General features: G+C 36.6%; 2 protein-coding genes across 2 annotated transcripts in view; one reads left to right on the top strand and one right to left on the bottom strand.

Annotated features, from left to right (window-relative positions):
• Nucleotides 1-11,067: 11,067 nt before the first annotated feature.
• On the bottom strand, nucleotides 11,068-22,378 carry LOC110445365. Its single transcript, XM_021489936.1, has 2 exons — nucleotides 22,302-22,378; nucleotides 11,068-14,136 (listed from the first exon to the last, which is right to left on the bottom strand). Exon 2 carries the CDS (start codon nucleotides 12,594-12,596, stop codon nucleotides 11,481-11,483), a length of 1,116 nt encoding a protein of 371 aa, XP_021345611.1. The 5' UTR covers nucleotides 12,597-14,136; nucleotides 22,302-22,378; the 3' UTR covers nucleotides 11,068-11,480.
• A 38,490-nt stretch (nucleotides 22,379-60,868) lies between these two features.
• Nucleotides 60,869-66,506, top strand: part of LOC110445353 (calmodulin-like) — a 15,393-nt gene continuing 9,755 nt past the window's right edge. The window contains exon 1 of the mRNA XM_021489914.1: nucleotides 60,869-60,971. The gene's annotated coding sequence lies outside the window, so the exon portion shown is untranslated. The remainder of the gene's footprint in view (nucleotides 60,972-66,506) is intronic.

The raw sequence follows: 66,506 nt of genomic DNA, 5'->3' as shown, positions 1-66,506 counted from the left end.
AGTATCAGTAGTGTGTATAGATACTTTATACAGTAACAGTAGTGTAAATAGATACTTTATACAGTATCAGTAGTGTGTATAGATACTTTTTACAGTATCAGTAGTGTGTATATATACTTTATACAGTATCATTACTTTGTATAGATAAGTGACATTTTGCTATTAATTTAAGGATCCTCGTACCATTTTCGAATAATTGTTCCTTTGCACTGCAGACCGATTTCGTATTTATCGCGTTCGTTTTTATCAATCAATTTTCTAAGCGACATAATTCTTGTTGGACTTTTAAAGAATTTGACAGAGATGAAATAATAAAATTAAAATCTAAGGCAGTGTTCTGATTGCAAGATATCATACTAAACCGGGGTCCGACGAACGGTGTGCTTCAGATTTGTATATTGTCGCACTATCCTCCGACAAAGCCGTGTCATGGCCCAACTGTGCAGTTATATCTAAATAAACGAAAAACCACAGTGCAGTGGGACAGAGATCCTTGAGACAGTAAAAGTGTGCCATAGTCCCAGAACTTTAAGGAACCAACGGAAATAATAAAGATGAAGACACTTGCTTGATTTAATTATTATTTTATTTTCAGTTCATATTCATAAATTAGGAATATATGAAAGGCGGATGTACCCCCGTCATCAAGAGACAGAATACTGGGGATGAGGATAATCTACGTTTGGTTTTACAAACCATTTCCGATATCTAATAAAGCTTTCGGAACACTCTCTACAGTTATCGGCTTAAACATATAGCACACACTTCTATTTATGTTATAATATGTGACGTCATTTGCACATTGAATGGCGTCAAAACACACTTCTTAAAGCAGAATATATACCTTAAAAATTAGATTCGTTCTCTGTTTTTAAAGATTTCGTTGATTATGTTAATACAATATGGAAGAGTTAAGAAAAATTCAGAAAAATTACTTATGATAAAATCGAAAGTAGGTATTCGGTTCACTTTTGTTTAAAACCAAAAACAAGTTTGGGGGAACTGGAGACGTATTCAGGAGAATATTATCAATCGTGAGTACTTAACAATGTCGGTGTTATTTTATGTAATAAAGAATAAGAGACCAAAGCTGGTCCTTTTTGTCATCTAGTTGGTTTGTTTTAAAATTCGTGGGCTCGTTGAAGACGTCTCAAGATTTACAATGGATTGGTTTATAGTTGAACATTGCAATAATCAAGTTGCGTAGATCAAATATTTCATATTGATATACAATGTGTCGGTTGATTATATAATAACAAAAGTGGTACATCCGGGCGACACAATGTACGTTACCCGTATGTAAAACCTTTAAAGATGCTCTATCCGAACTCGTCAATTTTGTCGGGAAATAAATAATTCATTTCAGATAAGGCCACATAAACATTGAAGGACTAGGATTGATTAACATTGAAACTTTAAAAAAATGTTATAATTTAACACATAAATACATTTCTTAAATACGAGATGTTAAATGATTTAATCTTATTACAAATCATTTTAAAGATAATCATACAGTACACCATAGCTATACACAAGTAAAAAACGTTTGTACGCTTACTACAGCACTTACGTTCGGAACACACTCTGTTTTATCTATTCAATAATACAATGAATTGGACGGATGAAAAAAAAGAGAACAAATGATCAGGGAAACAATTATTACAATATTCAATTGTTTAAACTTAATTAACGACGAATGTTATCACTGTTAGCACCATAGTATGTCGTTCGGAACACCTCAGTACGGATATTGAACTTTTCATTTCTGTCACAAGGCATTACAATAAGACTGAAAACATCAGAGATTACAATTCCCAATACAGTTTGTTCATGTCATAAAAGTTATGCCATCAACAAACATTCTTTAGAAAAATCACTTAAAAACATTAATATTGCAAAACAGACGAAAGATTTCTGAAAGTTATAGCTAAAGATAATGATTTCCTTGCCACAAAGGTGGATGTGCTCACTAAATAATATAAAAGATAAACATCACACATGATACATTATGTAGTAGAAACCCCACTAATATTGGCACATGGGAACGGAGATGGGTTCTAGACTCCGGAATTAAAACACTCCGAATTCTAACGCCTCATAAAGGTTTACATAGGTAACTCACTGCAAGCATTGTGTAAGATCCTACTATCAATGATAAATATTATCAATCATCTAAAATTTCGCAATCGTTCAAGGAAAAATTGTTATCAAACGCCAATATACCGTCTTGAATACTAAGCGACTCCCGTATCAAAATTGTTATAAATCCGGGGAAAAAAAGAAAACCAAACCTGGAAGTCAAAAATTATAATTTTCCTCCGTTAATGAATAAATAGAACGAAATGTTTGATCTTCATTGAAATTTTCCATTGAATTATTTTAAATAAAACATGATATCAAACATAATTAAACATTTTTATCAGAATGAAATTCGGTTTACTTAAATCCACACAAACTGTACGATGTGAAAATTTACAAAACATACGCATTGCTTCAGTTAAATCCACTAATCTGATACTATTGCTGTGCATGTTCGCACTCAGATTCTGAAGACAGGGTTGGCACTCCTACAAAATAATTCTAAGACGTTCTTATTAAATACAAGTTCTATTAAGTAGATATTGGCCAGTGTGGAAACTTTTTAATTCTGGATTAACAGGGTTCTAATGTCCGGATTAAGTAGCCTGCTGTTGGTTTTGACTTTATCCGATTCCTGCTACTAAACCAACTACAGGTGTAACACACAGACATTTCCCTTTGGCTTGTCTGATCCCAAATTGTCCTGTATTGTTTTCTCTCATTTAAAACGGTGAACTGACAGGTCTTACCAATGCATAACAATCTAAAAGAAGATATAATTGGTGTCTTGTCTAATGTTTGGTATATAAACACGCACGCCATTTTATCAGGTAAACTAGCCGACCTTCCAAATCTAATTGCGAACTCGACACACATTGTGTAATGGCCTTTCAATCTGATAGTCGGTGCTCTGTTGCAAACAAAGCTACACCAAGTTGACAAACGAATTTAAAAGTTGGGTTATCTCTGAAGAATAAACTTAAAAGTCTAATTCGTATCGTTAAACACACATTATGACACAAACCTAGGACGATTGCCAACAATCCCACGGAAAGTAAGCACTCGGTGCCACGGCTCGTGATGGTATACGGACTTGTGCCTGAATGGCCCAGTGTCTGGGTTTCAAAGCAAGTCCTGTGTGTTTTGTGTATACGAATTGGTCTATAGTCTGTAATTGTACCTCTTTTCAGACAAGTTTCAAAGCATGGCATCGACATAAATATCGTTACGGTAAAGACAGAGTTTTTGTCAATATTTCTCCCGTCAGATTCACTGAAACATTTACTTATTTGATTTGACATCTCTACAAATTTGCTTCTCTGTTTTCGGTGGCATGTATTATTTCGAATTTAGTCCCAAGGGAAAATCTGTCTTGCATTCACTTAATATCGTTCTTCGAAAATCTACGAGTAGCCTTAGTATAATAGTTAAAGGGGAACGTACGAAATTCAGTGTGTTCTTATAATTAATTTTAACAATGAAACACGTTTTTCACACAAGCACAGTACTGAACAAAAATATTACAGTCACTCAAAAGTCATAAAAGTATGTTACAAGTTACATAACGTTTCCTTGACAACAGTGTCGTACATAGTAAGGTTGAAAATGACATTGCCATACAAACATATTTAAAGTATTCAATTAACGTAAAAACAAGAAAATGTACTAAGTATGGTATTGTTGACGTCACAAAATGTATGACGTCACAGGTTGATAACAAAACTATCCCTATTACAGCAAGGCTTCTCTCGCTCTAGTCGTCTTGGTTTATAAATTATTGATATGTTGATTAATAAAAATATCATTAAATACTTTTTCTACTCATAAATTAAAAGCCAAAACAATTAGACTTACCCAAGTCCGTTTACTAATGACAAAAACGTAAAACAAATGTCTGAAGTAAAGGGACATGTGTAAGTCTACCATGGCTATATTGTCAGAATAATGATAGAGGCCGTAACATTTCGGTTTCCGTTACACGTACTTTACTTCAAATTTAACGTCTTGCAGTTTTAGAATAAAAATATCTTTGCACATAATTTAACTGTCTTAATTGAAGTACTGAGTTTCACTTAAAATTCAATCTTGATTTATTGATTTCATTAACCTGGAAGGAGGCAGGATACAAACATGAAATACATGCAGAATGTTTTTGTTTTCGAAAAACTGCATCTCTTACAAACCATAATCTCTTGTATCTTAATTTTAATAAGAAAAATAATTGCATATATATTTTTTTAAATATTTAGCACACAATAACAAAACCTATTATGAATACACAACACGTCAATAATACTATGAAAGACAATGTAATACAGGTACACAAGGAGATAATACAATCATGCCTTATATGGCAAATCGTTTAATCAATTATATCGTGCTTAACCATCGGTTCAACTGCATCCAACCTAAGGTGTAGACAGCCACTGTACACAGTTAGCTCCTTATAATGACAGACGGGACACGGGGCGTTACCACCGACCTCGGCCTGGCCTAGACCTGCTCAAGGTCATACGTGTGTAACTGACGGCAGTATTTAAAATCAGAATAGGCAATTTAACAATGACAAAGTCTTTTTTATTGTATTAAAGGTTTTTTTGTTTAATATTGCATTGTTGTGTTTAAATGATTCACGTTGTATTGTCCTGTGGGTGTGATCTGATCACGTTAAAATTGGACACGCGCCGATCGATGGGGTCATAGGTCAATAATATGCCGCGTGGAAAGTTCATGGGTCAAATCTGTGTTCATAAACTTATACAAAATATAATCAAAACACAATGATCTGAAGACAGGTAATCTGAATGTTCAGTGTTCCAGTTTTGATTTTGATAATAAAGATAATTAACCGTTAACCTTTCTACGCGATGGTATGTCTGATCGGTGACGTCACACCCCCTCTAAAGCCATCCCCAGCTGTTTTAAAATTCTATTGAAATTTTGAAAATCTTAATTTCGGTTCGTATCAACTTGTTTTTTGTGGGCCATAAATTTCCTGAACATGAATAACTTTTGATAAGCGTCTATATATTAGCATACACACATTCTAAGTGCCCTATAATGTCCAAATAAACCCTTTTTATTACGACCAACCTATAAACTGTCAATAACTATTTGCCGGTTATAAAATGTGTACATGCGCGTGTCATCATATTTCGAAATCTTCTTAGATAAACACATTAGTAACTCTTTGCACTCCTTTTCAAAGTCATACAACAGTCAATAACGTAATTCAGGAATTTTTTTTACCCTCTTCTTGTCCACAAAAGAGACAATTTAAAATATTTTGGACATATAATCTAGAGAACCTACAATAAGGATATTGCACCCTTTATGTTTGGAACTATTTCATTTTAAAAATAAATGTGTTAAGAAGTTCGATATTTTTACATTTTATATAAAAAGTTAAAAAAAATAACGATGTGCCCTTAACTAATAATAGATGAGACCACTTTATATGAACTACTTTAAAGCATGAATTAGGAGGCAAAGGGACATGAAAATTTGTCATAGTAGGCACAGGGACATGAAAATTTGCCATAGTAGGCACAGGGACATGAAAATTTGCCATAGTAGGCACAGGGACATGATGATTTGCCATAGTAGGCACAGGGACCTGATGATTTGTTATAAAAGGTATGTTTGTACCTATCCTTCTGAGTAGAGTCTGGTGCTAGACGTGTAAATGGTGAATTGCAACACTTGGTAAGATTCTGATCAGAATAAAAAGAAAAATTGCTTGGCGTCGTTGGAAAAATGCATGATTTCTTTTCAAGAGGATCATTAAATTTTATCCACGTAAAATTTCCCTTACGCAGACATGATCCAAAGCATTCACTACTGAAGACACATTTAAACTCTTCCAATTCAATCAATTCAATTGTTGGAATAGTTCATTATGAAATTTCAGGGGTGAATGAGTTAAAGTCGTTCTCAGTCATTGTGCCCCCTCACAATCCCTTTTTTCTTTGTCCCGAGGGATTCAGACTCCCGGATAATCTTAATGATTAAATGGACCCATAATACTGCTAGAATAATCCAGTTTGTATCTGTGTGGTCATGTGATATCGCTTACAAATAAAAACATAATTCCTTTTAATAAACCAGTGGGTCATACGACTATTGGAAATTTTCACTAATCCAAAATCCAACGGTCGTATAGACAATAATCCGCGGAATAAGGTCACGTGAACAGTCTGTGCATGTGGCCCTAATATAAATATTGCCCGTTTACATTGTGATGTCAAACAAACATGTAAATAAACCTTTACTCAAAGAATCTTGATGAAAAAAGTTTGCCTGCTCGAAAATAACCGAAAGAAAGCATTAAAGCTTTAAAACGATAGCTTGGCAGCAGCCTCATCGTCAACGGCTTCAATAGGATGGCTGGTTCTTGTCAAGAACATCATTGAAGCACAAGTTGATAGTATTAATTAAGCTTAATTGAACATAAGCGAATCATTAAAATGGAGCGACTAACTTAGGTTAAATGTTATCTCTGATTATGGCGTATCTAACGATAAGAACATTTAAAGCGTGATATACATCTGCGCCTATTTAAAATTCCGTTTTGAGAATTTTAGTAGGAATTAAAGTAAGAAACAAATGAAGTATCCATGTACGAAATAAATCGCAGTATGTATTTTTCTTCGAAGTCAATAATAAATGAAAGAATCAAAGTTATTCCTTATGAACATATTCAAAAAAAGGAAACACGGAACAATTGATTGGACAGACAGATATCCGGAAAGAAAAAAATCCCCAAAACTTCTGTTCTCCACTTTGTTGGCACGCCACCAGCCGTAAAGCCTCACGTCGCTCTCGGAGGGGGTCACACAGTGGGAGCGTGATCACTGAGTGGTTCCACTATTTCAGCACCTGTCTGTCGCAATCTTACTTTGTTTATAAATACCGACTACCTGTTTCTGTTTTTGACTTCACCTGCACACTCTATCTGCAATTGGTACCTACATACTATACCTGTAGTAAATAGAATTAAGAAATAGCCTATGTTTCATTAGCCCGACTACCTTTTAGGGGATTTGAATTCACGGTCAAAACTGATCACGAGTTCATCACTTATAATTAAAAAACACTTAAGTTAATAAATGACGTATGTTTATTACCTTTGGGATTTGTATCTTTTTTGTTTATTTAATTTATTGTTTTCTTAGATAAAAAATGCCCGGTCATGCTAAAAGTCTCCCAAAAGTTTTACCACTTAAAACTTCAAACACATTAATTGAAGTGTTAACTAGATGATAACTTATTATAATTCGTATCTTTGTTGCTTGATTTTATTCATTGTTTTCTTTGATAAAAAACCCTCGGTCATGTTAAAAGTCATTAAAGTATTATAATTTTATTTTTGTTGCATGTTTTAACTTAAAATGTTCTTAGGGAAAAAATAGTTCGGTCATGCTAAACGTCATGACGAATTTTACTTATTATAATTTCAAAAAATTTAATTGACATGTTAAAATAAACAATAACGTATTATAATTTTATCTGTTTGCATGTTTTAACTGAAAATGTTCTTAGGGATTTGTTTGTTTGTTTGTGTTTAACGGCCCATCGACAAATGTGGTCATTTAGGGCCATGGTGATTTATTTATTTATCTATTTGTTCTTAGGGAAAAAATGCTCGGTCATGTTTAAACGTCATAATAAATTTTACCAATTATGATTTCAAAAAAGTCAATTGATACGTTTTAATTAAACATTAGTTCTGCATTATCCTTAAATTGAGTCTCCGGGAGAGAGGTTATAAAGAAACTTCCGAGACGGGATATTTATGCCACAGTTATACACCTAACGTTTGTAAACATGTACTGAAATCAACAACGGTGATGATACGGGGGGTGTTTAACCGTGACAACTAAAGCATGGACTTTGTTTATATTTGTGTAACTTGCCGTCAAATTACTATTCGAAGTTTTAATTGAGCATTAAAGTGCCATTGTAATGTCATTCCGTCAAGTCTAGCATGTACATGTAGTATATTTTAATTGGTTTGTGACGTAAACGTCCTTGTTCCGTTTCTACACGAGCCTGGAGCAAATGTGGTAGATATTTACCACAGAAAAGTTTAGATTTTATATACGATTTTATTTTCTATTTAAATATCATTTTAAATACATGAAGATCCTGAAAATTTGACACTTAGAGTAAAATGAGTGAAATAAAGTACAAAAAGACTCAAAATAACTTACTAGGTGCAATCTTGCTAATTATAACGACGCCAATCAAGTGAGGGTTTAATGGAGTCCATGTAGCCGGCATGCCTTTTTCGCATGGTAAACAAAGAGGAAGTTTTATAGAATCGCTAATTAAACTTTAAACATTTGTGTTAATTTCATCTTCATCGAGGATGTTTTGTTTTACGTCTCTTTAATGTACACACATTTTGTGTTCAACCGCTCAAACTTTTCAAATAATATTTGGAGAAGGATATCTGTATCTATCCAAACTCACTAGTTTTCATAAGTAAAAAAGGGTTGTCAATTTCCCCAAAAAATATGTTAGAGCTTATATTAAAATCTTGTTTGTGTAAACGAGATTTTTTTTTATCTATCTATATATACTTTTACTGAAACATAGGTTTTAAAAAAACTGTCCTGTTCAGATTTAGCGTGTACACATTTCTTTATTAAGTTCATAGCTGTTTATGTTTATTGTCATTCAGTCTAAGTACTCAGTTGGACAAAAATGACTACTCGTTGCAAAGAAATTTTAAAGCGTCAGTATAGCTGGCTATTCCTTGGGAAACAGTTGGCATTACTTAACTCATTCTGACGGGCTGTTTATATATGTTTATATATAAATATAAATCATGTGTTTACTTCTGTACGAGAAAGTGAATTAAAACTGACCGATGTGGTTGTTATGTAGCTGGAGGGGTTGGAGTAGTGACCGGTGTCCATTTAGCGTGCTTTGTCGTATTACGTACATAGCCGACCGATACGTTTCCTACTTTATATATTACGTACTCGCTATCTACCGGCTGAATGACTGAGACGACACATTATAAGTTACATCTTGTTCCTCCTCGATGTCCAGGGGTAGGGAGCGCAGGTGAACGTTCCCCCTGGATATCGAGGATGCATCTTGTTATAAATCTTCTATTTGTCTTGAACCAATGTGTTTAGAAAAAGGAAACATTAATTTAACAATACTGCTGATAAGATAGTGAGAATTAGGGTATTTGTTTTTACTTTTTGGTGAGATATTTATGATATATAGTGTCTATGAGCATAAGACTGTTCGTATCATTAGAAGATACATAATTGTTATAACATCTTTATGACCATACCTAGAGAATATGTTTGTGAAAAAGAATCCTGATATGGCCTAAGTTGATTTTTTTGCATGACTTAGCCAGTTTGAAGAACTGGGCATAACAAACTTTGTATTACTACTCCTATTATAAACAGGAAAGTCCAAAATATGGGGTTGTTGTCATCAACAGAATGTCTGACGCATGTGTGATCTAAGATCTATTGTTAGAGAACTATATTGATTGTGACCAGTAAGTATGGGCTCTGCTCCTATTTATCCTTTTTAATGTAATGCTTATTTTAATTAAAACGATTTACGATTGCCTAGCATGCATTGCTGGTAATCGAGGCCATGTTTCTTTGCCGTCCTATTGAGCAGGGATAGATCCGTCAACTCTCCTATTGTGGAGGTACGTTTGGTGTATAATGGATAATCGATGGGTCCGGTGCCTTAGGTTGGATAAGTTGGAACCCCAGCTGGTAACGACTCTCTAGGGTATACGACACAGGTAAAAATATTCCACAACTTCAGCATTATCTTTTGGCAGAAAATCCAGGCGCCATATTTATCATGGGTTAAAATTGGCACAAAGTTTACCGAATGAAAATTCAAATCTTTGAAACGGTTGAAATTCCTTATCAAGAAAATTCAAGATCATTTCCAAAAATAAATGTGTTACAAAGGTCCAAAAGGGAACTATCACGCGAACATCACGTGAATTTCATATAATTTCAAGGGTATTTCATATCGTGAAAACCAATTATTTGGTAAAGATTTTTTTATGAGATGACAAACTATGACATTATTTAGCGAATGTTTCGTCACTCATTGTTTTAGTAAAAAAAACATTACAAGAACCTAAAAACTGGATTTCTGTGGTTAAAAGATATTTGTCTGAATGATGTAGATAACATGACACAAATTATTGCAAATCATTTAAAAATATAACCAATGGAAAAAAGACCTATTTTATCACAGATAAAATCGAGGATATGAACACTCGACTCGCCGGAGAGGATCATGGAGTGCCCTGCCAAGGAGTCACACGAACCTTTCACCGGGTTAACACTTTGGGGAGGGACCCCTCGGTGTAGGTCCCAATGTCTACTCAACACGCATTTGTAACAATATCAACTAATGGAGCCGGCTTGTTACGAACCAAATACAACTGTAAAGCGGAATTAATCAAATCTTGTTTTGATATTGACGTCACTATTACGTTAAATGTGATCGTTCGGGTTTTGATAAGGCACACTGTGTTTGTGTTGCTGACATTCCATCGTCTTTTCTTCTTTAAATTTTCCGCAAACAAAATACATTTTTTATTTCCTTTTTCAGCTGTTTTGATTTTAAACAAACAGGCCCCTATTTGATTGGTTGAATAACTCTGACAATGAAAGTGTTGTCGGTATTTAGGCGTTGATCACTACGAAACAGTAAGTATTGTAATACCCGAGCCCCAGGCCAGCTAGGACAGCAACTCTTTAATAAATCGATTACCTTGTAAAAATAAAATGCTTAGATGAGTAGCACGCAAACAAAAGTAATAAGAATTCCTTATGAAATACTATGTGGATCAATTCAAATAAAAATATACGATATGGCGGTATTACCGTTATATATATATATATATATATATAGTAGATAATAAATAAATAAGTCCTTGCGAAGGAAAATATAGAATAAAAACAATTTTTTCAGATCGTCCGCTAGGCCTTTCTGCCTTCTAGGGCTTCTTCAGGCGGATTTGAATATAAATACAGGTATGCTTTCTGTTGTTATCCTTTTTTACCTATCCTTAAGCTGACCCGGACTCAATATCAACGTATCTAGTCAAAGAAAAATCGTTATTATTGACCAAATGGCCTCGATATTTGAATGTTTCATAAACATAATAACAGTACACACAACAGGTAACAAATCGACCAGAGATCGATATCAGACACAATTTTAACTAAACTACCGGGTAAACAAACAATAAACAACTTACCACGATCAACTGCGGTCGTCATAGAAACCAGGTTGTGTACACAACAACCGAATTTAAGCTAACAACAAGTTTTCAATAAAGACTTACGATAATTATATCCGTTAGAAAAATATCACATTTGTTTGATGAGAAATTAGTCTTCGTGCACTATATGCACTGCCGTGTCCGTCTGCGGAGGCACGTCGTGGTACTCTATTTCCGGTTCCGGTGGGATTTCCGTCTCTTCTGATTGAACACCTATTATCCAGTTAATGATGTACTGATCCTTGTTAGAATCCGAGTCCGAATCATCATTCTCTTGTTCTGTAGTACTTGATATATTTTCACTACTCTTGTTATTAAAGTTTAACACAAAAGTCGAGGAATAGCGCCGCATTCCATTTACATTGCCCGCTGTTGTTTTACTCCGAGTAAGAGTTTCGGTTTTGTCAATTGACAACGTCCTTTGGTTATTCTTGGCGTTTTTGTCATTCAGTTTCTGTTCACTATTCCGTTTGATAAATGTTTTTGATTTTTGGAACTCTTCAATGGGCGCGATAATTCTGGAGTCACTTTTGCAGTGTGGTAACGGACGCCGGAGAGACGTGGTATTGTTATTGCCGCTTGACAAGGAATTATCCTTACTGGACAGATGCGACGTCCGGAACTGTAACCGAGTTGATCGCGGTGTTATTTGATTTTGTGTAACTCCCACAGGTTTTCTCTTCCCCAGTTCCGTCCTGGGACTTCCGACGTCCGTTTGCTCCGTTTGCTCCGGGACACACCATGTCTTTCCCCTATTCAGACCGATATTGCCGGACTTTCCCTGCTGCCCGAGGCTCTGTCCCGATGACGACGAGTTGGCACTAAGGGGAGATTTTGCGGTTTGGCCCCTAAGGGAGCCATCACTTGTAGCACTATGAGGGTGGCTGCCGGCTCGACCAGTGTACGATGTCCGACGAAGTAAGGATCCCTGAAGCACTAGCTGTGTCGGGGAGTACTTAGCCCGGTATTCTATCGGGGGCAGTTCTGGAGCACTCATCCTTCTGTAGCTATTATGGTCCTTGTTTCTACCGAGACTTACATACTTTTCCTCGTACAAGTTTTCTTCAATGGGTTGAATGTCAAAACTGACTGAGCTTATTCTCCGACGTGCTCCTAGCCACTGGCGTCTCGGCACATTCTTTGTGGTGTGTCGAGTGTACGCCGGCCTTTTCGGAACTGATCCCACTGAAGTTTCTAGCGTCATTGATTTCGAATCCGATTTCATGTTGTTCTACGCATGCGTGAAGAGATATAAGAAGCTTATATGCCGCTGATTGTATCACTCAGACGACAATATTGACGTGTAGGGTGTATTGTTCGTTATTGAGGTTTAATACATACATAGTTCATGTACAGGTAGATCAGGCCATATACACCTGTGTGACGTCAGATAGTTTACCTGTAATATAAGAAAAATGTCCAATAATGGCTGGTACAATATATACACGACGGTTATGCATCTCATGTACTGATATGTATTACAGGTATACATTATCATGCATATCTTTACTCTGCATCACAGGTAAGTAAACGCACAGGTAGAAATAGACATGCCGTTATTTAAACCTGACAATCCGTTATAGAGTACATGGGTCGACACTATGTCATTTAAAGGGTCCTCGATCGCTGTGATACCTGCACACGCGACTCCAATAAATCCGTCATGACTGCTTTAGAAACTTCCTGATTAGGAACTGACCAATCAACAGACAAGATGTTGTTCACCAACCGTATGTTAGGGGCGGTCAAGATTTGTGTACATGTCCTCAATATGGCCCTGACCGTAGTCGTAAAACGCTTAAATTTGTATAATATTATTCCGGAATATCCAATAAAGTTGAAGTGAGAAGTTCAAGGGTAGGTTGTAAACACCTTTGCTTCCTTATATCTCGTGGATCAAACACAGTCAGACATTGTTCCGTAATCTTTAAAAATCCATCTACAAACAACCTTACTACCTTTTTCTCTTACCACAGATCTCATAAAGGTACACAGGAGTGAAATTGTTTACACGAAAACAAATTTAGTCTTGGTGAGAACACCTGTCTCCTTATTTGATCCAATGCACCAGATAAAGAATGTATCGGGATTACTTCAACCAGCCGTGTTAAATGTTCAGAAACCGTTCATTGACAAATGGTTAGGTAGATTTTTTCACGGGTATGCCTCAGTGAAGGAGCACGTGCTCTGGTCACTGTTACTCCTTTATTACTTTCCCGAAACATCGATAGCAGTTTTTAACTCCGAAATCTAAGGTGGTCGAACCCTTGGCCGCTCCTTTTCGAGGATCCAAATAAACATAAAAACCTGTGCCCTACACTTGAATCAAAGCAATCTTGCTCCAATTTATGCGAAACTTTATTTTCCAATGTCTTATATCACGAGAGTGCATGCATACTTGGAACCTAGCCGATGCAAGCATAGGAAATCAGCAACATTGATCGATGGGTTGTTTAAACATGCGCGGCTAGTATCACCAATATCGATTTCACCGGTAGCAATACATGCCGGCATGGAGTTTCGGCCGTCTTCGTTTGTTCAACCGATTTCGTTTAAGCTGCGGATGCTGTCTGGTGAAACTGGAATGGTCAGTTGAGTGGAAATCAGCACCAGTTTGAAGTCGTGGAGAAGATATTATATAAATGTGGTTGGTCTGCGTGCCGATGTACAGCTGGGATGTACCGGCGGCGTACTGTGGTCTACCACAGCTTGAGTCGTCTAAATCTCCCAACAATTTCGGCTGCCAAAACGGTCTTGGCCCAAATCTGAAAAATCCAGAGCTAAGATAAGGCGGACGTATGTTTGACCCAATGTTACACTGCTGATAAACCTAATATTGACCTTACAATGCAAATCTCTCTCAGAGCTTTTATCCACAGGTTTCTTCGAGAACAAAAGTGGATTATTTACTTTCTATTCTGAAGGCCTGTATAAAATTAGATTGCTGATCATATCTGGGCCACACGTGGTAATGAATTACCCTCAAAACATACCTGTAAGATTGAACTGTCGGCGGATTTAAACGGGTACTCACTGCAAATCTCTTTTTTCTTTTCAATGATTTCAAACTGAAAATTTGGGCTGTTAAAAATGCATTCAGCTCAGTTAACGCCAGAAAAGCACATTAATAACGAGACAGGCCCGATACATTAATTACAACGTCCTAATCTACATGCATGCAATAAATGAAAAGAATATAAAACACACACGTGATTGCACATGCACAATTTGGTATTAGACACAGTATGCCAAAATTAGTAATACTGCTATTAAAGTCCGATAATAGGTTATCGCAGAAAAAAGCACTGCCATCATCTACCACATTACCCCTCCTTGTCTCCTTCCATTTATAACTTTCCTCGTCCATTAACTCTCTAAACCATTCTGTCCTCTTTATCCCCCATTTCTCCTAAACTACACCATCCAACCGTTTCATCAACTTTATCCTTTAACTCTCCCAACCCTTCTGTCATCTTTTTCTCCTCAGTTTCCTAAACAACACCATCCAACCGTTTACATCTTTATCCTTTAACTCCATTCCCTTCTGTCATCTTAATCCCTTCAGTCTTCTATACTACACCATCTAACCGTTTCATCATTAATTTAATTTCAATAAATTTTATTGTCAAAGGACAAATGGATTGGGCAGCAGGCATAGCCTATAGGCCTTTCCAAACATAGTAACAGACAGTGGTACAAGCATAGACATAGACATTAGAACACATACAAACACATATAAACAAGTTGGTATTATCAAATTAATAATCAAATTAGGAGAAACAACTACTAATACTCATTTTTATTATAATTGAATCTAATGGTTTAAATTCTAACCTTTTATTTTGATATTGAAAAGACATATAAAATATATACCGGTATATATATATAAACATATTATGAAGAGAAAAGAAAAATAATTTGTTGATGGAGCTGCATGTATAAACATTTGATTGGATTAAATTACCGCACCCAACAGATACAACCCTCCCAACTCTTCTGTCATTCTAATATCTTTAGTCTCCTAAACTACACCATCCAACCATGTCATCATCTTTATCCTTTAACTCTTCCAACCTTTCTGTCATCTTCAGCTCTTTAGTCTCCTATATTACACCATCCAACCATGTCATCATCTATCCTTTAACTCTCCCAACCTTTCTGTCATCTTCAGCTCTTTAGTCTCCTACATTACACCATCCAACCATGTCATCAACTTTATCCTTTAACTCTCCTTACCTTTCTGTCATCTTAATCTCTTTAGTCTCCTACACTACACCATCCAACCATGTTATCAACTTTATCCTTTAACTCTCCTAACCCTTCTGTCATCTTAATCTCTTTAGTCTCCTACATTACACCATCCAACCATGTCATCAACTTTATCATTTAACTCTGCTTACCTTTCTGTCATCTTAATCTCTTCAGTCTCCTACACTACACCATCCAACCATGTCATCAACTTTATCCTTTAACTCTCCCAACCCTTCTGTCATCTTAATCTCCTCAGTTTCCTCAACTACACCATCCAACCATGTCATCACCTTTATCCTTTATCTCTCCCAACCCTTCTGTCATCTTAATCTCTTCAGTCTCTTAAACTACACCATCCAACCATGTCATCATCTTTATCCTTTAACTCTCCCTACCTTTCTGTCATCTTAATCTCTTCAGTCTTCTACACTACACCATCCAACCATGTCATCATCTTAATCTCTTTAGTCTCCTACATTGCACCATCCAACCATGTCATCATCTTAATCTCTTCAGTCTTCTACACTACACCATCCAACCTTGTCATCATCTTAATCTCTTTAGTCTCCTACATTACACCATCCAACCATGCCATAAAGTTTATCATTTAACTCTGCTTACCTTTCTGTCAACTTAATCTCTTCAGTCTCCTACACTACACCATCAAATCATGTGATCATCTTTATTCTTTAACTCTCCCTACCTACCTGTCATCTTTATCTCTTCAGTTTCCTAAACTACACCACCCAACCATGTCATCATCTTTATCCTTTAACTCTCCATACCTTTCTGTCATCTTAATCTCTTCAGTCTCCTACACTACACCATCCAATCATGTGATCATCTTTATTCTTTAACTCTCCCTACCTACCTGTCATCTTTATCTCTTCAGTTTCCTAAACTACACCACCCAACCATGTCATCATCTTTATCCTTTAACTCTCCCAACCCTTCTGTCATCTTTATCCCTTCAGTCTCCTACATAACACCATCCAACCATGTCATCATCTTTATCCTTTAACTCTCCCAACCTTTCTGTCATCTTAAGTTCTTTAGTCTCCTACATTACACCATCCAACTATGTCATCATCTTTATCCTTTAACTCTCCCTACCTTTCTGTCATCTTAATCTCTCCAGTCTTCTACACTACACCATCCAACCATGTCATCAACTTTATCCTTTAACTCTCCATACCTTTCTGTCATCTTAGTCTCTTCAGTTTCCTAAACTACACCATCCAATCATGTGATCATCTTTATCCTTTAACTCTTTCTACCTACCTGTCATCTTTATCTCTTCAGTTTCCTAAACTACACCATCCAACCATGTCATCATCTTTATCCTTTATCTCTCCCAACCCTTCTGTCATCTTAAGCTCTTTAGTCACCTACATTACACCATCCAACCATGTCATCATCTTTATCCTTTAACTCTCCTTACCTTTCTGTCATCTTAATCTCTTCAGTCTTCTACACTACACCATCCAACCATGTCATCAACTTTATCCTTTAACTCTCCATACCTTTCTGTCATCTTAGTCTCTTCAGTTTCCTAAACTACACCATCCAATCATGTGATCATCTTTATCCTTTAACTCTTTCTACCTACCTGTCATCTTTATCTCTTCAGTTTCCTAAACTACACCATCCAACCATGTCATCATCTTTATCCTTTATCTCTCCCAACCCTTCTGTCATCTTAATCTCTTCAGTCTCCTAAACTACACCATCCAACCATGTCATCATCTTTATCCTTTAACTCTCCCAACCCTTCTATCATCTTAATTCCTTCAGTCTTCGACATGTAAACTGACCATATAACCATTTCATCGTTTTTATCCTTTCACTATCCTGCTTCATTGTCTAAACCTGGTAAATCTCCTAATCCTTAACCGGTAGGCTGTCCTTATCTGTCCAGCAATTTAATCCCTTTTACTGAAGCTGCAGCCTCCCAACTTTTCATTCATCTAAATCTCTTCCATCTCCAAATCATTCTACCATCTAAAGTCCTTTCACTCCTTTACCTCTATGTCATCTTTTTAATACTCTTACAGTGCTAATCTTCACTAGTTCTAATGCCCAAATCTCTCCTAACCCTTACACTTACGACTGAAAGAAAATGCTAATTTAACTTTCATAATTCGCAATCCTATATAAAAGAATATTAAGTTGAAATATTACCCCAGGTTGACCAATTTATTTTTTCATCATATTTTTTATCATGAAATCAATGAAAAGCTCTCATTTCATGCGATTTTAAATTGTTATTCAAAACTGATGAAGTCCATAAATTTGAAAAAGAAAATGAGGATTTTGGAAAAAAACAAATGTTGATTTTTTATGATTTGTCGGATTAATATGTATAATTTAAAAACAAATGTCATATCGTTTGACATTAAATGAAGGAACAAATGAAAAAGTTTCGCTTCCCAACAGCACAGAGTTGTAGGATATCTAATTTTCTCTATATTTGAAATATTGTACGAATCTTAAACTGCGAATTATTTGCATGAAAACTATCATTTTATAACAAAACATTCAGAAATTGGACACAAGACATACCAAAATACTCTTCTTCACCACCCTTTATATGTTCTTTTATGCGTATATATTAAGTGATTGTAAGCCTTTGTTTTTGTTTCACAATTATAACTAATACCATTAGCATATGTTGTAAAGCGCTTTTGAGTAATTTTGATGTCATATCACCTTAGCAACAAGACAATTTTGTCAGTGTCAATTGAAATTAACATAATTTGTCCCCCCTTTTTTTTATTGCCCCACAACATTTTTTGAGTAATGCTAGGGTTGGGGCCCTGGATTCAATATCATTACAAACAATGTTTTCATGCAGTTAATTATAACTAAATATAAATGTGTTTACTTGTGCCATGTGATAATTTCAATAGGCCAGTCCCTGTTATTGGTATATTGTTAAATTTGGACTACAATTAACCTATCATAAGTTAACTGCTATTGAAAATAACGAGTAGCATTTTCTATCTTTCAAAAGGCAACAAAAGCCAGTGCCTTCCACTTAAGAATACCTTGAAGCCACATTGTTGGTATAATATCGACATTGAAGCCACATTGTTGGTATAATATCGACATTGAAGCCACATTGCTGGTATAACATCGACATTGAAGCCACATTGCTGGTATAATATCGACATTGAAGCCAAAATGTTGGTATAATTCGACATTGAAGCCACAATGTTGGTATAATATCGACATTAAAGCCACATTGTTGGTATAATATCGACATTGAAGCCACATTGTTGGTATAATATCGACATTGAAGCCACATTGTTGGTATAATATCGACATTGAAGCCACATTGTTGGTATAATATCGACATTGAAGCCACATTGTTGGTATAATATCGACATTGAAGCCACATTGTTGGTATAATATCGACATTGAAGCCACATTGTTGGTATAATATCGACATTGAAGCCACATTGTTGGTATAATATCGACATTGAAGCCACATTGTTGGTATAATATCGACATTGAAGCCACATTGTTGGTATAATATCGACATTGAAGCCACATTGTTGGTATAATATCGACATTGAAGCCACATTGTTGGTATAATATCGACATTGAAGCCACATTGTTGGTATAATATCGACATTGAAGCCACATTGTTGGTATAATATCGACATTGAAGCCACATTGTTGGTATAATATCGACATTGAAGCCACATTGTTGGTATAATATCGACATTGAAGCCACATTGTTGGTATAATATCGACATTGAAGCCACATTGTTGGTATAATATCGACATTGAAGCCACATTGTTGGTATAATATCGACATTGAAGCCACATTGTTGGTATAATATCGACATTGAAGCCACATTGTTGGTATAATATCGACATTGAAGCCACATTGTTGGTATAATATCGACATTGAAGCCACATTGTTGGTATAATATCGACATTGAAGCCACATTGTTGGTATAATATCGACATTGAAGCCACATTGTTGGTATAATATCGACATTGAAGCCACATTGTTGGTATAATATCGACATTGAAGCCACATTGTTGGTATAATACCGAACGGAAGTGGTCCGTGTCACATTTAACAATTCGAAATTCAAACATATTTTGTTTTTTTGGATTTTCCGCAAATGATAAAACTGCTTAGATATTTGAATACATATTCTGTCCTGTGTATTTGAATATCAAAAGTAAAAAATATTCTTGAATTCGGTGCTTTTTGATCAAAATATCAAAGTATCAAAAAAATGAAACCATTTTTATGTTTTGTTTGATGACAAACCGTAACACCCTCTTGCGCCTCCATCTTTCTAATTCCTTCTCGTGAACGAGCACTGTTAGGCCACCTTGTCAGCGTCATCAGAGTGTCTGAATATTCCACTAAGAGCGACACGTATTTCTATTTTCTTACTCTCTAATCCGATGAATCCACATCACCAGTTAAAACAATCCAAAGTGCATGGTACGGAAGCTCATTAATAAAATACTGTATACCACGAATCTTCTCCGCAGGTTAAGTTTCCACGTTATCGCCCTCTGTAATGAGGGTGAATTTACCATAACATGAACATTAGGGAACAGCGTAATTTATTTACAATGTGTTAAGTAAATGTGAAGGACGAAATATGGATTTAACCGGCATCGGGCGGAAGTTTCCCGGTAAACAGTGTATGGAATCAAAGTTTGCCGGTAAACATTGTATGGAATCAAAGTATGCCGGTAACAATTGTATGGAATCAAAGTTTGCCAGTTAACAACGTATGGAATCAAAGTTTGCCGGTAACCATTGTATGGAATCAAAGTTTGCAGGTAAACATTGTATGGAATAATATTTTGCCGGTAAACATTGTATGGAATCAAATGTGTCTTTTACGGTCATCTTTGTTGATGCAGAAAGGTAAGTAAACATTCAAATGTAACATACGGTCATTTGGTGCTGTTACGTCTTCAGTGAAGCTCAAAGTCCAAACATATATAGAATTAATCAAACATGCAGCATGTTTAAAGTCTTTATCGTCGCTGTGTAAACGTGGATTATATCATATCTGATTGACAGCTGCAATAAAACAAAACGGAACAATAACTAGAACAAGAAAAAGAATAAAACCCAGAATAAAAAGAAAACGACCAGAAAACCCCCCAAAAGTAAATGTGAAGGACGAAATATGGATTTAACCGGCATCGGGCGGAAGTTTGCCGGTAAACATTGTATGGAATCAAAGTTTGCCAGTAAACATTGTATGGAATTAAAGATTGCCGGTTAACATTGTATGGAATCAAAGTTTGCCGGTAAACATTGTATGAAATCAAAGTTTGCCGCTAAACATTGTATGGAATCCAAGTTTGCCGGTAACCATTGTATGGAATCAGAGTTTGCCGGTAAACCTTGTATGGAATCAAATTTTGCCGGTAAACATTGTATGGAATTAAAGATTGCCGGTTAACATTGTATGGAATCAAAGTTTGCCGGTAACAATTGTATGGAATCAAAGTTTGCCAGTTAACAACGTATGGAATCAAAGTTTGCCGGTAACAATTGTATGGAATCAAAGTTTGCCGGTTAACATTGTATGGAATCAAAGTTTGCCGGTAAACATTGTATGGAATCAAAGTTTGCCGGTAAACATTGTATGGAATCAAAGTTTGCCGGTAAACATTGTATGGAATCAAAGTTTGCCGGTAAACATTGTATGGAATCAAAGTTTGCCGGTAAACATTGTATGGAATCAAAGTTTGCCGGTAAACATTGTATGGAATCAAAGTTTGCCGGTAAACATTGTATGGAATCAAAGTTTGCCGGTAAACATTGTATGGAATCAAAGTTTGCCGGTAAACATTGTATGGAATCAAAGTTTGCCGGTAAACATTGTATGGAATCAAAGTTTGCCGGTAAACATTGTATGGAATCAAAGTTTGCCGGTAAACATTGTATGGAATCAAAGTTTGCCGGTAAACATTGTATGGAATCAAAGATTGCCGGTAAACATTGTATGGAATCAAACGTGTCTTTTACGGTCATCTCTGTTGATGCAGAAAGGTAAGTAAACATTCAAATGTAACATACGGTCATTTGGTGCTGTTACGTCTTCAGTGAAGCTCAAAGTCCAAACATATATAGAATTAATCAAACATGCAGCATGTTTAAAGTCTTTATCGTCGCTGTGTAAACGTGGATTATATCATATCTGATTGACAGCTGCAATAAAACAAAACGGAACAATAACTAGAACAAGAAAAAGAATAAAACCCAGAATAAAAAGAAAACGATCAGAAAACCCCCAAAAAGGACAACAAATAAAGTTTGGCCCAAATAATAGATTGTCTGAGATAGACAAGGGAATAAGCTTCCCTGAGTATATCTAAATCCCACCAAAAGAGTGACTTACATAGGGTTATACTACTTTCGTCCGAGGTGGGACGTTGTATCGTATTAACAGTTAGGTCGTTACACTTCTGCTGTTCCTCAGAATGCCTTTTTATCAATAAGTCGTACAACATTAGTTAAAAGGGGAAAGTTACACTTGCATGAATGAACGGGTTAATAAACGAAAATGAATGGTGGAAACAAATCCTACTAGCTTTAGTCGTTCGACAGAATAAAAACATGCTTCGATCGTATGAAAAAAGATTTCGTTCTAGATAGAGAATTATAATTTATGATGGTACAAACCTGCACCGTTGAAGAGTGTAGCAAGGACCCAATTCACGCGGACAGTTGTGTTTCGTTTGCGGGTAGCTCAATGTGTGTTCGTTATGTAAGGCGCAGTCTTAGCCAGCACTAGGATACTTATAATCTGGTTATAAATCTCCCAGTGCCATGACAAGTCAGACTAATGTACATATATCCTGCACCACTTGTCAATAAAACGTGAACTGTTTCCCCTTTGTACCCCATGACATAACGGTGCCGAGAAACAGACATACCCCCAATAAATGTACACCCGCCTCCAGTAAAAATGTCTTTGCTAGACAATTTCTGTGCTTGGTCATAGCAAATTATTATTACATTAGTCTAGACTAGAAAAGTACAAATTTCAACTATATTATTTGCATATATATATAAGGAGCGAGGCCAGTCTGTCGTTTTAAATAACATAGGACAATTAAACCATAACAAATGCTATTCCTTTTCGATGTTTTAAATGTAAAATGAATTGATTTGAAAATAGAATCTTCGTATTGAAATACTTGGATTGTTTGTTTCAAACCGAAGAACGTGGTTAATCTTCATATGTATATATGTGTGTTAGCTGTACATAATATTGATTATTTCTTTTGATTTATTTTAATGTATTCCCTTTAACAGCTAGACGAATCAATACATATTGAGTCATATAAATTATTCAAAATTACACAATACACTACAAGGAATGCATTTATTGAGGGTAGACTTCTCTATTGACACCGAAGGTCTCCCACAGTCTGCTATCTCAAACGTTAGCGCGAAGTCTGACAGGGAACTCGATAAAGAGGCTCTACACACAGTGACAGCTGTTAGAAGTAAGAGGCTCCCTACGAAATCAGACCCTTAGGTTAAGAGGCGGTCACTTTGCTTGTACGAGGCTCCCTACGAAATCAGACCCTTAAGTTAAGAGGCGGTCACTTTGCTTGTAGGAGGCTCCCTAAGAAAACAGATCCTTAGGTTAAGCGTCGGTCATTGTGATTGTAGGAGGCACTCAAGAAATATATTTTGACCATTTAGTTAAGAGGCGGCGGCCATTGTGATTGAAGGAGGCTCTCAAGAACTATACTAAGATCCTCAGATTAAGAGACTTGCATTGTCCTTGAAGGAGGCTCCCAAGAAAGAGATTGAGACCCTTAAATTAAGAGACGGTCATTGTGCTTTTAGTAGGCTCTTAAGAAAGAGATTTAGACCCTTAGGTAATTGTGATCGTAGGAGGCTCTCAATGAAGATACTTATATCATTAGGTTAAGAGGCGTTCATTGTGTATGTAAGAAGTTCTCAAGAAAGGGACCCATAGGGTAGGAGACTTTCCGAAATATAAAAATATCATACCCTTTTTCAGAATAGGAGGGTTCAATTATCCCAGGTCAAATAAGATGTTGAAAGTTCGTCCCGTTGTAACGAGTCGAATTAGAGATAGGGGCTCACTAGGAAATCAGACCCTTAGGGTAAGAAGCTCACAAGGACATCATACCCTTAGGGTGGGATGCTAATTATTAAACCAGACCCTAAGGTTAAGAGGTACCCATTGTCCCTGAAGGAGCCTTTCAAGGATATCAGTTCAACAGGGATGGAATATTCCATTGTACAAACCTGAGGCTTCCCTAAATAACAGAATCTGTTTAGGGTAAGATGTTTAAATTATACCCAGATCAGTAAGATGATAGAGGCTCCGCCAACTATAAGAGACGAACGGTAGCAGGCTCCCGTTGTGCAAAGATCATAAGAGGTAGGTGGCTTACTAGGAATTCCGACCCTTAGAGTAAAAGGCTTCCCTTGTGCCCATATCAAGAAACTCCATGTCAATATGATCTTCGAGGCTTAAAAGGAAATCAGACCCTTTCGAAGAGAGCCGTCAAGGTCGCCATCAATCAGAAAACATTATTTCCTAAGAGCCTGTGCAAGGGGTCATACCTGCAATGTAGGATTCAGACCAGTATGATTAGCCAAGAGGACCTGTTAGAGGTTGAGCTAAAGATCAACCAGAAGTAGGAATCTACCACTAACAGGAGATACGTCAGGTTGGTTTGGTTTGGTTTAGTATTGTTAAACGTCCTATCAACAGCTATGGTCATTTAAGGATGGCCTCACCTGTGTGCAAGATGCATTCGTGTAGTGTATACGTGTGTGTTTGGGGGGGCTGCGATATATTCGTGTTTGTCTCCTTGCGATAGCGCGGTAGTGATGCCGACTTTATAGTGCTACCTCACTGAAACATACTGCCGAAGACACCCAGCAGGACACTCCACCTGGTCACATTATACTGACAACGGGCAAACCAGTCGTCCCACTCCTTAATTGCTGAGCGTTAAGCATGAGTAGAAACTACCATTTTTACAGACTCTGGTATGTCTCGGTCAGGGGACAGAATCCAAAGCCTTCCTCACTGGGGCGAACGCTCAACTAAAGGCCGAAAGTGAGGCATTGTCAAGGGAGACATTAGGAAGCAGAAAGTTGTTGAGAAAGAAGAGAAAAGATAAGATCCCAAATTAAGTCTCCTCTTACGATCATGCAATTGGGATAGCAGGTTCAATTCTTACGCCCTACAAATGAATCAGTCCGTCATGTTCAGCATGCAGCTCGCATAAAAACAGGAGACTCTGAAATGAGTCTAACTCGTTAGAAATATAAAACTAAAAGTCTCTTCAAAGTGAATCCGACCGTCAGCAAATATTTAAAAGAAATACGCAGATAGGCAAACAAAGTTAACAGTTAACTGCACCATCTGGCAATTTTGGAACTTTAAGACTCATCAGCTGTACTGAAGGCCCAAAACTGAAACATTCGTGTCTACAGTGTTCCAAAACATATGTATAATAAGAGACGGTGACTTACCAAATCGATCATTTATATTGAAACTAGTATTTATGTCAGATGTAAGATGTATCCATGGGCTCATATCGTCAGTTTAGTTATTTTGTGTTTAAAGTACTATCAACAGCTATGGTCATTTAAGGACGTGCCAGGTTTCGGTGCTGAAGGAAAGCCTGAGTACCCGGGGAAAAACATCGACCTACGGCCAGTACCTGGCGACTGCCCCACGTAGGTCTCGAACCCGCTACCAAGTGGTTGAGGGCTAGTGGTAGCAGAATGTTAGACGCCTTAACCACTCAGCTAGCGCGACCATACCGTCAGAAAAAGGGGTACCAACAGAGGGATCCTTAGAGCAAAAAGATAACCAAATAAGGGACTCGTCAGAAGTAAACGGATACCAAAAGACGGACTCCTCAGAGCAAAATAGGTTACCAATTAAGGCTATCATCAGAAGCAAGATGGAACCAACAGATCCTGACTCGTGAGGAGAGAGACACCTCCAATGGCGTCGGTTTCGCCGGCAGTAGAAGAATTCCAATAGGATCACCACTGGGAGTTTATCCAGTCAAAGATTGAAGGGTCCTTATGTAATCAAAGCCGTTTGAAGAAAAAAATGTGCAACAGGTTCTAATCCAGATATTATATCGAAAGGTTTCTCAGCCGCGTCAGAATAACAGAATATGTATTATACAGGGGGTATGTAATATTCAGTCATAATAAGGAGGTTTCTCTATGGTGTCGGACAATAATCCGATCAAAATCTAATAAATCATAATCACCTGATTAAGTGATAACCATGAAGCCGGCGTTCAGGCGTAATGATTACCTCTGTGCAAGTACAAATGTAAGCAGTACATCAATAATGTTTGATGTCGAACAACAAACCGTTACCCCATACATTGGTCACAGTTTAGCAACAATTTCGATTATTAAATGTTCAAATATTGGATTATATGTATACCTACCAGTAGCACTAAGTGGAGCTTGGTGTCTACTTTGATGGCGTGCGGCCCTGTTATGGTCAATTCCAAACAGTCGTCCCACGCACATTGTCTAAAATTTGCTCTGTGCACGTATCCGATTTCATTTCACCAGGACGTGTATCGAGTTACCAGCTGTCGTTTTCGATCTAGTGACATTTGAAACAATGGTCGAACGTGAGTAACACTGACAAGCATCTGTGCGCTTTAACAACACTTATACTAATGTCTCGAAACAGGATAAATCGACATGCGTTTCAGTTTCGAGTCATTATAACCAGATAATGGTGACCTAGTTATTGAATTAAAGCTTTTTTCCGGATATGTCAGTTAACGCCACCTGTCAATAGATGAATTATAACTACTGTAAAATGTAACCTAGTTATTCTCTAGTTAAAATACTTACAAAGTACTTCTTCAGGTTATTGAAGTACCATTACAGCGCATTGAAGTATTAATCCCGGTGTTTGATATTGATGTAATTAGCTAAAGTATATATAACATATAACGTATAAGCCCCTGAGTGGTCGCCACTCGCGCTATTGTCACCAGCGTTTGAATTGTTAGTACATGTACATGTATCTGTTATTGAAGCACTGTTCCAAATGGCTGAAGTTATATATCCGGTGTTAGAAGCGGAGCGTTCTCAGTGAGGTAGCAAATATTGTACTTACGTTCATTTAAGTCCCAAGTTTTGCAAGTAGCATTTGTGAAGTGGTTGAAGCCTGTGTATAGAAAACGTTCAGTAAGTCTTCCTGTCTATTTTAGGAGAACACTTCTTCAATTATTCAGAGCGTGAAGTAGACAGTACAATAACGATGTATTCTGTTCATACTCAATCAGAAACTTTTTCGTCCACCATCATTATTTATGTTATGACTGAACTGTATACAGCACAAAACCAAGTCGCCACGTCTCTGCCAAAGTCTATTTAGGCGAAAGAGACAATGCCTGTTGGAACAGTCTGTGAATGTCGTGGCAGCAATACAGCAAAACCTTTCGAGCGTTATGGACCGCTATTGTGTAAAGTTACTATCCATAATGAAGGTTGTTTTAATTTTAAAGGGGAAATTGTTTTCTATTTGTACCGCGGCATTACCATATTCTCCATATATTGAAGGCATAGTCTAACATAAGGCAAGTACCTTCCGTCAGAAAACGTTCATATCCCGCGCCGTTGATGTCACATGACCGATGATATATCATCCACAGCTTTAATCAGACGATCATTGGGATTCAAAAGAGCTTGATTGAACATTTTCCATTGATGTTTGAACGGCAACATGTTTCTTGCAGTTGCCATTGACTTCAGGGTACTTGCCTTTTTGCCTTCGCTTGTTCTCCCTAACTTCTCAAGTACCCTACAGAACTTTGCCCTCCGCGGCAATTCAGCTTAAGTGTTGGACATTTTCTTTCTCAATTGCGCTCGATATTTTGCAAACATTTTCGATTAGTATTTTCGCAAATACCTCTCAATAACTTGATTATTATTTGTTTATGAGCATACAAGCCCCACCCTTAAATCGAATTTAAATCGGTATTTACTTTAACATGCAGTCCCACACGTCAGAACACATCGTTTTCTACTTTAACAAACCTGCAATTCCTGCCCTCAATTTAAATACACGTCATTGTTTACTTTCGTACAATACACATGCAAAACCTGCACTATAATTTAGAGCAAGTCAATTTTTATTTGACAAACCCTGTCTTGTATTCAGTACAATTCGTTGTTGACTTAGACGAATATTCAAACACTGCCCACTGTCCAATATTTAGGCCACTCGTTATTTATTGATTTATCTATTCTTTGACGAACATTCGAGGATTATCTCCATTCTATTACATGTTATGTTTGTTTGGATCAGTAAACTTTGATAAGTAAGATTTGCCTCACAAGTAAGCTTTATTTGTTTCGATGAGGAAGCTTTATTTTGAAAAGGAAATTTTCCTAATGTTTTCTTAAACACGAGTCGTTATGATAAGCATTTTGCTTTGGTGGACATACGTTGATGTGGCTTTGTTTAAATAAGTTAGCGGGTTTTTGTTTCCATGAGTAAGCGTTGTTTGGCTTAATGTGTTAGTATTGTTCGATTTCAAGATACTGCTTTGTTGTATCATTTTTTTACTTTGACGAGTATACTTTGTTTGATGACTGTGGTAAGCTCGTCGTAACAAGATTTCTTTTGATGAGTCAGTTTTTGTTTTGTTTTGATGCAGTTACTTTATTTGGGTAAGGATACATTGTTTCTATTAACAATCTTTGTTTTAAAGAATAATTGTTTTGAACAAATGATATACCTTCTTTTGGTAAGGATACTCTGCTTCAATGAGTAAACATTGCTTCTTATAATGAGTAAACATTGTATCTTATAATGAGTAAGCATTGTTTGTAATAAATAGTAAGCTTTGTTTGTAATAAATAGTAAGCTTTGTTTCAATGAATAAGCTTTGTTTTAAATATCTTGTTTTGTTAACCATGCTTTATTGAAAGTTTGTTTATGGTTAGAACTTTTGATGTAAATGACTAACTTGTGTTTTGATAAATTGATTTTGATTGATTTAAGGATATGTCTTCACCACACGTGCGCCACTTGTGTGTTAAGGAAACTATGTAAGTCATAGTAGTTCAAATACAGAACGAAACATATCGAACTACCTATAGCCACTTAGCCGGGTGTAAAATTTCGATTCACCTCCCAATTCTGGGGACGTACATACTAAAAACCGTTTCCTCACTTTAACTTTTCCGTTGTGAAGGTTTGGTCCTTATGTTCGAGTGTGCCTACTTTCTTAGTGTTAGTAAGCATTTACTTGTTGTCCAAATTCAGGAACAGTCGTTAATCATGTAGATATGGTCACTATTTTAGTATACGCTATTGAACAGCTGGCAATAGTGTAGATATCCTCGATATATTGGTTTGCACTCGTTTTATCAGTCATGATAAAAGCTCGGACAAAAGTGGACCTTAATTACACGGTTTGTTACCAATGTAAGATTGCGGAGCCTTATATGGGGCCTCTACTGAGCTTTTCTGAATATGTTTAGCCGTATATAAACTAATTATGTTTGTAGGGACCAAACACATTCATAAAGTGGTTGTGTAGGAATGGTAAACATTCTTTGTATGATGTTATGTATCTTGAAAGTACAAGACAATTAGAAGGTCGAGACAATGTATTTTAAAACGTTCGATTTCTTTTGTTCAAATATATTGACGTAAAAAGATAACAATCCGGTGTGAATTTCAGCAATTAGTTTTCCTAACCATTGTCATCGCTGTGGAGATTATCGTTAGATACGATCAGTACTTTTAGATAATCGAATTTCTTTTAAGTAGCAATTGGTCGATAAATTGTAAATTCAATAAAAGCAACAGCGCTTCAGTTATTGTATATCTGGTGGCATTTAGCAATGGGATACTGATGGTTTTGGCGATATGTTAATATCTTAAAGATATATAGCGTTGGCTTAATTTCTTAATATCAAAGAAGTTCTGAACTGTCATAGCCCGTAAAATAAATGTCTAAAGTAAATAGTCGCATTGAAATTTAAAAAAAAAATGAATTAGCATTAATTTTAGCCTAATACTACTGTATGTCTTTGATTAAATCGAACCTCCTTCACCGTCATCGATGTGGCCCATTCGGTTAACGTGAAGGGTATGGTTATGGTTGTATTTATCAACTGTTTATATCGAGGCAAGGTAAAACTTAGGAATCCATGGATTTGAATGGAGACCCGTTCTATAGCACACACAGACACTGTGTGACCATGGTTACATGTATCTTGCAGCCGGTCGGGATGTGGTTTTGAAGCAATCAAACTTAAAATGATCATATTTCTTTATACCATGCTTCTGATATTCTCTGTATCGGGTTTCAATGTATTAGGCCAAGAAGGAGGTGTCAGTAATTCTGTAAGTACCGATGGTCGACAAGAACGTATACAATATTAATATTAATAATAATAATAATAATAATAATAATATACAACATTTATATAGCGCCCTAAATAATTAGTAAAATTACTCTAAAGCGCTTTACAACATATGGATAATAGTAATGGTTATAATTGTGAAAACAAAAAACAAAGGCTTACAATCACTTATATATATTTAGGCAAGCAATGTGCACATATTTGAACAAATAAAAGGGTGGTATTGACATGATGTCTTTGCAAAGATTCTAAAATGCAGACGTGAAGTGTTGAGTTTTTATGTCCTTCTTGAACTTGGCCAGGGTATTTGACTTTCTATTAGCAGATGGTAAGCTATTCCACAACGTAGCCGAAACCCTCCCAAAGCATCTGTTTCCGTAGGTCACAGTTCATAGTGTCGAAACCCTCCCAAAGCACTCTTTCATTTTTTCATTTCAACAAATTTTATTGACAAAGTTGATACAAGTCAATTGGATGGAATAACAGGCAAAGCCTATATAAATTCTCTCCAGCGGTGGCTAAATTAACGGATTCTATTAATTTTTATTTGATTTAATTAATACATCAATTTTGAAATGAAAATTATAAACAAACAAAATTCAAAGGGATGTAACTCCTTCTTAATTAACATAACTGAAATACAAATACATTCACACTTCTCGCATCACACACAAAACACTTCCACATGTATTATTTATTTCTATAACATTTTACAATTGTATATAAGCTATATAGCTATCAAATCACACAGATATTGGCAGACATTGACCAAAAGTCCATGTGCAAATATAGGCACAGGTCACAGTCGCAAAAACTGTTAAGTTATTATAGTTTTATATGAAAACAGATAGCTAGTCTATGTGTAATTCAATGTATCAGATGGAAACTGTAAAACAAGACAGATTGAACAAATCTTACAACAAACAACAACAAACAAACATGCTCTTTCTCTCGTTCATATTAGCCTACTCAAATTGTTTCTTTGAGTAGCAAGGTATTTTGATTGTAATACTGACTAGATGATACCGTCTTGTGGTTTTTGATATAACAATGATCGTTTTTACACATTAAATGCATTTTAAAAACTTTGATGTACACTCAAAAATCATATGCATATTAATAAAATACAAAATTAGTGAGAGGCCTAATCGAATATATCGCGTACTGTTTGCTGTCATACCATCATTGTCATTGCAATGTCTATTTAACATCAACAAACAACTCCCTCTTGTCAAAGGTTGTTAAAAACTGTATTTTGAAGAGATCATTTTAATATGTATGCATACATTACGTCACCTAAGAAAAACGAAAAAATAAAAATAAAAAAATAGCCCCGTATAAGAATAATTTCTTTTTCATAGTGTTCAAAATGTTGTCTCCATATAAACAATAGTTGTTAATAGGATAAAAATTGAGTTAACACCCATTCATTGCAAATTAGATAACGAATAAATGATTAAGCAACTGTATCCGCCCGGGATTTCTTGTTCTTTTGCTGCTAGTTTATATGTATGATATTTTACTTTTGGTTTACGTCTTTCCAGCATTTACAAATAATGATATTGATGTTTTACTATCGAGTATGGATGTACAACTCCCCTAGTAATGATTGTGTGTGTGTGTGTGTGTGGTGTGTGTGTGTGTGTGGTGTGTGTGTGTGTGTGGTGTGGGTGGGGGGGGGGGGGGGGTCATATATGCACAGACGTCATGCACACACCACCTTTTATTTATTCATTTATGTGCACATTGAGATGATTATCTTCTTGCTAAATGTATAATGGTGATTGTCAGATATTTTTGTTTTAACAATTATAACTAATCCATATGTTGTTAAGCGCTTAGAGTGATTTTACAAATTATATAGGGCGCTATATAAATGCTGTCATAAAATGGTCTTTAAATGGAAGTTAGAAAGGTTCCCATCCTCTAACAAAGTTCTACTTGAACAGTGGGGAAGTTATCTTTCTCATGTCAGATGCCCCGAGAACGGCTTCGTGTTTTAATGGACAAGGCGCAGAGAACGGTTCCACTCGAGTTACCATGCTATTAGTCAATCCGACCCAAGTATGCAATAACTGATTTAATGATTTGATGTAGTTAGTGTTTTAATCGAAATCGCTGATCACGGAAATGAATCATACATGGTTTATTGAAATCCCCTGATACTATGATTGTCGATATCTTTCGTTACTCATGTTTGCCTATATGCTTACGTTATTTTGAACATTACAGTTACGGATCTCACAAATGGAAAAATCTATCTGTAGATTTACCGATAGTTCGTGAGACATTAAGATTTGATTCCGTGATTAATCCTGATTAATCTGTGATTAGTAAACTACGCTGTTTCGGTGGTTCGGTGCACTGTGTTACATAGGTAAAAATCGGGATCGGGGATTTCTTTTTAAAACTTAACTCAATAGTGTCGGAGAATTTCACGTTTCTTTATGTAGGCCTAGGCAATAATGTGTCGAGGACCCATCCAAGACATATATCTGTCAAAATGTTAAAAGTCGTGTGTTGAGATCAGAGGAAAATCAGCCTAGAAGTGAGAGTTCCCGAACTTTACTAAATGGTCTCGGGGAATTTCACATTTTTTTTTATGTGGGTCTAGAAATGAGTTCTGGACCAACCCAATACATATTTCTTTTAAAATGTCAAATGGCTTGTGTTGTTGTTAGAGAAAAATCAGTCTAGAACTGGCAATTACCTAGGAGACAGGGTGTGAGAAAGCACGTGAGTAAATGCAACAAAAGAAATTCGGCAAGCATTGAAATAGGCTGTTAAAAATATACGGAATAATCCTGCCGGAGGTGTTCGGATCATTAGGTTCCACTGGAAGGACCTAGACGCTATTCGTGAGAGAGAACTAGGCACTATGCCGGTTGTGAATGCGGCAAGGGAAGAGTAGTTGGAAGCCAACCGTCGGAGAGTAGGGACCTCATCAACCCTGCTGACCCGCTATGTCTTTTATTTACCTATTCTGAATACTGCTTATCTGTGATCACATTTAATGCTTTTCATATATTAACACTATTTTTATATATACAAATGTATATCCCGGGGGCCTTTGTAGGTAGGAGACTCCCAATCACTTAGAAACCTGGGATATGTATACTTTCTTTTTCTGTAATGATCATTACTGGATTTATTTTTTATTAATATATGTGATTATCTCCCTTTACTTGTAATATAATATGTTATTGTTATCTTTATATATGTTTGTCGCAATAATAGCTCTCAAGAGCTAATGTTCCTTGTTTACCTGTGTGCGACGTAAATAAAGTTTCTTGTATCTTGTATCTTGTATTCCAAGAGAGTTCCAGGCTTAGGGTTGATACCCCATGCTCATGATAGACCTGGCTGATGACAGGTAGAACAGTAATTACAACAGCTGCCACCAGGTGCTTAACATATAGCTATATGTTACAACACAGACATCAAAAGGCAATCACAAAGGATCCAGTGTAATGAAAGCTGTACACGGTGATATACAGTACTAACAACGAATTCAATCAGATTAAATCATGAGTTGAAGGACAGGGGTCGGTCATAAAGAGCATCCAATTAAACACAAGACAAATTAAACACAAGTTGTGAATACAAGTATTTAAATAGTTTGGCAACATTTCAACTAGGATAACCTTTTTATGGTATGTCAAATTCGACAATTTTGTCATGTATACTATCATTAGAATAGATAGTTCAAAGTAAGGGTGAAGAGGTCAGAAGATCTAAACGATTCGCCATTGAAGTGTTATCTGTCTGACCTACTCTCTGTAATGGTCATAGTTACCTTTTAGTACCAAATTAAACTACACGTGAGACAGGAACAAGTAAAAGAAACCATTTAGTGATTGCTACCATATAAACGTTACTGATCTTAATCTGAACACGTGTCACGATCGCTATCATTGATTGTAGGGCCGCGGTTGCAAAGTGGTTAAGGCATCTGACATTCTGCTACCACTAGCCTTCCGCCACTGGGGCGCGGGCTCGAGACCAACGTGGGGCAGTCGCCAGGTACTGGCCGTAGGTCGGTGGGTTTTTTCTGGGTACTTCGGCTTCCTCCATCATCAAAACAAGACATGTCCTTAAATGACTATACCATTTAATAGGACGCAAAACACACACAAAAACAGCTATCATCGAACGCCCCCTGTAGAAAGTTGAACGTTTAACACTATGTAATACCACAAATAAGTTGTTAACCTTTTAAAGTTGGAAACAGATACAGTATACCAAAATGTAGTACGCTGTTTCCTCCTTCTTTGACTGATCGGTGGTGCTAGGGGCAAATAAAAATGGAAACCGAATTGGGTCTTCACAACTGTTGCAACAGGGATGGAACAGTGTAAAAGCCCCTTAATGATATGAATTAAAAAATGAGTACTGCTTAATTTCGAATCAATACCGAGTAAAGTGAGTTTATTATAAATCGAACCACTACTCTAAATAGATTATTGTGGCAATTAAGGTTTCATGGTCAAACCTCAGGGACTAAGAACCATAATGTATCTTGAACGATGAATGTTTCTTGTGTTATAGTACAGGTCCTTGCAGCAAAAACGTATTGAAAATGCAACACACATGCATTATGATATCTGATGTCTTTATCTAACATTTTGTATGTTTCTTCGATTTTTTAATTTTATTTCTAACTGACCAAAGCTTTAAACAAATAAAGTTTTAATAGTGTAACAATATAACAGAAACTGTTTTACAATATTTAAATATCAAGTTGAGGTTTAACACGAAGTTGTATCCAGTGCTTAGCTCAAAACTCGTATTATTTTCCTGTCATCATCATGCAGTAGTGATACATTAGTGTTCTCGAACTCTTTCGTACGGTTTAAAAGTCTTCTCCAGTGGTAACGCTGAACCAAATGTACAGCGCCATCGTCAATGTCGCATCAAATGTGTGACTTTAGTTAAGTCAACGCTAATTTTCTCGTGAAATTTAGGAAATCAAAATCAACTTTCGATTTTACCAGCCAAATCAGTATTTAGAAAACTGATGCAGACAGCTGTCTATCACGATTACGTTGGGAAGAAACAATATCTTTGTGATAAAGGAGTACACCTTCCCTGTAACTTCGTACTCATATACAAATAAGTTCCCCTTCCCATTCTATGAATGTAACAACTGTTAATAAATGTGTCACTGCTAATCTGTGTAAGTTACTGTTAAAATGATGTATTTGTTAATTTTCCAATATTTAAGCTATTGTTTAAACTGTGACAGTTAAAGATAATGTTACAATATATGTGTCACTGCTAAACTGTGAGTTACTGTTATAATGATGTATTTGTTAATTTTCCAATATTTAAGCTATTGTTTAAACTGTGACAGTTAATGATAATGTTACAATAAATGTGTTACTGCTTAAGTGGTTTAGTTTCTGATAGAAATATATCTAGTTTAATTTTAAGCTGCTGTTTAAATTGTACTATGTTACATTGTACAGATATTTGTTGCCACAATGTTTTGATTAATTTGACAATGATTAATATAATGTGACAATGTTTTAGTAATTGTTACACTGTATTAGTTAATTTCCCTAGTTATTATTACAATGTATTTGTTAATGTTACTATGCGTTAGTTAATAATACAACGTAGTTGTTACAATTACCATGTAATCGCCTATGATACAACGTGTCAGTGATTGCTGAAACTGTTGCAATGTATAAGATAATGTTACACTATATGTACTACTCTTCAAATTAATTAATATTACAATACATGAGCTAATGAAACAATGTATGAGTTAATATAGCAATGTACCAGTTATTTAACAATGTATTAATCACAACTTTACAATGTATAAGTTATTCGTACAATGTATTTGTTATTGTTATGTAACAATATTTTAGTTCCTATTCAATGTATTTGTCATGGCGTTTTAATTAACAGTGACAATGTTTTAATTAGCAGTGACGATATTTTAATTAACAGTGACAATGGTTTAATTAACAGTGACATTGTTTTAATTAACAGTGACATTGTTTTAATTAATTGTGACAATATTTTAATTAACAGTCACATTGTTTTAATTAACAGTGACATTGTTTTAATTAACAGTGACATTGTTTGAATTAACAGTGACGATGCTTTAATTAATTGTGACAATGTTTTAATTAACTGTGACTTTGTTAGATACATGTTTCACAGTTCAAACGTGTCATTTTCTTTTACAATTTATTTATCCCTGATACAATTACTTAACTGTACATATGTAAACGTTTAAGTTATATCTTATTTGTGAATATGATTTTTTTATATACGTCTACTGTTTATCAAAATAACGCCATAAAATATCTATCTGTGGGGCATATTAGTATACAAATACGTGGAAACGTAGGTCATTTTCACATCCTAAAATACAAATACCTTTAAAGGAATAGACATAATACGTTTTTTACACCATATAAACACCGAATTTACATAAAATTAGCCACCACAAATTGACATGTTATACCCACCGCAGAGTTACCGGTATATTATTTTCATTCAACCACTTTTTTCTAAACCAATAAACGTGTATATAGAACACCTGTAAGAGATATGATCGCCGACTCCCGAAAGTATATACACGTAACAAGAGAGGTACATCATATTAGTTTTCGCATCCTTATATCATGCATATTAATTTTATTATTGTTATGTATTGACAAAAAAACAAATTCTAAAAATAAATGATATTGCGTCGTCAGATATTTCGATGATAAAATAAAAACATAATGATAAGAAGGAAAAATACAAAAAAAATCGAAAACAAACCTATGGCAGTATATAGATAGACAAAGGCAGAACAATATATGTGGGACAGGTGGAATATGGTACCAAATCATAATAGTAATATTACTTACTAAATTACAACCAGTAAAATACCGAGAATATGATTTATTTTGAATGGATGGGGTTTTTTTTACACGAAAAAGAGAAAAGGAAGAGATTGCACGAAAAAAGAGAGTGTTTTAGACAGCATGCTGTCCTTAGACTGTAGTAGACAAACAACAGGGCTGCTCCGTGTGAAGTATGGAACGCTTTAGCTGTATATTTTTATCTATTTTACAACAATTATTAATCACTCCTGTTGGCCCGGATGCAAGCGTGCGTGGGTATAAATGTGGGAGGAAATCTGAGTACCCGGAGAAACCCAACGTTGTCGGGCAGGTGATCCCATACATTTTCACGTCCGATCGGGGAATCTAACCCCAGCCACCTTAGTAAAAGGCAAGTGCTGCTTTCCACTGCGCTATCCGACCACCCTAAGCTATAGCTGTCTTATGTGATAGGTTTTTTCTTTTGTTACATGGCAATGACATAACATTATGTTCATCTGTATTTCTGTGATAGTGGCTACATATCCTTCCTGCCGTTCTTGTGTAATGGTCCAGCAATGGACAAAACTATCTCGTACACATACATCCCAGCAAGACTACCCCAGCAAAATATTCAAATATTATCTTTGTATTACTGGGAATACTTTTACCCTGTTACCTTTTCTTCTAGTAATTTTCCTTTCTATGAATAATACAATCTACTGAAACCGTATACTAGTTTAATGTTACGATATGTTTATTACTTTTCCAATGTTTTATTAAAGTATTGTTTAAACTGTGACAATGTATTAGTTAATAACATAATGTATTTGTTACTGTTTGAATGTTTTAGAGTGACAATATATATTTGTTAATGTTGCAATCTATCGGTTACTTTGACACAGATTTAATTTACTATGACAAAGTATTAGAAGACGTAACGATGAGTCTGTTACAAATCACAATGAATAAGTTACTCTGACAATAAATAAATTTACTGTGACAATAATTACATTTAATGTGAAAATATTTAAATTTTAATGATTTAATAAACTGTGACATTATTTTAAAATTAACTGTGACAATGTGTTAGTTTATACTATCACAATGAATGCGTTACTCTATCAATGATTTAATTAACTGTAAGAATTATTAGTTTATGTTACAACGACTTGTTACTATCACAATGAATGCGTTACTATATCAATGATATAATTAAATGTAACAATGTATTAGTTTATGTTACAATGACTTGTTACTATCTCAATGAATGTGTTTCTCTATCAATGATTTAATTAACTGTAACAATGTATTGGTTTATGTTACAAAGACTTGTTACTATCTCAATGAATGCGTTTCTCTATCAATGATTTAATTAACAGTAACAATATTAATGTATTAGTTTATGTTACAATGACTTGTTACTATCACAATGAATGCGTTACTCTATCAATGATTTAATTAAATGTAACAATGTATTAGTTTATGTTACAATGACTTGTAACTATCTCAATGAATGCGTTACTCTATCAATAATTTAATTAACTGTAACAATGTATTAGTTTATGTTACAATGACTTGTTACTATCTCAATGAATGCGTTACTCTATCAATGATTTAACTAACTGTGGCAATGTATTAGTTTATGTTACTATGACTTGTTACTATCTCAATGAATGCGTTACTCTATCAATGATTTAATTAACTGTAACAATGTATTAGTTTATGTTGCAATGACTTGTTACTATCTCAATGAATGTGTTACTCGATCAATGATTTAATTAACTGTAACAATGTATTAGTTTAAGTTACAATATTGATATAAGGTTGAAACTAATTAAGAAATATTATGTAAGACATACAAGCATGTATAAATTAATTCAACTGCTTACTGGTGAGAATGTATCCGACATTAGAAATCTGGGCAAATTTTTAATACAAGCAAACAAAAGGAGATCTGAGCTGATTGCTGGTTAGTGTTCACTCTCCACGGTGTGTGTGTGTGTGTGTATCATATTGTATGTTGTCTCTGTATTGTTTTGTATATATGTTATAACTGATAAGTCAACCGACTTAAAGTAATAAAGAACTTGAACTTGAACAATGACTTGTTACTATAACTATGAATAATTAAATTAACTATCACAATGAATAAGTTACTCTGACAATAATTTATTGATGACAATGGACAGATAATAACGTTTGAGTTAGTAGTGCTTTGTTATGCGATTAATTTATATATAAACATTCCACTGTTTATGAAAATATAATAATATATATTTGTGATGCATCTAAAAATACAAATAACCGGAAAAGAAGTCGTTCTTTTCACATACTATAAATACCAATACCAGGAACAGACAGCGATTAGATCACACTTCATTAACACAAATGCATGGGGAAGACGCTTGACTTTTGCACCCGGAAGACATTATTTAGAATATTGAAACTTGAAACCGTTCACACTCTAACAATACTTAAAGAACACGCTGGGATATTTCATACCCTATCAATGCTCGGAGAATACGCTGGGATATTTCTTACCCTATCAATGCTCGGAGAATACGCTGGGATATTTCTTACCCTATCAATGCTCGGAGAATACGCTGGGATATTTCATACCCTATCAATGCTCGGAGAACACGCTGGGATTTTCCGTACAATTGATCAATATCTTGCTTATAGACTTAACCTTTTCACACTCAATAACCATAGTCGAATGACTGTATCCTATTTCTTACTCTCGGACTTAATTTAAAACAATTTATCTAACAGGAGAAAGCCAATACACAAACATTCATCACACCCGAATATCTTAGAAACACTACAAACACAACTTCAATACTTATGGCGATTTTTCTTTAACCTGATAATCGATATATTATACTGATGTTTATAATTAGTAGGTATGGCGTTTACGTGTCTAGTTATGCCGTTACCTTGGTGTATATACCCTTACAAACACACCTCGGTGAGGTAAGGTAACAGCCCAAACAAGCTGCTCCAGTATGCTTGCTTATATTACCTAACAAATCAAATTTATTCTATTTGTACAAAATAACCTTAATTTTTGGCCAGTTAAAATCAACCAAAGTGATTGTATGTAACTTGTATTTTTCTTATATATGTGTTAAATTGGGAAAAGGATTGCTTGCCAGAGCAATGTTAAGTTGACAATGCTTTAAAGAAGGAGCGGCTATCCTCTTGTGACCATGTGTCAATCGTTTATATACTTACATTATCGGATATTTAAACATTTTATCTAATTTGAAAGGCTTCCATTCTATAAAATAATCCGACAACTTGGTTCAAACAAAGTTCTCAAACACCAGTGTTCTGAAGTCTATTCAATGCGGTATTTGGTCAGACAAAAACGGGCTAAATTTAGACTTCATAAAAACTCAACCACATAAAACATTCTCGATCTGTGTAGTGTAATCGAAGGTCAGAGACGTACTAACGACCTCTGTTTATTTGTGTTTGTTGTCATTTTTCATAGTTACAATATTTCATTACTTTTTGACATTAAATATTTTGTTTACATTTGCAACATCCGTTTGTTGATACAATTGTGAAAAAGTAAATGAAATGGAAATATATCTATACACTGTTTTTTTGACAATATCTTTTATTGAGATTGAGATTTTATTTGATTAAATAATTTATTAACCTCTCGACATATGTTTATTGTATTTTTTCTTTACTTTTTTTCGTAACAACAATATTTCTTTTGTCATTGATTTCATAGTTTGTTTATACATACAATGTTTTCAAAAGAAAATAGAAATAAAAGAAAAATCTGTACTATTTTGTGATATTATTTTAATTGAATTGACACTTAAAACAATACTTTGTAAACTGGGGCTACTAAATTAACTAGTCATGAGAGATTGTATTTAGAAACTAGTTGGGACCCTCTTATTGAAAGAAGACGAAAACATAAAATAACACAACTTCATAAGATTGTTCATGGTCAGTGTCCCTCCTATTTAACTAACATACTCCCCGCTCGTCATTCTGACATTCATTCACACGATACTAGAAACGCGAATAAATTCTGTCAAATAAGATGTCGTACTAAACTCTCTAAAGATCTTTTCTACCTTCCTCTGTTGACTTATGGAATGCTGTTCCGGACGACGTTAAGCATAACCCATCACTCACTAACCTTAAGAAGTCCGTGAATGTCGACTATCATCACAATAATCGCGCTTCATCCTATTACTACTGCTGCTGAAGTAGATTTGGCCAAGTTCACCACGCTCGACTGAGGATGAACTGTAGTTCCCTTAAAAATCATTTATTTTTACGTAACTTAGTTGAAAGTCCCATGTGTTGTTGTAACCGTTCTGCTGGTTTTAAACTACTGAACACTTTCTCTTCTTTTGTCCTAATTTCGAACAATTAAGATTACAATGTTTTAGAAATCTTCCTCATGGGAATAATTGAAATCTGCTGCTGTATGGAAATCCTGATATGCCAGATCAATAAAACTTAAATATGTTTGACTCTATCCAAAAATGTATCTGTAAGTCGAAACGATTTTAGTGCAAGATTTATTTATTTTATTTTATTTTTACATAATAATTGCGTTTGTTAAAACAATGTACATTAACTTTGAAACTTATGTTGTTCGACAACACTTGTGACATGCCAGTACCATATTTAGACTAAATGAGTTTTGTTGATACTGGAATTAATATAGACTACAACACTCTTGCATTTTGCAGGATATCAGTATACTTTTTGATTGGAATCAACATAAGGCAATTTATAGATTTCCAACGTATTTAATGCATCCTCATATAGAGGTCATTAGGGTTACCTTTTCATGAATCACATTCCAACCAGATTCAATCAAGTAATGCAGTTCTTCTCGTTATTCTCTTCGTAGCCGCTTTCTTTCATTTCCTGATGCACCTCTTCCACTCTCCCCTCCCTGATTTAACGAATTAATATAAGTACTTATGTACTTGTTTTCGAATCCTCTTTGTTGATTTTGTATTATTTTGTCACTGCCATATATGGAATAAAATACTGTTTAAACTAATACTTTGTAAACATTAACGACATATGCCCACTAAATGTTGCTGTTTCTTTTGGTAGTTAAAGAAACAAGTTGTTTCATTGGAAATTGATTACATATTTTGTTTACATTTGCGACTCCTGTTTCTTAGTGATTTTGTTGTAATATTATTTTATTTCCTTTCATATTGATGTCACAATTTGTTTAAATTTGCGATACCTTTACTAAGTGATTTTGTTGTAAACGTGCAATGGTTTAGCACGGCTTGTGAAATTATTTCGGATAAACGTTGAGTGATCGCCAGGAGACATATCGAACAGACAGTCATTTGGCTGAATCATAAGTGGACAGCGTCGCTATGTCACACGTAAAGTGTTTGACCCCAACAGACAATAAACATGGTTTTAGATATGACTGTAAAGTATTTTTACACATCCAATCTTATTATGTTAGAATGAGCCACACACTCTTTCCAGCATTACCTGGACTTAACAGTACATACATGTAATTACAGATTTATATTTATGTATTATGATAAACGCAAGAGGTAAACAACACGAGAACAAACAAACCAATCCGCACAGCTCCGTACTTAAGACATTATGTAGCTTGTGTGACTAAGCAGTCTGGGTTTTACCTTCTACACTCTTCTAGAAAATACTTAAGTCAAGTATCAGCTTTATCAGGTTAAAAGGAAAAGTAACATCTAATTTATTTATTTTTCATTGCTTATTATAGTTGGCCCCTAATTATTTTTTTAAACACATTTACCTCTGTTGACCACATTTACATATACATTACCGTTTGGATCTGACTTGGAACTGACGAGACACCAAATTTGATGTGAAGATAGCATAGCTCCTATAAAAAGGGCTTTTGACCTTTATCGCTCACCTTTTCTCTCACTTTGGATCACAGTGACCTTGAAAAGGGGTAAAGGGAATTTATTTTAACAATAGACAACTCTTATTTTCAACAACCTACGTGAAAACAGCATGACTCTAAGCTTCATAGTTCAGCAGAGAGGTGCGTTTGACACATCTGACTCCTGTTTAACCCTGTCACCCCTATGTATCTTTAGTAGACTCTACCATGCATTGATCTGGATGATTCCAATATGGTCTACAGTGGTGAAAGGGTTAAATACATTTTTCTCCCGAGACTTTGAATGATTCTGGTAGCCCTTCACTACTGACAGCCTGATATGACATATTATGACTTTCTGCTTCGCTATTCTATTCCGTCTTTTCGTATTGCAGAGTTATCTGCACGTGTCAGCAGGTATTGAGTGTTACGTCATCTGTTTTTGAGAGTATCGTCATAAATCTTTGAGAAAACGACGAAATTTTCTCACACAAACTAATCACGTAACAATCAATACCTGCTCACAAGAGCAGATAACTCTGCAATACGAAAAGACGGAATATTAGAAGTTGACCACTTTAAGACATTTGCCAATTACGACCTTGGCTAGGGGTATATTTGTAATATCGTTTATAGCCTTTACCACTGTAGGCTACATTGTGACGATTGTAAGTCACATGACTCTAGGCCTCACAGTATTGTAGATGTGGTGGTTTGAAGGTGTAAACATATTTGACCCGAGTGATTAGGAAAGTGTGTCAAGTTTTAACAAACCCTTCACCAAAGCAAGCAAACGACAAATTATTATCCTTGGTTATAGGGCCTTTGCAACATTCAACAATTCTTACACTGCCCAACCACGTACTCATTAACAGCTGAATAGACTGGAACAAGCGAGGTAACGTATCTTGTTCAAAGATACAACACAGTGCCTTTGCGCTACTTGAACCCGCAACCCTTCGGTCACGAGCCCGGCGTCATACAATGCCTAATGATTCTAACGAAATGTTAACGTCGGACGACAGACAATGTGACATTGTGTACAATAATATGCAATTCTGAGAAACCAGAAGCAAATCCATGTGTTTATACGTCTGAGAGTTTCCTCGAAAACACCAGGCATCCGTGATGATGTCTCTTGTCAATCAAGTAGGTAGGTCGAGATGTAAACTGTCTTCAGAGTAGATTGAATTATCTCACGTTGGAAACCCTGAAATGTTATTGACAACAGGTCGCATCGGTTCAAAACATTCTGAAACACATGACAGGTCATGTAGTGACGAGTCAACTGTGACGAATCATCTAGTGACGAATCAACTGTGACGAATCATGTAGTGACGAATCAACTGTGACGAATCATGTAGTGACGAATCAACTGTGACGAATCATGTAGTGACGAATCAACTGTGACATTCAAACTTTATAAACAGCTCGGACTGGTATGTTGATACTGAGGAAAGGAAACTTAACGAACATAAACATTCAATCGTCACGTTTGTCAGAGTTTGCTGGTCGGGGATTGTGTTCATAGTCACCATACATATATACATAGCAACAACATCTATCTGTACTCGTACGTGAAATACAGTTTGATATACAACCATACCGGTATACTTATCTTTTGGACGACTATCCGGATGCCGTGTGGGGTCTATTTTGTGGTACATATGTACCGCCTCACTGAACCGTCTGTCCTGAACACAGTTTATGACCTCCTTGACCATCAATATAACTAAAGGTGTCCTTAGAGTTCTATCACAAGGTCATGTTTTGTTGTGTAAAATCTTCAGATTAGTAAACAATGGAACATAGACATGAAGAGTAAGTGTAATAAATCTTCAATGATGATACAAGTGTTTATACAACCTTGTCCGACCGTAACGTTATATCTATTCTCGGCCTGTATTAATGAAACTGCTCTCATGCTCAAATCTCAAATAACCCTAACCCTGATCAGGTCCAGCTTTTTTTATCAGGTGTCAAATCAAATTAAACTTGATTTGGAAGCATTTTAGAGAGACTTAATGCCAAAAGTATCATTTTCACCGTGTCACATGATTGAAGCAAGTTACAAAAAAAAGATTGTTGGAGCACAATATCAACTTTCTCTTCATCTCTGATAAAAAGTTTGATAAAAACCTCTATAAATAAAATTGAAACAGTTTGTTTAATATAAAAAACATAACATTGACAATACTAGTAAACTTAATCTATACATTAAAGTTAAAACTAAATCTAAAGATGAATCTCATTTATCGCTAACCATGTTTTAAACGAAGACAACAGATAACAACACCCAGAATACGTAGCCATATTCTTCAGCACAATAGAAGACGAGATTCATTTGTTTTTTAATTGTATTTACAACTCTGACGTTAGATTTTTTTTATTTTTTTTTAAAAAATTGAAAAATATATATCATTAAGTGACGTACAAACTTTTCAAAATATATTATAATCTATTGAACCGAAAGTTTTGCGTGATATGGGTCTATTCATTAATAAGTCATTTGAACTGAGGAATGTGGGTTTCAAACGTGCCAAAGTATTAATATAATGTTTTTATCGTAAGGTTTGACGACAGTGCTTGTATTCGCGCGCTGATGCAAGTGATTTCTTTTTAGATTCTACTTCGTTGTGATATGTATTCTTTTGACGTTTTATAGATATCTAAGGTTGTAAATAAAATATAATCTACACTGTGAAATATGATTTCTTCCTTGTAAGGACGGACTACTTTGTTAATGCAGAAGGATGCATACGTAGCTTTAGAAGTGAAGAGGCCATATCTACAGGGTACTTGTAAACTATAGCGACATTCAGTAGCTTTTCGTTCTAAAAGGTGCGAGGAAAAAAAACTGTAACTGAGCGAAATATCCGGCTAAGATTCTGTAACATCCCAACCTCGGCTCAAGCCTCGGTGCAGATTATGTTACAGAATATTAGCCCTCGACTGAGTTAACTCGTTCTCACTGAGTTAAGGTAACAGATTTTATTAATCTTTACTACTAGCTTATCTAACTCTAGAATCAGACGTCCAAGTGATCAAAATCATTTAGTTTATTTTTTCTAAATGATTCAATGTTCTGGAGGCGAGGACCAGTTTACGGATGATGTGTGGGGTATATGTTGTAGTACGTATGTACCTCGCTAGACTGTCTGTTAGTACACCATTTATGACCTCCCTGACCATCAATATAAGTAAAGGTGCCCTTAGAGTTCTATCACAAGGTCATGTTTTGTTGTGTAAAATCTTTAGATTAGTAAACAATGGAACATAGACATGAAGAGTAAGTGTAATAAATAGTCAATGGTTATACAAGCTTTTATATAACCTCGTCCAACCGTAACGTTATATCTGTTCTCGGCCTGTATAATGAAACTGCCCAAACTCAGATTCGGTGCTCAGGCCCAATTTCCTATTCCGGTAATAAATTAAAAAAAAAATCTTCTAGACTTAAGATATTGATCGTTTCACATGATTAAAACAAGTTAAATGAAGCTTTGTCAGAGCAAAGAATCCATGCTGGAGCATGGCATTGAATAGTTCCCATGCTGGTCTTCAATAACAAGATTCTCTTCGTCTTTATTTATAAAAAAAAAACAAAAAAAACCAGATATAAACTTTATTCGTAGGAAATTTGAAACATAGTTTTAATAAATTACTTTACATTTATATTATTGGGAAAAAACTTCCGCCATACAGTTAAAAGTATATGCATAGTAGATTTCTATTTAACGTTAAAAAGACAACGAATAACAAACTCGGAAAAAGTAACCATTTCCTACATTAGGAATACCCTTTCGTCATTTTCTACGAAACTATGCTAGGTAGCAAAGGCGAGGTGTTCCGAATGCATTTCCTATAGAACGCCATTGGCAAGGATAAACAGATTCTTCCGCAACTATTGTACTTACGACCCTGACATAAGGAAAAAGTTTTTAGCAAGAATTTAAAAACAGAGCTTTATTTAGTGATATCTCTAAAAACTTCCTTAAGTGACATGCAAAACTTGGTCTCTTCATGAAAAAAGGCTTTTGAACTGGGAAATGCGGGCTTGAAACGTACTTCCATTATATGTTCATACATATTAATTGCTTTTGTTGTGTTTATTTGAAGGTCGGTCCATGTACATTCATCTTGATAGGATAAAAATGTTGAATTGTGTAACTTTTATGGATAAATAAATAATTCAGTAAGATGATAAATAACAAATTTCGTACATTCGTCTGGGACATAGAATACTATATATACCATCCAGGCCGTTTCTGAATACACCATTATAGAGTGGCGGATCAACTAACCATGGGGAGAGTTTGGGGGTAGGGATGAGGGGAGGGGATGAAAATAGGAAATTACAGTGTAGATGTTTTTTTGAAGAAAATTCCCTGACTGGCTTTCCTGAAGCTGCAACGTTAACAATCCTCTAAATCCTTTGACCAGGCCGTCCCTAAATACACCATTGTGAGGTGGCTGATATAAAGAACCATGGCGGGAGTTGGGCTGGGGATGAGGGGAGGGGATGAAAGGGGGAATGTACAGTGTAAATGTTTTTTAAAGAAGATTTCCAAGGTCCGTATTCATGAAACCGTTCTCAAGCTCAACCATGTTTTTTGTGCTCAAGCCTAATTTCTTGTTCCGGCTATAAGTTAACGGCCATAAATTAATAATAAAATCTTATTTTATCATTGATTTGGAAAAGAATTGAAGAAACTGAAAGCCAAATAGTGTTTTTAATATTAACATTTGACTTTTTGATCGTTTGACATGAATTAAATGATTTACAAGAAAGCTGGCTTGAGCACATAATCCATGCTTGAGCATGAGAACGGTTTCACGAATACGGGCCCAGGTTGGGGGTTTCTGAAGCCCTAATATTCCTCTGGATATTGATGTTTTCGGTCTATCTTTGAAAAGAAAAGTATACAATATCGCTTGATTCATCTTCAGGATACGTAATAGATCTACATTGGTTTATCATATTGAACAATTCTTTACAATCGTCATGGACTTAAATAGTAAGCTTATACGCGTGACCGTGGACAATGACCGTTTGACCATTCTTTCACGTAACCTTGAAATATTATTAAGAACATCCTTGTCCGCACTGTTATCCAATAAGTCTTTAAAGTACAGAAGGTTCCACTAAATGGACAATGGTCATTCTTGTTGGTTTTTCTACTTAAGTTCCATGAAGTGGTCATTTTGTTTATTTACAAAGACACGCGCTTATCACGCTACGAAATCACTCAAGCGGAAATTTCAGTTACGAAACGTGCGAATGACCTTAAGTGACTCAGCGTATTCAGGTCAGAAATCAAACATAGGTATTCAAACAAAACAACAACTGAACCTTGGGAATGTTCATTTCGAGGCCAATTATCATTTCAAAAGCCGAACATATCTTCATTTCAATGGAATTATTCGACTGAAAAAAAGCGTTAAAATGTTTTAATAAACATAAAATCAAAATGGGAGGCCAGCTTGCGTAAATTGACATATTATTATATGTCTCTGATCGACCTTATAAACTAGTATCCGGATATTATATATAGAAATAACGGCGTTCTCCTCGACACACGATCCCTCGATGACTTGCAACTCCGTAAACTTGTTAAAACTGCGACTAAATCGATATATTGTAACACACATGCACTTCATATATATGGTCTACATTCCAAATTGTGTAGAATCGAATTATTGAAATTCAAAACTCCTTTTGAAATATTTGTTCAAATTTTGTAAACCGTCTATAATTTGGTTTTAAATTCTAATGTAAGTATGGGTATGTTTGAGGTGTATTAGCCGAGTGTGGCAATCAAGTCCTTTTACCGCACTCAGCCAGTGTTTAACTGTTTAAGTGGCTTTAAATATTTATGAATAGGAGAGGGAGATATCATAACATCATAAAGTCTACCAGCATGCAATCCATGACAACACAGTAATAAAAAAATATATATAAAAAGGGGAAATTAAATATCTACCATCGCTTCAATTATCAAGGGGAAATATGATTTTGAATCGATTATGAAAAGCAATAACTATCACTGATTAGACGCTGACCTAGAAAGAGATACGTGAAATCACCTCCAACGATCCCAATACCCTCACCCCCAACCTCATCGTCGTCTCTCCATCTCATCAAAGACGCAAGTTAAACACATTTCCCCTCTAAACTACGATCTTTACTTAAAATGCTTTAACCTTGACTTAAGCCAATGTTTCCTATTAGAAATACTTTAATCTAAACTTTAGCCAGGGGTTTTCTATCTGAGAAGCTTCTTTCTAAGATACTTCAATCTCAAGTTTAGCCACCGTTTTCTACCAGAGATCTTTTAATCTAAACTTGTCCATGGTTTTCTACCGGAGCCGTTTCGACCTTAACTTTACTCATGATCGTCTACTTGAGACGTTTCGACCTTAACTTTACTCATGGTCGTCTACTTGAGACGTTTCGACCTTAACTTTACTCATGATCGTCTATTTGAGACGTTTCGACCTTAACTTTACTCATGATCGTCTATTTGAGACGTTTCGACCTTAACTTTACCCATGATCGTCTACTTGAGACGTTGACCTTAACTTTACCCATGATCGTCTACTTAATTGAAACGTTTCGACCTTAACTTTACTAAAGATCGTCTATTTGAGACTTTTCGACATTTACTTTACTCATGATCGTCTACCTGAGATGTTTCGACCTTAACTTTACTCAAGATCGTCTACTTGAGACGTTTCGACCTTAACTTTACTGATGATCGTCTACTTGAGACGTTTCGACCTACTCAGGGCAGTCTATATGAGACGTTACAAACGTTTCAAGTCATCTTCATACTTTAAGAAGTTATATATAGTCATTGTAAGAAGATTTTAAAAGAAATTCTATAGCACCACCATGATTATTTCATAGCGTTACCGAATGGACTACAATACTCCTTTAATTAGTCCCAAGCACATTAGAAGGGCCATTTGTGATCGGCACGTAAGAACAGTTTCAATATGCGATGTCTTTATAGTGATAGTAATCATAGAGTTAGGGTAAACTGGGTTGTTTTTTAATATCCGTTGTAGGCAAATACACAAAGGCATTCAATATCTGAATTTCTGCAATTAGCATCACAAATGAAGTTATTAGAGCATTATACCTACACTGCTCGTGTTAATGTCTTTATGACGTCATCTATCATCTAACTTGTTAACTCCTGTCTATACAATACTTAATGCTATTCCTGAGGGACATAGTCAACAAAACAAATAAAAAGGATTCGTAATGGACTTTTATATGCGTCTTAAGGAGCAACCTCCGAAGCTTGACACGTAGGATGTATTGATACGTATGTAGGAGAGGGTGGGCGGTCAAACAGGAAATCTTAGGACTCCTCACAACAGAGGTTTTGGAATTTCTCTCGTGGTTCCCTATGCTCTCCATTCAGCTGAGAGAATAAAGCCGTGGGATTCCAGAGATTGAAGGGTTATAATCACTAAACAGTTTGTATATCAGCTTGGCTACTTTAAATATTTCGGTCATGAGTGGTTGATACGTTCTGTAAATATTCTACCACGTGAGACTGTCGTATCACCCCTACCTATCGCTATATGACAGAGAGAGTGGGCGAGTAAGTGGAAATCGGTACCAAACACTCCGAGTGGGGCCAGGCCGTGACACTCGTCAAAACGGGGCAGATTCCGTACCTACATCGCACCTCGTCTGTGTTGATGTAAAGGATACCGGAATCAGCCGAGGATATCTGATTGGTTCCGTTACAGTGACGTCATGGATAGTTATGATCTTTCGAGATTATTCCCGTCATTGCTTTCGAGATTTCAGACCTAAGAAAATTGGAATTAATCGAATGAGAGACGGACGAAAGTCTGATGCACTTCTTTTGTTTCTCAGGTTTTTTTTATCATAAACAATACATCCTATAGCTTTTCAAATTTCTTTTTACAATTTTAGTCACAAACCTCATCTGGAATCTGGAAGTAATATCTTGAAGTAATATCTTCCTTCGGCTAGTAAAAATACACGTACATCATCAGTGTTACTTAAGCAGTTACTAAAATGACCCCTCCTCATTCCACTAGGCGAGTACCCGCTGTACACAGCCCCACTCCCACCCCGTCCCATTGACCCATACTTTCGTCTTTTGCCTTGTAACCATGCAAACCCTTTTTGACATTTGATGTTATTAATAGACTCGAAACGGCAAATAGGTTTGGGTGTATGATTTGATGTTTGGTTTCATTTTGTCATTCAATCTGTCCATTATTCGAATCTTTCGGAGTATAACATACTGGTCAGGCCCCGTTATCACTACACAGATTCATTCTACATGTGATTTAGATATATACCACTTTGTATACCATTACATTTACTACCGAACGAGGCACTGCTACAAATGTAATGTCGGATCCCGATATGTAATCGAATTTTCCCTCTTGTGCTCTCATAAGACAAAAGAAAAGTCGATCTGCTGCCGTCATTGCAGGACTCTTCAAGGGTAAAATACGGTATGACAACAAAGCACTGGAGTGGTCAAATCGCCAGTGGACACCATTTTCACATGACGTTAGATGTTGAGTGACCCCGTCGCCTTGGAAACCGTCGTTAGTAGCTGTTGTTTGACCCCGAGGCCAGTTGATATCGTCGTCACACGACCTTAGCTCCCGAATGGATCTGTCGCCAGGGATACCGTCATCATATGACATAGTTGTTGAGTGGCATCTCCGCCAGGGATACAGCTCTCACACGTGTATGACCTTAGCTGTTAACTGGACCCGTCGCCAGGGAGACAGCTCTCACACGTGTATGACATTAGCTGTTACCTGGACCCGTCGCCAGGGATACAGCTCTCACACGTGTATGACCTTAGCTGTTAATTGGACCCGTTGCCAGGGACACAGCTCTCACACGTGTATGACCTTATCTGTTTACTTAACCCGTCGCCAGGGATACAGCTCTCACACGTGTATGACATTAGCTGTTACTGGACCCGTCGCCAGGGATACAGCTCTCACACGTGTATGACCCAGCTGTTAATTGGACCCGTCGCCAGGGACACAGCTCTCACACGTGTATGACCTTATCTGTTTACTTAACCCGTCGCCAGGGATACAGCTCTCACAAATGTATGAGCTTAACTGTTACTGGACCCGTCGCCAGGGATACAGCTCTCACACATGTATGACCTTATCTGTTTAGTGGACCCGTCGCCAGGGATACAGCTCTCACAAATGTATGAGCTTAACTGTTACTGGACCCGTCGCCAGGGATACAGCTCTCACACATGTATGACATTAGCTGTTTACTGGACCCGTCGCCAGGGATACAGCTCTCACACGTGTATGACCTTAACTGTTACTGGACCCGTCGCCAGGGATTCAGCTCTCACACATGTATGACCTTAGCTGTTTACTGGACCCGTCGCCAGGGATACCGTCGTCACATGACTTTAGCAGTTGTATGTTTATATATTTGTCATATGACCTTACTTTCTTGCCAATATGTAGATTTATAATATGACATGAATTTAGTTACACTACATGTTTATTTCCAAGATAACAGACAATTTTTGATGAGTGTAATTCCCTTATTTGAGATATTTCCGGGTTCACGCGCGTTGAATTACAGATCTTACACTGGTATATTGTCGATATAACTTTATTAAAGTGAAAGTTAAGTCATCATCACATCTTTATCCTACTTACTGACCTCGTCTGTTGGTTTCTGTGGACACACAGCCGTTATCTGCTGACGCCGCGGCAGTACCGATATCACAATATACATTGTATAGATAATAAAATCGATCGTAAGGGATCATTTAATGAAATCCTCTAAAAGGATAAGTCATCCATTTTGACGCTTTCATATCCAAATTTTAGACAGCCATTCAAACAAAAGGTTTCAATTGGCTTAAAACTAATACGTTGTTTATTTGCCTTTAGTAATAAAATACATCGTACGTCTCGAGTGAATTCCGGAACTCTTCAGATTCGCTAATCTCTTCGGCAAATATACACCCCCTGACCTCCTACCTGGTGGTACGGTGTCCAGGTGTCGTAAACAAACATGCCGATGACCGAAGCATTGTCCTATACACAGTGTACTCATAAGGACACCAATGAAAATAAATAGAACAGGTTAAAAGGACATTCTTACGTACAATATTGGTCTAAGGGTGACGTTACAACTAAAGAATCAATGGGTTTCAATGGGTTTTCCGGGTTCACGTTCAGTTGTTCTTCGCTTCAATATTTAACAAATAAATTAAATTTCGAATGTAACTATCACTGGTACTTTATTTATTCTCATGTCCTCAACAACCCCGTCCTTAGTACGATACAGTGACCTGCACTTAATAACAACAAATGGAGCATGTTCTGATGGGAGCCTGAATTTGGTTCCTAGAACTAGGGTCTGGTTTATTTTAAACGGAACTAGGAACCAGCTTCAGGCTCCCTGTTCTTATTGTGAGAGTAACAGACCTGCTCTTTTGCTAGAGAGTAACGAACGTTGGTCCGTTACGAACCTAGGCGTGTTAGAACTATTAGAGTAAGGAACCTGTTCTAACTTCTTATGTACCAAACGCGTTCTAAATACCAGAGAAATGAATACTTCTTGATTAACAAACATGTCCTTACTACTAGATTAACGAACATGATATAATTAAAAAGAGACATAAATGTTATTGGAATCAATAACTTCTAACTTCTTTATCTTATTCCAAGAATAGTATGACTTTCGTATTCTTTCAAGAGTACCTGTCAGAGTGGTCATTGTGTTACGACCTTTATAACCCCTGACCTTTACGTCTTCTACAACCCCTGACCTCCACGTCTTCTACAACCCATGACCTCCACATCCTCTACAACCTCTAACAGTCGGTCCTAACCAACCGTTGACCTCTATAACCTCCGACCTCAACGACCTATACCAACCCCGACTTATACGTCCTCTTCAACCCATGACCTCCACACATCCTCTACAACCTCTAACAGTCGGTCCTAACTAACCGCTGACCTCTAAAAAACCCGACCTCCATGACCTCTACAACTCCTGACAACCATGTCATCGGTAACCCCTCAACTCTTGACATCCACGTCCTCGATAACCCCTGACCTCAACGACCACTACACGTACATCCATTTCCATCATGGCTTCGTTACTCCTTGTTTCTATAGCCTCTGGCCTCTATATTCCATGACATCCACTTCCTCGATAACCCCTGACCTCAACGACCTCTACACGTACATCCTTGCCCACCATGGTTTCGATACCCCTTGTTTCTATAGCCTCTGGCCTTTACATTCCATGACAGCCACGTTCCCTACAACTCCTGACCTGCACGACCTCCACACATTTATCCTGTGACCGCCGTGTCTTCGATCATCCCGAACCCCTGGTAGTACTGATCGACCTCCCACACAGGAGGACAGCGAGGACTACACGATGGGCGTCGTTCCGTGGACCGCAGTTGCTGTGACCGCCGTGTCTTCGATTCTTTACATTCCACGACCTCCCACACAGGAGGACAGCGAGGACTACACGAAGGACGTCGTTCCGTGGACCGCAGTAGCTGTGACAGCCTGTCCGCATCTGAGGAGCTGTCCGACTCTCCGAGAGCCTGGTAAGCGGCAACTTACCCCCTCCCGTCGACCAAACACCGAGTTCGTCAGTGTAGTGTAGTCGTAAACACCTCAACCAACATCCAACCAACCACGACCTCCACGTCACCAATAACCCTGACCTCTAGAACCCTTGATACCTACGTTCTCGATAGCCCTTGACCTCCACAGCCTATACACGTATATATCTCTTCGATGACCCCTAACCTCTTCTCCATTCTATGACCTACACGTCATGGATAGACCCTGACCTCTACAGCTCACTGCCTCCTCAAACTCTGCACGTTTTGACTTCAATCCTGGTATAACCTCCAGCATACTACAACTCCTCGGTGGTATCTAAGACAACTACAACCCCTGTAATCCGTCACCTCGCCTAATGTACGATCCTGATCTTAAAGAAATAGAAATTAAGAAATAAAAAAACAGCTTTATTAATTTTCGAAATAGCTTAATTTGGAAGCGAGCAGAGATTCTTGATATGGGAGGGAAATGGAGTGCCCGGAAAATACCTGCATGGTCGGACGGATGACCTAATAATTATTCTTTTCGATCGAGATGATTGTATCTCGGCATTTTTGTGGACAGGCGAATGTGCTATCTCCCGTCATCCCACTTCGTAAAGTTGATTAAAACCCAGCTAACTATGGTGTGGGTTTTAAACCAAATCATGACGTACTTACACATTGTATGTAGCTTAAGATAAAGCATTTATCTATTGGAATACAAATATACATATCCGCCTTGAACAGGTGGACACAGAACAATTTACATACTAATAGGATTTTGTTGGAGAAAGAAGGATTTGCATATACCATCCTGAACAAATTTATATAGAAAATAAATTCTATGCATGTTTTACCACACTGGGAGTCAAATTAATTGTGGAATTATAATGTATATTCGGTTGTTTGTTTGTCTTTTAATAGTGATAATTTTAGTACGTGACACGCGTGATTTAATTTACTCAATGGTGAAGTACGATCCTCACCATTAATATCAGCATGTTTAATTAAATTCAGTGACTGATTTCTTAAATTTCCAGGAAAGTTTCCAATATTTCGAGGATTATCGACCATTTAAAACTAAACCATTACAAGTATGATAGTAATTTAGTTCACGGATGGCAAGATTAACGACCGGATACGACTAGGTACATCCTAATATAAAAAAAGAATACAGTCACCAAATTTCCGGAAAGTTTATTTTTATGTTTATAATCTAAACTGCATCTAAAACGAACAAGGATGTATTGGCAAAATTTGAAAGGATGATTGAAAACACGTCTACTCCTGCTTATACCCAATGGGTCTCAAATGGCTATTGCATAGGGTTGTACATTAGAGATACCCAGGTTATCCGGAAGGTGATTTCATCCAGTCTTCTGGATCCGAAGTTTGATCTGTTAATTTAGTCGGTACATAATTATGAAAGGGTTTCAAATATTCCTCAGTTTCCGATTGGCTTTTTTATTTAAGGGAATATTTCATTATTCCAAAACTAATCGTCTATTTTTTGGCATACCACTCACCTGCCTTCCACTGTAACCCCGTGTATCTTACTATGGGACTCCGTGTATCTTATTATGGGACTCCGTGTATCTTATTATGGGACTCCGTGTATCTTATTATGGGACTCCGTGGATCTATAATCGTTGGTACCCGTGTATCTTACTAGTGGACTCCATGTATCTTACCATGGGACTCCGTGTATCTTATTATGGGACTCCGTGTATATATAATCGTTGGAATCCGTGTATCTTATTATGGGACTCCGTGTATCTTATTATGGGACTCCGTGGATCTATAATCGTTGGTACCCGTGTACCTTACTAGTGGACTCCATGTATCTTACCATGGGACTCCGTGTATCTTATTATGGGACTCCGGGTATCTTATTATGGGACTCCGTGTATCTTATTATGGTACTCCGTGTGTCTTATTATGGGACTCCGTGTTTCTTATTATGGGACTCCGTGTATCTTATTATGGTACTCCGTGTGTCTTATTATGGGACTCCGTGTTTCTTATTATGGGACTCCGTGTATCTTATTATGGTACTCCGTGTGTCTTATTATGGGACTCCGTGTTTCTTATTATGGGACTCCGTGTATCTTATTATGGGACTCCGTGTGTCTTATTATGGGACTCCGTGTTTCTTATTATGGGGCGAATGCAACTGTTCGTGTATCTCGGGATCTGGTGACCAAACAGCAGATGTCCATACGCGGCATTATTTAGGTGTTCAGCAAGAGTTTTTCCCACAGCAACTGAACTGCATTGTGATCCCATTTCACATGTCCTAAGACTTTTTTCTTTGGACCTTTCAACGCCTGGCCAAAAGCAAGTGCGTCTCTGTTTCAACGATGCCTAGGAGTTTCCTTACGAATTGTCTCTCGGGATTTCCCATGAGAAACTAATTTCTGACTGGATGGTCCACGCCTACAGTTCGTTACCTTCGTATTTTATTTTATTCCTCTGGCCCTAACAACAGACTTAGACATTTTGACACATAGATGTCTGGTGTTTCATATAGCAATGCGCTCTGGCCCCACAACAGACATCTATATGTCAAAATGTCTAAGTCTGGTGTTGGAACCAGAGGAAACTCGGGCTATGTTTTACTATACTGTATGGTATACCTGAATTTAAAATAGCAATACTAGAAGGAACAGATAAATGATGAATACATTAACCAACGATCCATTAACTAAAACATGTATTAGCTAAATAATATATAGAGTCAACGTACATTTTGTTTTATATTTTAAATTTTACAGCAAAGGGGAGACAACCCTTAGTAGGAAAACTCGTATTTGTGCAACTTTACTTCATATACGTTAAGAAAAAAACTAGCATACACATACTAAGATAGATAACTGCTGGAGAACCCTGAATGTCGATGGTCCATCTTGAGTTATAAACTTACATATATATGCTTCTCTAATTACCCACCCCCAGGTGGCAACAACAAACACCCATAGGCTGTTCACAACGCACCGGCCTGCACCAGTGATTGTTTAATTATTAAGAATAATTTCAAACAACATTTTACAACAATGTGTCATGTATATTTTAACCTACACATCTACAATGTATCTCCTAGACATTTACAACTATTTTTTCAGATTTTTTTTTTCTATACCTCCGTCCCGACCAGTGCGTTGACCTGAACTGAGGTCCCAGCAACACTTGCTACACGTGCTACACATGCCCTACAAGTGTTGGCACCTATCGGGGTACCATTAGAGAAAACAATTTCGCGCTTATTCCTTGTAGTCAATCGCGCGAAATATAAATTACATGTTTATGGTGTCAGGCCACATGGGATTGATATCGGATCGGTATGCCTACTGATTTCCTGTTTTTCTCCTGATCAGCTGATGCTTTGCGTGAAAACTTCAATTCTGGCCTACAAAGGGTTTAGGATAGACCACTAAAATATATTTCCTTTCTTAAATAATCAGCCTTTTTTCAATGTATCCAAATTAAGAATGTAATGGTACAGGTGTATGCATGTTTAAATGATAAGTTATTTTTTGTACCTTCCTGATTAGGAGATCGCCAAGGAAACTGAGACAGAAATGACTTCTTGAATTAAGACTGAATGTCCGGTAATAACTTTCTCCGAGCAAGAGGTTTTACGTTTAAATTAAGGCAATCAAACCTGTTTATACACTTTACACAAATGATTGAAATGTTTTGATGAAAATTGTTAAAATATTGGACGATGTCTCCTATGCACGGCCTCCTGACAAACGATAAAGAAAAAGTGACACTGCAAGGGTTGTTCGTTTTCTCTTTCTTGTGATTTTTCTATTTGGCTATTTTGGCCATCAACTTTTTGGTAACTAGCAATGTTTTTTCTTATTTGATGTGAAATTACCGTTTCACCTTTTTTCCCATATATAAATAGCAGAACTGGAGTGGGTCGATCGTCGGCGACCAGGAAGTTCAATTGGTAGAGCTTCGGTCTTGGTAGCAGTCTACATTTTGACAACAGCACACGACGCATAATTGCAAAAAATCAAGTTTTACAACTTTACTGGGACCCAGATAATTCTGCAACAAAGTAGGTAATCTTAATTTCAGACAGAATTTAGGAAAAAAAATACTAGTTGCAGGGGTCAAATTTTAGGTCAAAAATAGCATTTTTGGTATTTTTTGGCATTTTTTGGTAATTTTTGATGTGGTTACCATGGTTTTCACACAAATGACACACATAGAAAAAAGAGGTTTATACACTTCTCAGTACTTTATATGTATTGTAAATGTAATGCAGTTTACAAATATATATACATGTATATATGTGTTGTGTAGGGTAAATCCGCTGTGTTTACATTTCCTCGACATGTGCCTTGTTTTTATTGCTACCCTAGGCTTTAGAGGGTCCCAGATTCGGACCCCGGCCTGGTCGTTGCATTTCTCTTTCGGATACCCGAGCCTGGGTTGTAAATAGTGTTGTATTCGGGGGCAAAGACTTTGACTTATCATACAGATCGGCTCCAATAACGCACATGACGAAGTGTCAACAACTGTTTTTATACATATTAAAAAACCTTTACAGTTGATAAATCGGTAGCCGCGACCCTGTGAGGGAGAGCCGAGCGTGTCGAAAGACTAGTTTTGTCACTTGTATAATAATAATCTTTTGAAGCTCTGAGAAAATATGATCCGCTTTACTTGTTCTTAAAATCACGTTAATATACTAAGTTGTAAAAGTGTTGTTAAACGGTTACTCTATAGGAAACAATGACAGGGTCACAAGTAACACACACTCATTCTCAATAAAAACTCAATTCACGACTTGTAATTTTTGGATATTATTGATCGATTGTTGTAGACTTCGAGATAGCCAAATTTCCATTATTCTTTGATTGTAATTTTGAAGATGATTTTTCTTAGGATTATAAAATTGAAACTAAACAAAACGTTCGAAGCGGTATTTCACTTCAAGATATATATCTTATTTTCTTTGCCAAACTATTCTGGATATCAACCTTTTTCGTTGATGAACTTGATTTTTGATTAACTGGGTACGTCCAAGTCTATGTCGAAGATTCCGGATTATAGACGCCCGCTCGTCTCTATGGCAGCAATAACCGGATTGACGATGTACCGACCCTACGACTGTACGACAGTAGTGTCCGGATTCACGAGGTTTTCGCAACTGTACGACAGATATGACCGTATTTACAAGGTGTTTCTCGACTGTTTGAGAGTAGTGGACGTATTTACAAGGTGTTTCTCGACTGTTTGAGAGTAGTGGCCGGATTTACGAGGTTTTCTCGACTGTACGACAGATGTGACCGGATTAAGAGGTTTTCTCGACTGTACGACAGATGTGACCGGATTTACGAGGTTTTCGCGACTGTCCTACAGATGTGACCGGGTTTACGAGGTTTTCTTGACTGTACGACAGATGTGACCGGATTTACGAGGTTTTCGCGACTGTACGACAGATGTGAACGGATTTACGAGGTTTTCGCGACTGTACGACAGATGTGAACGGATTTACGAGGTTTTCGCGGCTGTACGACAGATGTGACCGGGTTTACGAGGTTTTCGCGACTGTACGACAGATGTGACCGAATTTACGAGGTTTTTGCGGCTGTACGACTGATGTGACCGGGTTTACGAGGTTTTCGCGACTGTACGACAGATGTGACCGGATTTACGAGGTTTTCGCGACTGTACGACAGATGTGACCGGATTTACGAGGTTTTTGCGGCTGTACGACAGATGTGACCGGGTTTACGAGGTTTTCGCGACTGTACGACAGACGAGACCGGATTTACGAGGTTTTCGCGACTGTACGACAGATGGGACCGGATTTACGAGGTTTTCTCGGCTGTACGACAGATGTGACCGGATTCACGAGGATTTCTCGGATGTACGACAGATGTGACCGGAGTTAAGAGGTTTTCGCGACTGTACGACAGATGTGACCGGATTTACGAGGGTTTCGCGACTGTACGACAGATGTGACCGGATCTCCGAGGTTTTCGCGACTGTACGACAGATGTGACCGGATCTACGAGGTTTTCGCGACTGTACGACAGATGTGACCGGATTCACGAGGATTTCTCGGCTGTACGACAGATGTGACCGGAGTTAAGAGGTTTTCGCGACTGCACGACAAATGTTACAGAACAGAAGTGATAATATGAACCGTTTTCTTTTGTGCTTACAATAACATTGAACGTATTAACGAAATACCCCCTCACCGAGCCTATGGTTGTGTAGTGTTCTATTTTCTCTAGCAAAGAGAATTGGATTCACGTGATTTTCCCAAAACTAGGATTGTATATATAGAATTCTTCAGTTAATGTGCTCTGTAAACTGTCGTAGTGGTCTGGAATTTTGGAGGCATTTAAAATACAAGTTAGTGATCGAGGTTCCTCGGAGCTGATCGAGCACGGGTTTCTAACCAGATCTATAAGCGTAGAATGAGTGGTGTAACGGCAGTAATATATTACCGTTCTAATCCGTAAACCCGAGTCGGTGTGAACCCCGTACTACATTGCGTCAGAGAGGAAAACATACCAATCACCTCCTCATTGATGGGACACTAGTTAAGGTAAGTACAGCAATATGTCATTATCTCTCATGTTTGTCGGATGTTAGGCGTCAAATACTTCTGGAGAAACAACAAATTTAAGATAACTAAGGTGGGCTGAAGTCCTCTTGCGACGTAACTTCCTCGAGAAATCCATTCGTGTTTAAGTGTCCATGCCCGGTTTACAAAGACTTCCAAGGTGCTAGCAACCAGAAGGCAAATTAGTGTACACAGCATACAACCACAAGCTACTAGCTAGCTACAACGATGTCATCTGAGCGAAACTGAGCGAAGGTGAAGGAACCGTTAAGTTAATTATATTACTATTGTCACTTTTATTATGTTTTTGTTAAAGTTCTTTTCAAGAGAACTTTTCCATAAAAATCACGTTTTGATACATTTTACAGAGGTATAGTAAAAAAAGAAGGAAAAACAGAAAGAAAAAATAAAGTAGAAAAGGAAAGGTATCGAACTCAGGACCTTAACGTTGCAAAGGCTACACTTTACCAGAATAGCCACACCGGAATTATAAATCTGAAGCATAGAAATGAATGTCCAATTTCTAGGCCGCAAAGTATATGGATATCCCGACAGGGGAAGTTAGTCTTAGACAGAAATAAACAGTTGTTGATGCTCCATCTTCTACATAGAAGAGTCAATACTGCAATAATAAAAAGTAAAAGAAAAAGAATCTGGCTGGAATTCTTCATCGCGTTTTTTACTGATGCAGTGAAACCTCGAACAACTGTAGACAGTCTTTCGTTCTTACATTCATTTCCGAAGTTTCATATTGTTTTTTTCCCTCAAATTATTGAAATGTTTTGAGTCCAGAGATCCTTTCCAGACATGAATTCAAATCAATTCATTCTTATAATAGATTTAAGGTTATAAGTTTAATCATAATGACAACTTCATATTTCATAAATCACATAAACTGTAATTGCAATACGTTTCATCACTCCAATAACTACTATAACTTTCATCACTCCCATAACTGCAATACGCTTCATCCCTCTCATAACTGCAATACGCTTCATCACTCCCATAACTGCAATACGCTTCATCACTCCCATAACTGCGATACGCTCCATCACTAACATAACTGCAATACGTTTCATCACTAACATAACTGCTATAGATTTCATCACTACAACATCACTCCCATAACCACTATAGATTTCATGACTCCCATAACTGCTATAGGTTTCATCACTCCCATAACTACTATAGGTTTCATCACTCCCATAACTACTATAGGTTTCATCACTCCCATAACTACTATCGGTTCCATCACTCCCATAACTACTATAGTTTCCATCACTCCCATAACTACTATAGTTTCCATCACTCCCATAACCACTATTGTTTTCATCACTCCCATTACTACTTTATTTTTCATCACTCCCATAACTACTATATGTTCCATCACTCCCATAACTACTATATGTTCCATCACTCCCATACTACTATAGGTTCCATCACTCCCATAACCACTATAGTTTTCATCACGCCCATAACCACTATAGCTTTCATCACTCCCAGAACTACTATAGGTTCCATCACTCCAATAACCACTATAGGTTCCATCACTCCCATAACCACTATAGTTTTCATCACGCCCATAACCACTATAGCTTTCATCACTCCCAGAACTACTATAGGTTCCATCACTCCAATAACCACTATAGGTTCCATCACTCCCATAACCACTATAGTTTTCATCACGCCCATAACCACTATAGCTTTCATCACTCCCAGAACTACTATAGGTTCCATCACTCCAATAACTACTATAGGTTCCATGACTCCCATAACTACTATAGGTTCCATCCCTCCCATAACTACTATAGGTTCCATCACTTCCATAACTACTATAGGTTCCATCACTCCCATAACCACTATAGGATTCATCACTCCCATAACTACTATAGATTTCATCACTCCCATAACTACTATATTTTTCATCACTCCCATAACTACTAAAGTTTTCATCACTCCCATAACTACTATAGTTTTAATCACTCTCATAACTGCTAAAGGTTCCATCACTCCAATAACTACTATAGGTTCCATCACTCCCATAACCACTATAGATTCCATCACTCCCATAACTACTATATGTTCCATCACTCCCATAACTACTATAGATTTTATCACTCCCATAACTACTATAGATTTCATCACTCCCATAACTACTATAGTTTCCATCACTCCCATAACCACTATTGTTTTCATCACTCCCATTACTACTTTATTTTTCATCACTCCCATAACTACTATAGGTTTCATCACTCCCATAACTACTTTATTTTCCATCACTCCCATAACTACTATAGTTTCCATCACTCCCATAACCACTATTGTTTTCATCACTCCCATTACTACTTTATTTTTCATCACTCCCATAACTACTAAAGTTTTCATCACTCCCATAACTACTATAGATTTTATCACTCCCATAACTACTATAGATTTCATCACTACAACATCCCTCCCATAACCACTATAGATTTCATGACTCCCATAACTGCTATAGGTTTCATCACTCCCATAACTACTTTATTTTCCATCACTCCCATAACTACTATAGTTTCCATCACTCCCATAACCACTATTGTTTTCATCACTCCCATTACTACTTTATTTTTCATCACTCCCATAACTACTATAGCTTTCATCACTCCTATAACTACTATAGATTTCATCACTCCCATAACTACTATATTTTTCATCACTCCCATAACTACTAAAGTTTTCATCACTCCCATAACTACTATAGCTTTCATCACTCCTATAACTACTATAGATTCCATCACTCCCATAACTACTCTAGTTTTCATCACTCTCATAACTGCTAAAGGATCCATCACTCCCATAACTACTATAGGTTCTATCACTCCCATAACCACTATAGTTTTCATCACGCCCATAACCACTATAGCTTTCATCACTCCCAGAACTACTATAGGTTCCATCACTCCAATAACCACTATAGGTTCCATCACTCCCATAACCACTATAGTTTTCATCACGCCCATAACCACTATAGCTTTCATCACTCCCAGAACTACTATAGGTTCCATCACTCCAATAACTACTATAGGTTCCATGACTCCCATAACTACTATAGGTTCCATCCCCCCCATAACTACTATAGGTTCCATCACTTCCATAACTACTATAGGTTCCATCACTCCAATAACTACTATAGGTTCCATGACTCCCATAACTACTATAGGTTCCATCACTTCCATAACTACTATAGGTTCCATCACTCCTATAACTACTATAGGTTCCATCACTCACATAACTACTATAGGTTGCATCTCTCTCATAACTGCTATAGGTTTCATCACTCCCATAACTACTTTATTTTTCATCACTCCCATAACTACTATAGATTTTATCACTCCCATAACTACTATAGATTTCATCACTCCCATAACTACTATATTTTTCATCACTCCCATAACTACTAAAGTTTTCATCACTCCCATAACTACTATATTTTTCATCACTCCCATAACTACTATATTTTTCATCACTCCCATAACTACTATAGGTTCCATCACTCCCATAACCACTATAGTTTTCATCACTCCCATAACTACTTTATTTTTCATCACTCCCATAACTACTATAGTTTTCATCACTCCCATAACTACTATAGTTTTCATCACTCCTATAACTACTATAGATTTCATCACTCCCATAACTACTATAGTTTTCATCACTCCCATAACTACTATATGTTCCATCACTCCCATAACTACTATAGGTTCCATCACTCCCATAACTACTATAGTTTTCATCACTCCCATAACTACTATAGTTTTCATCACTCCCATAACTACTATAGTTTTCATCACTCCCATAACTACTATATATTTCATCACTCCCATAACTACTATAGTTTTCATCACTCCCATAACTACTATATGTTCCATCACTCCTACAACTACCATATGTTCTATCACTCCCACCGAAGCAGCATCATACCACGCCGCCTTTTTCACTTTCATCCAACATCCAGGTCATGATAGTCAATAATAGTTTGTAATAATTATTGTGAGTACAACATGCATACTCCTTTAAGATCCTCGGTCGTAATTCAGAATCAATTCACAATGGGATGGCTATAAATAGATAATCTACTATCATGATACATGATACAATATTTCAGCGTTTTTATAAAGATGATTCACCAGTGTGGTATAATTAACATTCGTGTATACAATTCCAATTCTGTGAATGTTAAAGTTAGCAGATACACGTTAATGAAGAAAAAAGAACCAGGTCTCCGTATATAGAATACTTGCTATCTGTCATAACCTTCATCATCCATGTAATACATTATCAAATTTATTGACGATTCGTGGAATACGGCGGCGTTCTTAAGTATGGTTTATAAAAGAAACTAGTTGAAATATACGGTATGAAATACTGAAGTATCGAATTGCCAAAAAGGAGATAATTACGAAGGTGTGGAGAAGATATCCCATGCCCTATTATTCTACAAATGTCATTTACAAATCAAGCGCTATTCAACTTGACTGAATTAGTTTGAAACTTTGATTGACGAAGGTTTTAAATCTCCAAGGTCGAGTATTTACACCTAATAATTGACTCGGGAGCGAACATTGCGACCTACTCGTGGAAGTATTGTGTACGTCCATAGAGAACGTGTTCAATGTTCCTACAACACTATGAGATACTAGTGGGGCGACACCGGAAGGGGTGTCACAGATGGAATGAAGTGTAGAGGGCAATAACTCTGTTTAAACACGGGTGAAACAGCTATTCAACAAGAAATTGTTTGAGTGTTTTAACAAATTTGACCCCTTTGACCTTTAAGGGTTAAGGACATTTCCTTTTGCAAAATTTGTCTGGTATAATGCTGCTGTAATGGCAAAGAAAAAGAAATGGACAAAATTTACCTTCGGACCAGGTGAACTAACAAGAGTAGCGTAGGGCGGTACAATATACGCCTGTCGAATGCCATATAGTGTTATATATTAACTTGCATTAAAATAAGATTTGCATCACCTTAAGAGTGGCTAGCTAGCTATATATAGCATGCTATAAATCTCACCTTTCACTACAAAGTCAATGTTCGATTTTCTTTAATTTTCTAACAGTTTGAGGAAAACAAGTAATCAAAAGATTAGTCTCCAACTCATTATATTAACACAACTTGATATCATGATTATGAAGCCTACCAAGTTTCGAATAAATCGATAGAAAACTGTAGATCTCCGGACAAGATTCAAGTACTAGAAATAAACAAAGGGCAATAACTTCTGCAAAAATAGTCGAATCAAATTTTTGTTCAAAGAAACATAACTATATATCATGACTATAACGATTTCCAAGTTTCAAAGAAATCGGTCGTAAAATGTAGGAGGAGATCGGCGGATAAAATCAAATACTGAAATAAACGAAGGGCAATAACTTTTACAAAAATTGTCAAATCAAAAATCTTTTCAGGGAAACAACATGTTATGATAATAATAAAGCCTAACAAGTTTCAAAGAATTCGATCAAAAATTGTAGGAG

Source organism: Mizuhopecten yessoensis, unplaced genomic scaffold (genome assembly GCF_002113885.1).
Source record: "Mizuhopecten yessoensis strain PY_sf001 unplaced genomic scaffold, ASM211388v2 scaffold2249, whole genome shotgun sequence".
NCBI classification, from domain to species: domain Eukaryota; kingdom Metazoa; phylum Mollusca; class Bivalvia; order Pectinida; family Pectinidae; genus Mizuhopecten; species Mizuhopecten yessoensis.
This window is presented reverse-complemented; position numbering and strand designations above follow the sequence as displayed.

Bases quoted from the DNA above. Each gene is read 5' to 3' on its own strand.
- LOC110445365 (XM_021489936.1), bottom strand. From the start codon at position 12,596: ATGAAATCGGATTCGAAATCAATGACGCTAGAAACTTCAGTGGGATCA.